At 43.2% G+C, this 72,089-nt stretch overlaps 1 protein-coding gene across 2 annotated transcripts; it reads left to right on the top strand.

The window, feature by feature from the left end:
* Nucleotides 1–4,610: 4,610 nt before the first annotated feature.
* Nucleotides 4,611–54,109, top strand: PUR2 (Glycinamide ribonucleotide (GAR) synthetase). 2 transcript variants are annotated; one of them, XM_088946388.1, is made up of 6 exons: nt 4,611–5,174; nt 6,795–7,067; nt 7,276–7,557; nt 25,113–25,486; nt 51,237–51,767; nt 53,449–54,109. In XM_088946388.1, the coding sequence occupies exons 2-6, from the start codon at nt 7,064–7,066 to the stop codon at nt 53,863–53,865; spliced, it is 1,608 nt and encodes a 535-aa protein (XP_088802514.1). In that variant the 5' UTR covers nt 4,611–5,174; nt 6,795–7,063; the 3' UTR covers nt 53,866–54,109. The 2 variants fall into 2 exon arrangements, with proteins under 2 accessions (XP_088802514.1, XP_088802512.1); XM_088946386.1 differs by lacking the exon at nt 6,795–7,067 and having other exon boundaries at nt 4,644–5,174.
* Nucleotides 54,110–72,089: the final 17,980 nt, after the last annotated feature.

Raw genomic sequence — 72,089 nt, forward strand, 5'->3', positions numbered from 1 at the left:
TGATCCTTACTTTTATGACGAGCGCGTCATCGTGGGGTAGTGGATCCCGCATGCATCATCCTCTGTGAAGAAGATCGGTTCCTCTGTCTTTGGTCGTTTCGGAGGATTTTGTTCTTCCCTGGCAGCTTCGCGAACTGACGTCCGAGCTACCGCCGAGGTACAGCCTGCAACGATCGAGCCTCCAACTATCATGTGGATGGTGCCCCGAATTGACCTCTCTTCCAAAGGCTGCCTCTGTGACTGCTGTGCCGGCCTACTACTGGACTTGGGAGCATCCTTACTGTGCTCCCCTTGCCGACCTGCCTTATTATTATTATTGTTGTTATTCTATACAAAATTTCTTAGATATCTACGATCAATGAGTTCCTCTATCTCGTCACGAGATTCTTACAGTTCTTGGTACTATGGCCGTGGTCTCTATGAAAACTATAATATAACTTTTTATTCCTTTCATTAGGATTCACCCTCAAGCGGGGTGGCCACTTCACGTACGGGGCGTCCTTGATTGCCATCAAGATTTTGGGCTGATTCACATTCAGTGGGGTGTAATCAGTTCAGTTCGCAACAGGGGCTCAGAACGGTTGACCCTGCTTTGCTCCCCGCACCAAGTCCTTCTTCTTTCGATTGTCTCCTTGGCTGGAAGGTTCTCCTTCTCTTTTTCTTCTTCCGTGGCTATGAACCTGTTTGCAAGCTTGAGGAATTCAGTTATGGTCGTCGGCTGGATGACAACCATGTGCCACTTGAATTCTTTGTGCATCACGCCCTTCTTGGCTATTGCAAGGCGCACTGCGGGGTCCAAGTGCGATATCTGCATGCATGCATCGTTGAACCGCTTGATATAGCCCTGGATGGACTCTCCCTCTCTCTGGACTATGCTGAGAAGGTTTTCCTCAGTTCGCAGGCACCACTTGTTGGTGACGAAGTAGGACGTGAAGGCTTGCGCAAACTGTGCCCAACTTCTTATAGATCCGGGTGCAAGGTTCCGATACCACGTGTGGGCCGCTCCTCTGAAAGTGGTGGAGAAGGTCACACACATGCAAGACTCACTAGCCATCGCTAGGTGCTTCTACGACTGGAAAGCGTCTACATGATCATTTGGGTCGAACGACCCGTCATACTTGTCAAGAGGGGGGAGCTTGAAGTCTTTGGGCATTGGAGCAGCCAGGAGCTCGGGAGACAGGGGGGATGGAACAGAAAGAAGTGGAGCTTTAACTTCACCCGAGCTTACCTCTTCCCTACCTCTGAGCTCGGGCAGGTTGTGGGTGGTAGTTTGGCGAGTTCGGCGGCGGCGTCTTTGCTTCTTGGCGGGCTCCGCATTGGTGCTACTCACCTCCGTACTGTCAGGAATAGTTTGTGCGGGAAGCAGCTCAGGCTGCTAGTGATGGCTGCGGACAGAGAGGTTCTGCTTAGAGTCTATAGCTAGGATCTCGAACTGGTTCTCCAGAAGTGGGACTTCGAACTTCGATTGTTGAGGTGACATAGACCTGGCGAGCTAGGGTCACCACGACTTGACTGCCCGCGGCGAGACCGGAGTGGCTGGTCTTTCCTTTATGCCGTGAGAGGAGGCTTGACTCTTAGGGGGGTTCTGGGAACCCTCTCCTTGGCGAGAAGGGCGTTCATCCTGGCGGCAAGACCTAGCTTGCCGTGAGGCTGGGTGTCGAGGAGGGAGCTGAGGCTAAGGCTGAGGCTGTTGAGGAAACTACTGCTGATAGTGATATTGAGAGACTTGGTGCAACACTTGTTGCTGGTAGAGCTGGTGTTGCTGAAGTTCCTGCACTTGGGCTTGCATGGCCCGCATGCACTGCATCAAATAGTTGAGTTGGCTCTGGTTGGTCTCCAGAGGGACAATAGTTGGTTCAGCAAAGGTAGTCTCAATAGAGGGGGGAAGGGGAACACTCACAGGCGTCACTGCTCGTGGCACGTTCAGGCTAGGAACTCCATCCACCGAGAGGGGAATGGTGAATTGCCCAATGCAGACCACGGGTGCCTGGAACTGTTCCCTGGTGATGTCAATCTCCATGCTACACCCAACATTGCTTGAAGAAGCCATGGGTGCTAAGTTCTCAGAAAAGAAGGAACTGTGAAAGCATAGAGGGAGGCTTTTAGAAGCGTTCCCACAGATGATGCCAAATGATGCGACGCGATCCGGGCACTCCTAGCTGTCTGCTGACTGGCTCCTTGTTGGTGACGGACGTCACCTAAGAAGACGAAAAAGAAGGATTCCTAGGGATTTACCCGGTGGGAATACTCCGATGCTTAAGTCAAAACGCAGGGGAAAGAGAAAAGAAGAGTGCTAAAGCTAAGAGTATAGGTCGCTCTTTATCACTGTGCTCGAGAGATTAGCTCGTGAGCAAAGGTGTATGTAGTTTAGAGTATGAGAATATTAATGTGTTTGCAAAGTCTGAAGATCCCTTTTCCCCTCTGCCTTGAGGGCTTTTATAGGGGCGTTCTTGTCAAATCGGGCGTAACTGCCACTGGACCTCTGCCACAACCATTACCTACCAGGGCTGCACAGGTGGCCGTTGCAACGTACTCCTTACCCGGATGAGTGACACGTTTCCAAGGGGCAGTCACGCCTCCGCCTGCTGAGAGACGTGGGCGTAGTTTGTCGAAAGGATAGGGACTGCACCATCAGTTAAGGGACGTGGCATAGTCTGATCGGTATGGCCCGTCAGATAGAAGCTTCTTGGGGAACACTCATGTTGCGCACTTGCGAACCACTTTGTAGCGAGCTTGGGAATACCTTAGGGTTACCCTTAGTAGAATTGGTCCCTGGGATGGTTTATCTGCTTGGGGGTCCAGGAGAGCTGATTTCCCTAGCTCGCAAGCTAAAGTTGCGTCGGAATATCTCCTTCGGGGTAGCTTGGGGAACCCGGAGCTCGCGTTGTGGCGAGCTCCTTCTTTACGAGCTACGATGCGGCGAGCTGCTTTATGGGCTCATTACTTGGTCGTAATAAGCCACGATGTTGAGTTGTTACTCGCGCTGAGTCAGGTCCCGTGTCACCATTTCGTAGGTCGGGTCAAATCATTCTCCATGAAAAACATTGCTAGTGATAATTTTATTGGCTAAATCACGCATAGTGTTGCATCTTTTTCTTAGTTATTTCAATAGATTGTTATGTTCATTTTGTTTGGAGTAGATTTGAAGGTGAGATTTGATGGGTTTTGCCTTGGAACTGAGCATATTGTCTTGTTCTTCATCCTGGCTGATTGGATTTGTTAGAATTGCATTATTTGTTGAGTTTTGGCTTCACGGTAATGAGAGAGGGATTTCGGATTTATCGATTAGGGGGACTGTCCATTTGGAAAGAAGTGGGGTTCTCATTGTTTGATAATAAAAAAAAAAGAAAAATATAAAAAATAAAAGAAGGGTAGGGAGTTGAAGAAAAATAGAAAATAATGATAGGGAATTGGTAACAGAACCAAGGTTTCTCACAGGGTAGAGAACCAAAACAGTTAGAATGATTGGCCGAGAGAAGTAGATTAATTTAATCAAAAGAGTATAAAAAAACATATAATAAAAAAATAAAAAGAATAAATAATGCTACAACAAAATTGTGCAAAGGCGGGGTAGAGGGTTTAGTTCAATAGGTTTGGCTATTTAGTTAACAAAGGTGGGAGAATAAGTTGTTGATAAGGGGAACAACAATAAAAATTGAAATAAAGAAAATATAAAAGTAAGTGAAAAAATAAAAAATGGGAGGGATAAAAAATAAAAAAATCTCATAAAACAAATAAAATAAGTAGGGTTCCATAAGAAGATGGCGAAATAAACATGAAAATATAAAAGTAAAAAAATTAAAATTGTAGGTCGGGTTTGTTTCCTTGTGTTGATTTTGTTCTTGGCTTGTTTTGCTTCTCTCTATTACTTATGTCTTTAGTTTAATTACATGGTTGCATATTTATGATTGTGCTTATTTGAGACACCATGTGGACCCCACCTTTGGACCCGAGAGAGGGGGTGCCTAACCCCTTCCCTCTTCCATTTGAGTCTTATCTGGACCGATTTAGTCAGTGCCTCGGGCTACTAGAGTCACTGTTGAATCAAAACCATTTTGATGCCATTCTCGGAGGTCCCCATCACCTCAATTTCCTAATTTGATGGGTGGCGACTCCAAATCTATTTCCTAATCTGATGGATCCCATCACGTAGTATGCTATCATAATCAAGCGTAGGAATTATGTGTAACTTTCTAGTTTTATTCATTAATCTCCAAGGTTCAAGGCATAACTGAAAAAATGGTACGAGTTTAATGTTTCAATCAAACACACAATACATGTGCTTTGGGTCTAAATCTAACAATTAAGACTTCTTTGAAAAATACATCAGTGTCAGTTAGTTAAAACACTTGGCTCTATATACTAGTATTCTGTTATTTAAACATTACATAATGTCAAAAAGTACCCTTCTTATGTATTTTTAAGATCATTATATGGAATAAAATCATCACTAGGGAATGCCAGAAAATTTGAATATATAAGAGATATTCAGTTGTCTAATAATGATCTAAAAAATATACAAAAAGGTATTTTTGGTATATGTAATATTTACCTACTGTGAATCTAAGTGTCTTTTTTTTTTAAGTTTAGAGTATTGAAGTGTTACAATTGAAAATTTAGGTACCTATCTGTAACTATCACATATAGGGTATCTATCTGTCATTTACCAATTTCTTTTCTTCTTCCTCTTCTTTCTTCTCATTCTCTCGTCTTCGCGAACCCCGACCTTCGCTCTCTCCACCCATCTTCCTCTCTCTCTCTCTCTCCTTTTTCTTCATCCCGTTCTTCTCTACTCCCACTCTATCCTTCGTCTCACACTCAACTACTGTGACCCCACCGCCAACACCATTTCTACCACCGTTCGAGTCACCACTTCCAGCTTTTCTTCCTTCTTTTTAATTTTTCTTCACTATCGGCCAACCCATCTCACCGTCGACGACAACAATATCGTCGCTGAATACCTACACGACCTGCAAACAGCTACCTCCTTCAGCTTGCATCTCACGTTCAACCTTGATCGAACCCAGTTCTCCTGATCGAATTGCAGCAGCAATCTCAGGCTTGTATCCCACCTCTGCAGCAAGAACCCCACCTCTTGAAGGCGATATATCATCATCCCACATCTCTACTTCGTCCTTGATTCAATCTAGTTGAACAACCGCCGATGGTTTCAGGTTTGATTTATATTTTTAGTTTTATTCGCCTTTTAGAGTTTTAATTTGTTTTATGGTAAAATATTGATGGAATTACTTATTATTTAGCCATTTGTTTGCATTTGTGTTAGGTAGATTGGACTATTTCATTATCTTGAATGTAAGTTAGAATAGACTAATGCTGGTTGTTATTAGACTGTTCGTTCAAATTGAAAAACAACGGAATTATGGGCTTGATTAATAATGGGCGTTCCATTTGACATGGGGAATAAGACATCAGAAGCGGATTAGTAGGAATAATTCTCATTAGGATGACCTTACTCTATTTACTTTTACTCAGCATTTCGGTAAAACAATTAGAAGGGCTAGTGCAGCTTATCTTCATTTTGATCCTTGGAATAGGTTAGAATATTGGTTTTTTCCTATTTTGCACGTTATTGCTAGGATAAATTAGTGTAGCTGGTGCTTTGGGTGTTCTGGCAATGATCACAATGAATTCTTCACTGTTTTTGTACATATGGCATAAATTAGGAAAAATTCATAGTTTCAATTTCTTTTATTATCAAATAAAGTCAATGTAAGAGCATCTTTAAGGTTTTGAATAACTCTCATTTTTTTCAGTGAATTTGCATATTAGGTAGTTGAAAAAATTGCCCCCTCATGCCAATGGTCTTCCCACCTACACTCACACCTTGGGTTTAAAATGTCCATAATTTCCCTATTATTTCCATGACATATTTCCATTTCCATGGGTAGCTATACGAAAATTTACCAAAATTGACATTTCCCCAACACTACCAGCAAGGTTCAAAGTATCGACACGTATCGGCCGATACGTATTGTTCTGGGACCCTACCGATACGCCCCTATAGTGGGTGTATCGGGGGTTTGACCGGTTCAGGGGATGGAGGAGACCTAAACCGCCCCCCCTGAACCGGTTTCAGAAAAAAAAAACTAAAAAAAAATAGTATCGATTCGGGCGTATCGATATTTTGAACCTTGACTACCAGCACTATGTAGAGTACAACAAATAGTTTCCACAACATATTTCCATTTCCACTTCCATAGGTAGTGACATGAAATTTTATGTGGAGTCCAAGAGATAGTAGTATAACATAACTTGGTACAATATTGTAAATATGTTAAGTAAAAATTTTATTGTCCGCTTAACTTACATGATTACCACTTTTAGCTAGCTCAATATTCATCTCAAACATGAAGTTAAGTATTAGTTTTTTGTTTGTGTAATAAATTATTTGGTTGATCTATTACAATTATTTACATTTCCTATGAGTTAAAATTTTGCTTTAACTCATTTTATCATGAAGCTCTGAATCTTAAATTTACAGGGCAACTTCAGAATGTAGCCTTTTGTTTATAACCTTAGTTTCTTAGCTCTGTTTAATGATTTGCAACATGATAATAATTTAAAAAGGTGTGCCTATGCTTCTTTTATCATTTCATAAAATACATTTCTATATTTTGCATATTTTAAAATGTTTCCACCATGTCTATAATTTTTACAATATTTCCATATGATATTTCTGACATTTCCGACATGTTTCTTATATTTGGATGACCGACATTTCCACTGACATCAACATTTTAAACCTTGCTTACACCATCGATATGCTATTGTAGGGACTATTTCGGGGTTTGACCTGTTTCAGGGGTTAGACAGACCTTATACTGACCCCCCTAAACAGGTTTGAAGAAAAAAATTATAGAGCGCCTATCGATACAGACCAATACGTTGGATGGGGTGTAACAGTCTTTATTGATATTTAGATCCTTGATCTGACTTAAACCTTAGTCTGGCACTTCTCAAGTAAATCAATCAAAAAGAGAAAAGGATTCTACTCTATGCGAGATGGAAAAACAATTTACAATACTTGAAATTCTCTTAAACTATGTGTAAGCAGTCTTTTTTGCTTCTTAAAGTTCTGGTTTCTGTTTTTCCTTGATCAGTTATAGTTCTGGTTTCTATCATAGGTATGCTTTTTTTGTCTTTATTGTTTATGGATTATATACACTTTTATTTTTTTTCAAGGCTTCTGCCTCAAATCGCCTTGAGGCATATGCATATTTTCCATATTTAACCTTTTAAAAATGTTGGATTCAGGTATGGCTTCCATTGCTTACAATGCTGGAGCTTCTCTGGATTTTCTTAACAAAAGAACAGCTATAAAGCCATTTCTTGTGAACCTTTCTTGCGTTGCTGGGAATTATTCATCAGTGTCTTTTGCCAGTGCTCAGAGGTGGAATTCCATACAATGGCCTAGCAGAGGTGTGGGTGTCCGTAGTTTATCTAAATCACATTCATTGCCTAGAGTCTTTAAGTGCTTTTCAGTAAGTTTGGAGCAGTCTGGTGCTATCAATAAGGGAGATAAAGATGGGATTTTTGGTAAGAATGAAACAATTTGTGGATTGTTCAAGTTCACTTTTATGCATTTGTTGCATGAGTGTTAATTTTATATTGTCATGACTTTTACTGCAGATTGGGAATTTGATTAAGTCTCAGCAGTGTGAATGCTGTGAACGAAAATCGTATGATTGCAACCATGTTTAAACTTCAAAGGTCTAGGCTAAAAATATGTCCCCCCCAAATAAAACAGAAATATGGGCTGTCATTTGATGGTTGGCAAAAGGATGATGTAATAAAACCTAAATGCATATAGTTTTTTATGAACATTTTGGAAGTATGAAGTTACTTGCAGAAGCAAGTGTTTTTATGCTCTCTCTCTCTCTCTCTCTCTTTTTCTTCCTTTATTTGCATAATAAAGTCTTTTCATTAGTTTTATCTTTTCGTGCATATGAACACCATTAGGAGCCCCCAAAAAAGTCAACAATCAAAACTTTTTGAAAGGAGATTTTGTCAACAGGAGAGATAGGATGGCTAGGGGAGGATGAAGGAGGAAGGAGATTTTATCATGGCAACAAGCTGGAGAAGGACCTTGAAGGTTGAGGCTAAGCAGTTTCTTTTTGAAAGCTTTAGGGTGAAAGGGAAGAAAGCTCTGAAAATCAGAGAACTAAACAAGGCTATGGTATTACTGGTTGGGAAAGAAGCCGTAGTTTGGTTTCGGACATTCTTGGAGAAAGCAGTTCAGGTGAGTGGAAAGTTAGAGTGCAAAGAATCAAATGAGGTTAATGGTAGGAGATTTGTAGCAGAGAGGAGGAAGAACTCTAGAGGAAGGTTTGCGGCTTTGTTGGAGTTTTTTGGGGAAGGAAAAAAACAAATGGTTTGTTTCCCTGAAGGAAAGTTGGGGATTGGATGGAAAGAAGTGTCAACTGTTTTGAAGGATTTCTTTGTTCGAGAGGGATTTGGAGAAGGTAGCAGCTCTGAGAAGGAAGAATAGTTACAGGTAGTGAATGGAGTTGGTGGAGCTAGGAAACAAGAGTTCTAGAAAGAGGTTGCAAGTGTACAAATTGTGGGTAAAGCAGCAAAAGATTGCAGAATAGTATGCAATGAGTCCAAGAATGAGTGGGAGAAAAAGTTTATAGTAACTTTCAGTACCTCGGGAAAACTGGAGGACAGTTGCAGAAGAGTTATTAAAGAAGTTAAACTTGAATTGTACTATCATCTTAACCCCCTTTGAATCTTGTAAGGCCCTGCTTGAGGTAGTTGGAGAGGAGTTACAACTATATGCTTTGTGTTGTAAATTGCACTCAGCTTCTATATCTATCACAAAATGGACCCCTCATTCAAACTCTAAGGATCTGCATGCAAGGGACAAAGTAATAGTTTGGATGTTGGGTCTGCCGTTTCATCTTTGGACCTCAGAGGTGTTTGATTCTATAGCTACTCTGTGTAAGACAAGACTGGAAGGTTCCTTTGTGGAAGACCTCCATTCAGCTGCAATTTGCTTGACTAATGTGCATCTGGAAGATATCCCTTGTTCAGTAAAGTTGATGGTTGATGGAGTGTTCTATGTAGCCTGGCTGGTTACAACCATTGAAGTTGCCTTGTGGAGTGAGGGGAGAAGGAAGGAGGATGAGAAGGTTGAAGAAGAAAGGCTATGTGGATTGGTGTATTCAAATCTGGCTGACACTTACACTAAAATGGTATTCTTGGGAAATGATAACTCAAACGGAAGTTAATAGCAACCAAGGGGAAAGAGCCATTAGGAGAAGAGGAAAAGGTGGTGAGCTATAGGTCTTATGCTCAGGTTCTGACAGAAAGAGGGAGTAGGGAGAAGGCTATTCGATAGGTTTCACCAAATAAGAGTGGTTCTAGTCAAGGTGGAGAGAAAGGACTGAAACATTCTTTAAAAAAGCAATGGGATAAGGTGGTAAGAGTAGAGGGACACGTGGGCAGAAGTAGAGAGGGAACTTCTCTTAGCCACAGGGTGAGTTGTTCTAATGGGCCTAAAGAGGGCAGGTGGGGTGGGCCCACGTGGACACAAGGGATTACTGCAGACTAGAAGAGGGCAGTTGGGGTGGGCCAAGTCATTTCAAAGGCTGATTGTCAATAGGCTCTTAAAGGAGTGTTTGGGTCTGGCCCAGGCAGCTCACTTAAAATTAAGTCATGTGACCACTTAAGTGGTCATGTGGGCCAACTAAAGCGACAGATGATGGGCTCTAACTTTTGTCCATCATCTTCTCCAATTCGAAGGGACACAACGAGTTGTCCTGGGAGTTTTAGCTCATTGCAGTGGAGATCAGTGTCAGTGTTGGAGCTAGGCCCGAGCTGGTTTAACAGGGGATGTAGCAAAGGAGGACGATTTTCTAGAACTTAGTGAGGAAGATTTTGAGTTTGACGAATCTGAAACTTCAAGTATTGGGAGTGTTCGGCTGGAGAAATCCCTTGGGTTTTGAGGGGATGAAAGTTTCGACACAGAGCTGCTTTTCTTGGAGGAAGACAAATGCAAAAAAGATGACGATGAGACTGTTATCATCACCTTTGAAGCTGCCTTGGAGGTGGGTAGGGAAGAAGAGATGCCAACCAGCCTGGGTATTGGACACTGCCTGGGGGATCCAAAAGCTATCTTGAGCTCTCAACAGATGTGGGGTGTTGCGGTTTTGGTTTCTAACTATTCTTTTGAGCAAAGTAGGGGTGTAACCAGTAAGGGGGCACCGATTTCTCAAGTTCAGCTGCCCATTCAACTTCAGTCTAACACCGAACCTCCGGAAACCGGTTTTTGTAGGTCTAGTCCCAAGACAAAAACTTACTTTGGAAGTCCTTCAACAAAACCCTCCTCTCCAGGTATGTTAGTCTTTGATTTTAAGAATGCTAATGAGCCTTTTGTGAGTGCAACAAATTTCATCTAGACCCTTCCATTGTCTGCTACAACCCAGTAGGTTCCGATTAGAGATAAGGAAGAAAGGTTTAATGGAGGGAGTATGGAGGCTGAACGGAAGGCACAAGGTGATAAAATCAGGGATTTAGTCTATGATTCCTTTGAGGAACTGACTAGGAGGGAGTCAGGAGTTGGATACATTAAGGAAGACTTGAATCTATAGGAGGCTAGCCAGAGAAAAGGGAAGGAAAGGAATGAGGGTGAGGGAATGGAGAAGCAACCGATGAATCAAGTGGTTGAAGAGATGGGCCTGAAACTGAAAGAAGTAGTGAGTGTTATTGTTAGACTGTGTATGCCTTTAGCTCCAATCAGAATGATGTACATTATGACATTTATTGTAAATGAATAAAGTACATATTTGATTCATGTTATTGTGGTGTGTTTCTATGTAATACCCTTAAACTGGACACTTAATGAGACTCGTGTTAGTTTAGAATGTTCACAGCCGTTGGATAAGTCTAGGGAGATTTATTCTACTAAGGCTGACACTGATGTGCCGCCAAGTGTTAGGGTGGCCTGTCTTAGCTGCCGGGGTGAGACCCAAGGTACATGCAGTGTAGGTTTACTTGAAACCTTGAACCGGACCAGACTTCCTGTATTGCCTTGGACCTTGGTGATTAGTGGGCAAAACTGGAAAGTTACACCTGACCCCTAGACTCGATTATGATACTACACTAGGTGTCGGATTGGGCTGTCTTTGATATGCCAATCAGTGAGATCCTTAGCGGGGGTCAAAACCTGGGTATGTTGGGACAATCCGAGAATTCATCTGAGTGGGTGATCATAGTGACAAGATCAGCCCCTTTGTCGGACAAAGGTAATGATCGGGGATGCACTCTCTTTGATGGAAACCAAGACTGCCGGCAGCCGATTTCAATCGTTGAAATTTGTTTTGCAAAATATATTTTATATACATATATATATATATATATATATATATATATATATATATATTATGGTTTCAAAATGTTTGCCAAAGGTTTTAATTCCTAGGATCCATGTGAGCAGAGAGTGCAACACTGTTCCTTGCAGCCTAGGGAGAGGTCTTCTCTTGTCGGGCAATGCATGATCATTGTGGGCTGAGAGGTTGAGTGTAAGACCATTGAGGGTAATGCCTGATGGGCTAATCTTGCATCTGCCCACAGTTCCGGGGTTTTTATAAGGTGGCTTGGCCCAGAGACCACTTGGTGTAAGTGTTGGGCCCATTAAGAGCCCATGTGATGCGCTCAGGGGGTGCACTGTCCATAACAGTGTATTCAACCAGGCCTTGTAACAGAGGCTGGGCTGAACCCATGTGGCTGATGTGTAGATCAATGTTTGGGTCCCACACCATACAAAGAAGCCCAACTGGGCAGTAGTTTGGAAGCATACTGAGCACTAAGACTTCATGGGCCTAAAGCCCATTTCGAACTAGGCTGATTTGATAAGTTAAATAAAGGGGCGGATCTGAGATTAGATTAGCAGATAGGATAGGGTCTTAACCCTATCCACTCAGAGAGTCCATATCTGAATACAGATTCAGATCTGGAAACCTCCTAATTAGATTAGGAGAGGGCTGATCTAATCTGCAAATAAGATAAGGGTCTATCCTTGTCACTTAAAGGGAATTCAGATCCAAATATGATTTGGATCAGCAACTCCTAATGGGATTAGGAGCTGATCCCTTTAAGGTTATAAAACGTGGAGGGGGCGACAACCTCTAAGATGATCACATCCTCACTTTCAGAGCAAGAGTTACAGAAGAGAGAACATAGCATCACTGCGCTATTTTCTCTCTGCCGCCTCCTTCCTGCCGCCGCCGCCACACTGCCAGTTCGATCTCCTCTTTCAAGCAAGAACGATCAAGATTGGATCTTGATATCAGCCTTTGGAGAAAGGCTGATCTGAAGTTGTGCTCACATCCTCCAGCGAATTCTTGCGAAGGGTTCGGTTCGTTGGACGAACACTGCTGATTCAGCCCCAACATTCACTGTGTCATCTTCAGTGGGAGCGGTCTTTGGAGTCTTTCTTTGGGCGTGAATACCTTCGTTGGGAGATATTGTTTCTTCGTATCAGGTATATCTCTCTCCTGCTTCTGGTTTCAGATATGGTTCGATTTAGGGTGCAAGATTGATCATTGAAAATGCAGATTTTCTAAAACAGGGAATGTGATTCCCAGATGAGGGGAGAGGAAATTTTTGAAATTTCGCCCAACCTTCCTGTAGGGTTCGGCCATCCATATGATGGATCTCTCATTCCTTCAGTTATAGCATATTCCAAAAAGAAGGGGAAGAAGGAAAATATCGTCCAAGAAAGAGGAAACTTAGAGTTCAGTACAAGGGGGGAAAGAAGGAAAGGAACCAAGTAAGGGATGATGGTGTCTAGGGTGGAAATTTAAGTAAGCCAATGAAGATACTGAGTTGGAATGTCAGAGGGTTGGGTAGTGCTAGGAAAAGGAGGGTAATAAAGGATTTGATTAGAAAGGAAAACCCGAATATAGTCTTGCTTCAAGAAACAAAAGTGGCAGTTTGGGATAGGAAATGGGTAAGAAGTGTGTAGTGTTCTTTAGGAGTAGGGTAGTCTTTTCTGCTGTCTTGCGGGGCTTCAGGATGTTTAGTGACTTTGTGGAGGAAAGAGGTAGTGGAGCCAATGGAAGAGCTAATAGGTCGGTTTACCTGGGTGATGGCGAACGTCTATGGCCCGAATAGATATGGAGAGAGAGGCAAAATGTGGGAAGAGCTCTATGTTATAAGGGGTTTGTGGGAGGGTCTGTGGTGTTTAGGTGGGGATTTTAATGTGATTAGGTTTACAAATGAGACCAATAACCCCAATCAAACGATCACAATTAGCATGAGGAGATTCGATGGGTTTATTAATGAGTGTGGTTTGTTAGAAATCCCCCTCCAACAAGCTGTCTTCACTTGGTCCAACCTACAATCTAACCCAAGATGCTCTAAGTTGGATAGTTTCATCTTTAGTTCAGATTGGGGAGTGCATTGGTTAGGTCTATCAGCTAGGGCCTTGCCAAGAGTCACTTCAGATCATTGGTTGATAAGCATTGGAACTAGGAATTTTCTGAGTGGGCCTAAACCTTTCAGATTTGAAAATATGTGGTTAACACATCCAGACTTTACCCAAAAGGTTAGAGTGGTTGAGTGAAGAAGTGGTGGGTACCCTTGGGAGGGGTGTCAAATTTCATAGGAAAATTCAAAGGCTAAAATGTAAAATTAAAGAGTAGAACAGGGAGCATTTCAGGAGAGTGGAGGAGAAGAAATTAAGTGTTTTTTCCCAGATCGAACTTTTGGATGAAAAAGGACACAACTCTCTCTCAGAAGAAGAAAGGACTTTAAGATGGAATTTGAAGAAGGAATTGAAAGAGATAGTGCTAAGGGAAGAGATGTGTTGGAGACAAAAATCAAGTTATCAATGGATTAAGGAAGGGGATGGTAATACTAAATTTTTCCATGCAATCGCTAATGGAAGAAGGAGAAAAAGCTTCGTGGAAAAGTTAGAGAGTAATGGCGAAGTAGTGGATGATCAAGAGAAGATTGCTAATGTTTTCACAAATCATTTCAAGGCAGTTTGCAAAAGGCAGGGGGATGTGAGGCTTAGAGTGGCCTAGATTGGACTCAGAGTTGGAAAATCAGTTGGAAAAGGAATTTGAATTGGAAGAAATAAAGGGAGTTGTGTTTTCAATGGATAGATCTAAAGCTCCCGGACCTGACGGTTTCACTATTTCTTTCTTTCAGGACTGTTGGGATATCATCAATTTAGATCTGTTGGTAGTATTTGAGGAGTTTGCGGAAACTCACTTCATAAGTCCAGGGATCAACTCCACCTTCTTGGCTTTGATCCCTAAAAAGGGAGAGGCTGTTCAATCGAAAGACTTTAGACCCATCAGTCTAGTGACTAGCATTTATAAAATTTTGGCTAAAGTGTTGTTGTTAAAATTAAAATCAGCCCTGCCAACTTTAATAAGCCGATCACAAGGGGTCTTTATTCAAGGTAGACAGATCATAGATCAAATCTTGATAGCAAATGGATGTGTGGAAGACTTCAAGAGAAGGGGGAAGAAAGGTTTTGTATGTAAATTGGACTTGGAGAAAGCGTATGACATGGTCGATTGGTCTTTTCTGTTGGAAGCCCTAGGGAACTTTGGGTTTGGAGAGAAATGGTGTGGCTGGATTGAGGCTTGTTTAAAAACTTGCCATTTTTTAGTTTTAGTTAACGGAGTGGTTAGAGACTTCTTTCCAGCCTCTAGAGGGTTGAGACAAGGGGATCTTTTTTCTCCTTTCCTTTTCACCTTGGTAGCCGATGTGTTTAGTAGGCTCATTTCGAGAGCTGATGGGTTGAATATGTTTAGAGGATGGAGGGTAGGAAGAGAGGGTATTGTGGTGTCACACTTGCAATTTGCAGATGACACAATCATTTTTTGTGAGTCTGGAGATCCCTCAAAGGCTATAAATTTGAAAGGAGTAATAAAGTTATTTGAATGCGTGTCGAAGATGAAGGTCAATTTTGAAAAGAGTTGTAAAGTGGGGGGAAATTTGGAGATGGAGGAATTGAGTGAGGTTGCAGTCTCCTTAGGTTGCCTTACATCTGGCTGGCCCTTGAAGTACTTGGGTATGCCTCTAGGAGATAATCCAAGAGGAGGAAGATTTTGGAATTCGATCGTAGAAAAATGCACAAAGAAGCTGGCAGTTTGGAAGAGAAACTACATTTCCCTTGGGGGTTAGATCACTTTAATTAGAGCTACTCTTGCGAACTTGCCAACTTACCTTCTGTCTATCTTTAGAATGCCACAAAAGGTGATTTTGAAGGTAGAGAAAGTCATGAGGGATTTTTTGTGGGAGTCAGGGGAAGGGAGGAAGGATCATGTGGTTAGGTGGGAAATAGTGTGTAGGAGGAAGGAGCAAGGGGGATTGGGATTAGGCAATCTAAGGAAGAAAAATACAGCATTACTAGGTAAGTGGCTATGGAGGTGGCCTCTAGAAAGGGTGAAACATTGGCATAAAGTGGTAAGGAGTGTGCATGGTGTTGCAGACAATGGATGGGATGCTGGTGTATCTCGGCGTGCTACGCTAAAATCCCCATGGAAGGCTATTCATAGTATTCTCTTTCTGTTTTCCTGAACCTGATCAAGTATGATTTTAGTACTGGAGATAGGGTTTTGTTTTGGGAGGATGTTTGGATTGGTGACTGTGCCCTCAAGGACCTTTTTCCCTCCTTCATCTTGTGTTTTAAAAACGAGCCAATTCAAAGGTTTGTATCCTCATCCTTTTCTTCTGGCATAAACTGGAATCTGGGTTTTAGAAGAGGTTTGAGAGATTTTGAGCTTGACCAGGCTGCTTTGCTCCTTAAAACTATTGATTCTGTTTGCTTGGATCCTCCTTCTATAGACTCCCATATTTGGAAGCCTTTACCCTCGGGTTCCTTTTCTTGTGCCTCCTTCTTTGCTTCCTCATACTCCTTTCCATTGCCTCAACCTTTTCATAGCAAGAAAGTTTGGTCCAAACTTGTCCCTCCTAAAGTTGAAGCCCTTTGTTGGGAAGTCTCCCTCAGGAAAATCAACGCTTCGGGTGTTTTGCAAAAAAGAAGACCTAGTCTTTGTATCTCTCCTAACTGGTGCACCCTATGGAAAGCTAACGAGGGAAGTTGCTACCATATACTAATCACTTGCCCTTTTGTTGTAGGCCTTTGGGAAAAGCTTTTTGATCTTTTTGGGTGCAGGTGGACAGAACCGGTACAGATTCGCAATCTTTTTGATCCTACAACTTTCAGGTGGACAAAGAGAAGAGGAAGAGTTTTGTGGAGGTGTGTTAGAGTTGCTTTAGTGTGGATTGTGTGGGAGGAACGAAATGCTAGAATCTTTAATGTCAAGGAGAGGGATCAAACATGTGTGTTAGAAAGTATCTTATGTAGGGCCATAAGTTGGGTAAAGTCATTGGATCTGTTTTCCACCTACACTTTCGATGACATGAGGAGAAATTGGGAACAACTAGCTAAAAGTTCCGCAATTAGAAGCAAGCCGGTGGTTGATTGGAAGCCTTCTGATGCATGTGTCATTTTTGATGGCAGTAGTTTGGGCAACCTGAGGCCATCTGGAATAGGGGGAGTCTTCAGAAATGATGAGGATCAGATTGTAGCTCTATTTTCTGGTCCTCTAGGGTGGGGAGACTCTGTAAATTCAGAACTCCAAGTTGTGTTACAAGGAGCAGAATATGCAAGAGAGTTGGCAGTGGAACATTTAATGATTGAAGGTGATTTCAAATTGGTTATTGGATGGCTAAAAGAACCAGAGACGACAGCCTGGCCCTACAGGGGGGCTTTGAGAAGATTTAAGTGGCTGACTTCAAATATTTCAGTCACAGTTCAATGGGAAAGAATATCGGCAAATGGGCTGGCAGTCCTTCTAGCTAAACAAGGAGTACATAGGAATCAACTCTTTTGGGCTCAATTGTAAGCTTTATGATGTAGTTTGGAGGCTGCACCTCGCGTCTCTTTGTGGGGAATTGTATGATGAATACTTAGTTCTTTATTTAATAAAGTTTTCATTATCATTATCTATAAAAAAAGTCTTTTCTCTTCTCTCATAAACTTTTCTTTTCTAGTCAAAGCTGCCAAAATAGAAAATACAGCTTTTGATTTTTGATGTAGGCGCATTTGGCTGGGCCAATGCCATGCCGACATGTGTCCAACCAACAGGCGCTGGTCGGGACCAAATGCGGAGCATACAAGGCTACTCTAAGCGGACCTTGCAGGCCCAATCGCGGGACGCCATGTGGCCTCGTCGGATGACCGCGTCTCGCCTTCGTATGGCTTGAATCTGAGCCACTCGAGTTCAACCACCTCCATGCGGTCCCAAGTATAAATACAAGGCAACTCCCACAAGGTAAGGGATCTGGAACCAAAAAAAGACTTTTGGTATTCTCATTATTGGGGACCTAGTGTCTACTAGTGATCTCGTCCGAGCGCTCCTGCATCGGGCTTCCTTCTACCTGCCTTGTGTGTGGATACTAACTTGATCGTTAGAGTCTTCGCCTCGGGTCTCCACCCAAGGCCTCTAACGTATTCTCCTTTGTAGGTCTTTGGCCTCGACACACCTCGAGCCCCACTGGTCCTCAGCCTCGACACCTCTTGCAGGCCCTTGGAGCCTTGAAGTCCTCGGTCTTGTCCTGGGTCTTAGGAGTAAATTAACTATGTTGCCCTCGGCTAATCCGAGCGACAACAATTGGCACCGTCTGTGGGAAATGTTGCTAAGACACTCCCATTCACCTCGAATCTAAAAGAACTCTCTTGAGCCCCGGTCGACATGGTGCGAAGAGCCAGGAACGTTCAGAACCTGGTCACCATCGAGTAGTTCCAAGTGGTCCTTGACCGTTTGGACTACCTCACCCAATGCGTTGAGCAAGTCTGCCCTAGGCAAGAGGTCACCCTTGAGGCGAGCGCCACGCCGGGGCGTTAGGACATCAGGGCCAACACAAGTTTGCGGAGCCACCAGTCCTCGGCCCCGCCAACCCCCAGCGGGCCGAGCCCTCAGAGTCGGGGTGTAGCTGCCCCGCCAAGTCCACCACAGAGAAACATGAGACCTCCCAGCCAAAAGGAGGAAGAGCCAGCATGGTCCAATGATAGCTGCCAGTCCTCCAAGCAGCACCACCGCTGTAGAAGGGAAAACCCCAGGACGAAGGCGGGCAGTTCGACCGCTGTAGCGTCCACTCAAGAGCAGAGGGCCGACACTGCGCCTCTCCCCTGCAAGTCTCAGACCTCCGTGATATCCTGAATGACTGCCACACTAGACGGGAGGTGTGCGGTCCCGCATTAGAGTACTTCTGGGTTCGTACCGACCTCCGCCGAGCTCGTGAAGACAAGGACGGGGCACAAGGTCCACCCGACCCTCGGATTGCAGAATTACGAGCTGATCTCAGAGCCGTCAAGGACGAGCTCCGCCAAGTTAGAGAGTCGAGCTGAAGCTTCGGCAAGCCAGAGCAATTCGACGGGAAAGATGGATGCCTTCACCCCGGACATCATCTCTGAACCGCTCCCCCAACACTTCAAAGCTCCAACGCTAGAGATATATGACGGGAACACAGACCTCGATGATCACCTAGAGAGTTTCTGGGCACTCATGATCCTGTATGGGTATTCTGATGCATTGACATGCTGAACTTTCCAGGCCACTTTGAAGGGGGCCGCTCGACGGTGGTTCTCTAGTCTCCCGCTTTGGTCGATTAGCTCGTGGGAACAGTTTGCCAACTTATTCCTTGCTCGCTTCATCAGTAGCAGACGATGCCAGAAGAGTGTGGTCTCATTGATGTCCATCAAGCAGAAGCGGGGTGAAAGTTTGCAGTCCTATGTCGACCGATTCAAGAAAGAAGAGCTCGAGGTTCGAGACCTCGACCCCATGGTCTCCATGCACGCTGCTATCAACGGACTCTGCCCCAGCTCGGCTCTGAAGTGTTCAGTTGCCAAGACCTTGCCGAAGACAAAGATGGAATTCCCCAAGAAGACCCAAAAGTACATCGCAGACGAGGAGGCTTCGGCTAGAGAGAACCAAGAGAGGGAGGCCGAGGGTCACAACAGACCCCCGGAGAAGAAAAGGAAGAGCGGAGACCACCACAACAACAACAATAGCAAGGACAACAAGAAGCCACTGGCCTCAGCCCTGGCTTACAGTCAATACATGCCACTCAACTCCACCAGGACGCAAATATTGATGTAGGTTAGCGAGGAGAACTACATGAAGTAGCCAGAGAAGATGAAGAGGAACCCCAAGAGGGGAAATCTGAAAAAATACTGCAAGTATCATCGCGGCACCGATAACGATACTGAGGACTGTTATGAATTGAAGAACGAAATAGAGTCCCTCATCTGCCGTAGACACCTTAAGCAGCTTGTTAGAGGCGAGCCTAGTGCATCATCCCCCTAGCAGCAACAACAACAACAACAACACCAGCAAGTGATGGGGATGAATGAGCCTAGTGCCTCATTCTCCGGAAATGTGGTCAGACCGGAGGGAAGAATCACCCTACCTGTCACAATAGGGACCGAGCCACGACAGGTGATGGGGATTATTGAGTTCTTGGTCGTGAGGATTGGTTCACCCTACAACGCAATCGTGGGGATGCTGACCCTCCATGCACTCAAGGCAGCCATGTCCTCCTACCACCTCGCCCTCAAGTTCCCCACCGAACACGGCGTCGGAGTCGTTCGACGGGATCAACAAGCCGCCCGCTAATGCTATGTGGTAGCACTAAAGGGCAATAATAAGGAAGCACTGCCATTGAGGGCCTTGACCTTAGGGAGGAGCCAGCAAGCCGAGGCCAATCGGCCGAGGATCTCATCTTAGTTCCCCTGGACGAGGCTGGGCCCGAGAAGACAGTCCGTGCTGGGTCCAACCTTCCCCTAGAAAGCCTATCTGAATTGGTAAGTTTCCTCAAAATTAATGCCGACGTCTTTGCTTGGTGCGCCGCTGATATGCTCGGAATTGACCCTTCGGTCATCACTCACAGGATGAGCGTGGACCCGAGCTCTAGGCCAGCTTGGCAAAAGAAGAGGAACTTTGCACCGGAGTGTTGGAAGGCCATAGGAGAGGAAGTTGACAAGTTGTTCGACGCCGGGTTCCTCCGAGAGGTACATTACCCTAACTGGCTGTCAAATGTGGTTCTGGTAAAGAAAGCTAATGGGAAGTGGCGGATCTGTATTGATTTCATAGACCTTAACCGAGCCTACCTTAAGGACAGTTTTCCTTTGCCGAGAATAGACCACCTCGTGGATGCCACTCCATGGTATGAGCTACTTAGCTTCATGGATGCCTTCTTCGGATATAACCAGATAAAGATGCACCCCGAAGATGAGGAGAAGACCTCGTTCATCACCAAGCACGGTACCTATTGCTACAAAGTGATGCCCTTTGGCCTCAAGAACGCGGGAGCTACCTACCAACGCCTCGTCAACAAAGTGTTCAAGAACGAAATGGGGAGGAACGTCGAAGCCTACGTGGATGATATGGTGGTGAAGAGCCTGAAAGTTGAAACGCACACCTCAGACTTGGCCAAGACCTTTGATACCTTACGAAGATTCAACATGAAACTTAACCCCAACAAGTGTGCCTTTCGGAAACTTAACCCCAGTGAAGTTCTTAGGCTTTGTCATCACTCAAAGGGGCATTGAGGCTAACCCTGACAAGATACAAGCCATACTGGAAATGGTGCCACCTCGGTCAGTGAAGGAGAATCAAAGACTTACCGGTCGAGTAGCTGCACCAAGTACTGTCAGTAAAACGAACAAAATTCAAGAAATGGCGAAGTACAAGGGAGGAAGCTTACCTCAGCCAAGAAGGTGAGACCCTCTTCGCGAACGAGCATGGGTCGGTTTGCATCATGTCATATCGGTCCCTTGGAGGGACCACCCCACTCATTAGAGCCTTGTTGATCCCCTCCTTGTTGATGGAATCCGCCTCTCAGACCTGCCACCGGGGACAGAATAACCAACTAAGACGCTCTCCCTCCTTGACAGGATTTTGCGCTAATATAGGAGCAGACGAAGGTCCGACTAGACCACCCTTCGCAGGAGGCCTCCTCACCTTGGCGCCCTCAGTAGGGTGTTCCTTGTGCACCAGCTTCTTCGGTGGAGGCCCGTATTCCGCGTCGGCCGGCCTCTTCCTTCCACTTTACTTCGGTTGGCCCTCCTCGGTTGGCCTCTTCCCTTGGTCCCCTCGGCCAGCAGGGACTTGTTGTGGGTTGACCCCCCTGGTAGGAATGGGCACCCGCTCAACCCTTGCGGGTGCTCCCTTGGCAGGCCTCCTTAGCGTCTGCCCCCCGGGCGTACTACCGCCTTGGCCCTTCTTTTGCGCACAAACGCTCTCCAACAACATCTTTTTGGCATCCATGGAAACCTCTACAAGAAAACAGAAAGAAGTCAGAAAGCCGAAGACAAAGCGAACGTGTTAAAAGACTACGGGACCTCTCTTACTGATGGGGACAGGGCTGAGCCCTGTGAACACCAAAGGGAGCTCCACCTCCACCAAGGGCTTGGCCTGAACTCTCCTCAGCACATGTAGGTGGACTATGGAAGTGGCCTCCTCGTCTCGAAGCGGGGGAGCACACCTCTTGACTGTCATACAAGCCTCCCCCCACCTCGATCTGAATGACCAACCTTCGGGGCAAGAAACATAGAAAAATTTGCCCTTCCAGTTATGGCTGGACGAGGGGTTGTCAATAGGTTTACCCCTCCAAGGCTGAAGGTAGTACATGTTGGCCTCGTAGGAGTGCTTCCTTGGCACGAACATGGCACGGAACAGCTTCGGCATCAACTCTATGTCCCGAAGCCGGAATACTACCAACATGGCGGTTATGGTTCTAAGGGAGTTGGGGACAAGCTGGCTGATGGTGATCCCTTACCACTTCAGCAACTCAGAAATCAGAGGATGAAGGGGAAACCTAAGACCGAACTCTAAGAAGTGTTGATAAACACAAATCTCCCCTTCCTTGGGAGTCCACAACCGGCCACCAACGTCGGGTACCCTAAGTGAATAGGACAGAGGTATGTGGTACCGCTTGGCCAGAGACTTAACTTGGTCCACGTCCATAGTGCTATCAAACTCCGAACGTGGCAGACGACCCATGGTCACCCCTCGGGTAGCGTATTTGGCTACCACCCTAAGGCTGGGTTTTGGGATCGGCTCCCCCTCATTTTGGGGGGACCCCTCAGGCTCTCTCAGCGTCACGGATGTAGTGCTTTCACAGGGAGGGTCATCGCCTCTAAGGCTGCCCTTGGTGCCCCCGGAGGCTAGCCTCTCCCTTAGCACCATTAGCCCTCGCTGAGGAGAGACCTCGGCTGCCAACGGTCCCAAGTTGGAACTAAGTGGAGCAGGAGTCCGAGGGGAGCTCCCTTCCGAGAGGTTGGAAGTTCATAACACTCGGGCCAGAATCGGAATAAGACATCAGAGCGAAGTGTTACCTAAGATGGACGAAGGCTGAAGGTAACTAGGAGAAGTGAACTAGCCGAAAGCTCTGGGAGTGGAAGTCACTCAACAGCAAGGTTGCTTAGAGACAAATGATGAAAAAAAAACGCGATTAAGTTCCCTATATATAGAAGAATGGACGGCCTAGATCTTGCTGGATCCAACGACCATAAGGCCTATGCCTTCATAAACCCATATGCGGGGTGACATCCGACACCTGCCCTCGAGGAGACGAAATGACACTGGGCGAACTGACAGGTCCATTCGTTGAAGTCCACCGGTTTGGGCGCGTTAACCTAGTGAACGCGCGGTCCGGTCCACCCGGCGTTCCGTCCTCCCTACGGAAGACTCTCCTTGCGCTAGACCCGTATTGGGCACGGCCCCAGCGTATTAACCCGTAGAAACCGTACCGCGCACGACTCCAAGCCGTCACCACGAGGGATAAGACACGGGTTTGGCCTATCGGAGCCCTTCTTGCTTGGCCTCCCCAACTGAAGCCGAGTCGCCTACAGCTTCACCCTTCTCCCATGGACAAAGATCGGACGAAAGCATGAGTGAAACGAATGTGATGCCATTGCAGGGTACCCTTCGCTGAATGAGCCTGATGGCACCTACTAGCATCCAGTGACACTCCCATCGGCCAAAGCCGAAGCCCCATCTAGACCTTCACTTCGGCCTCGGGAGTGGGGGGCAAATGATGTAGGCGCATTTGGCTGGGCCAATGCCGGGCCGACACGTGTCCAACCAACAGGTGTCGACCAGGACCAATTGCGGAGCATACAAGGCTACTCTAAGCGGACCTCGCAGGCCCAATCGTGGGACACCACGTGGCCTCGCCAGATGACCGCGTCCCGCCCTTGTATGACTCGAATTTGAGCCACCCGAGTTCAACTACCTCCAGGTGGTCCCAAATATAAATATGAGGCATCTCCCACAAGGTAAGGGATTTGGAACCAAACAGAAAGACTTTTGGTATTCTCATTACTGGGGACCTAGTGTCTACTAGTGACCTCGTCTGAGCGCTCCCGCATTGGGCTTCCTTCTACCTCCCTTTTGTGTGGATACTAACATGACCGTTGGAGTCTCCGCCTCGGTCCCCACCCAAGGCCTCTGACGTATTCTCCTTCGCAAGTCCTCGGCCTTGGCACACCTCGAGCCCCACTAGTCCTCGGCCTCAGCACCTCTCGGAGCATTGAAGTCCTCGGTCTTGTCCCGGATCTCAGGAGTAAATTGATTGTGTTGCCCTCGGCTAATCCGAGCGACAACGGTTTTCGTTTTTGGTAAATTATTATACAGTATGTGGTGCTATTAGGATGCATTCTGTGAAATGTTCTCAAGTTTGAATGGTGCAATTTAAAATTTATTAGAACTCATAAAAAATGTTAAGTTTATTAGAAAGTAGAGGTTTTGATTTTTATTTTTGGTAGATTATACAGTATGTAGTGCTGTTAGGATTCATTCCATGAGATGTGCTTAAGTTTGAATGGTTCAATGTAAAGTTTATGGGTATTAGTTATTATTAAAATTGGAAATTGGTAATACTTCTAACTGTGGTCTAGTAGCTGGAGAATTAGTCTCTATTGGCAGACATGCATAACTTATCACTGCATGTGTTTTATGTGGGACTTTTATTTTGGCTTCAGGGCTATCTGCTTGGCTGATTTTAACTGTATTATTCATGGACTTCTTTCATTAATTTCTTGTAGTGTTGATAATCCAAAAGAATATTATGGGCATTATTGCATTCATTATTTCACTTTTAGCCTAGAATAGCTCATTTGCAATGGAGTTCTTTTACCGCAAAAAATATGGTTATGTGCAGAATCTTGCTTAGTATATGTATCACTGTATGTTCTGATGCTTAGTGTCTTTTCTTTCTTTGACACCTGAGAATGGATGCACTAAATTGTGTTTTCAGTTAGGTAAATTTGTACAATGCATTATTCTTTTATATATATATTTTTTGATCAATAACAACATTTCATTAATTAATCATAAAAGTAATTACATGGATGAAGATGAACTTTCTTATCTTCCAATGGGAGCTTGAGCTCCCAAGAATAGAGAAATGGGCAAATTACACTTGTGCCCAAAATAATGACTCCCTCTCAACTCCTTGCTTAGCTAATCCATCAGCAAAAGAGTTGGCTGATCTTAACTTCCATCTCTTGAACCAGCCACCTGAATTTCCTGCTTTCATTACTGTACATCCATAACCTGCTATCTTCTTTATTCAGCCACCCTACCACCACCTCCGAATCCCCTTCAATGATGAGTTTTTTTATATTCATCTCCTTGCTCTTTGGACTCCTTCCAAAACTGCAAAGATCTCAGCCCTGAGAGAATCACCCGCTCCAATTGGGCCTGAAAACATGGCTGAAACTAACCCATTCTCATCCCTAAACACATCTCCAATCCCTGATTGTCCAGGATTCCCCCAGCTACTCCCATCAAAGTTTAGTTTTTATATGGATAATAGGAAATTTGTGCAATGCATGGCTTGGTTAAAAATAAGTAAAAGCGCCAGCAATAACAACTCTGGAGAAGCAAAGTACACATCGAGATCATAACAGTTGATTCTGGAGACAATATATTTTCAAATCAACACCTCAAAATTTATATTTCTAATTTAACACATTGGTTTGTATCTTTGTAAATATTTTTTGCTCCCTTCTTCATCGTTGATTTGATTCATTTCCTTTTTTCCTTGTTGATTTGTAGAAGAGAGAGTCATTGTGTTGGTCATTGGTGGTGGTGGAAGGGAACATGCCCTATGCTACGCTTTGCAGCGATCTCCCTCTTGTGATGCTGTTTTTTGTGCTCCTGGGAATGCTGGAATTGCTGCCCAAGGGAATGCTACCTGTATACCAGACCTTGACATTTCTGACAGCTCAGCTGTAATCTCATTCTGCCGCACATGGGGAGTGGGACTTGTTGTTGTAGGACCAGAGGCTCCTTTGGTTGCAGGCCTTGTAAATGATCTTGTGAATGCTGGTATCCCTACTTTTGGGCCTTCATCTGAGGCTGCTGCTTTGGAAGGCTCAAAGGACTTCATGAAGAAGTTGTGTGACAAATATGGTATTCCCACTGCTAAGGTTCGTATGGTTTTTTTAATGTTTCTTGATACCTTCTTCATCCAAGTTATTCTCTGTCCAGTATGATAGGAATATGAGCATATCTGGCATTTTATGGATGATCCTCACCATGCAATTCCTCAAAAAAAAAAAAGGTAGGAAAAAAATGGAAAAGAAAAGAAAAAAACTCGTGTTTCTTTGGCTCTGCTGAGCATTTTGGGTTGTGTACATGCAACCAATTCTTGTATGTGACCGTGTTGAGTTTTCTTTTGATAGGTAACTAGTAATCATTATTATTAATGAACTTAAAGAATGCTATATATATACACATACATACAATCATACATATAGGTATTCCCTTAAGTTAGGCTGGCTACTACCACCTAACCCCTTTTCACACTTTTACAAGAGACCATTTAGATGGTTGTTCCCCAAAACAATTCTTTCCTGTTAGCCTAATCTTTTCCAAGGAATCAGCAAAGCTGTTTGCTAATCTATGGACCCATTTGAAGTTTGCAGCCAGTTCCCTTGCTGTCTTGTCTCTCAAATTATGCTTGTGTTGCCATGTCCCTTGCTGTTGTTTGTTAGCCATCCCACCACTGTCTTAGAGTCTCATTTTTTTTTTATCAATAACAGAACCATTTTTAATAAAAGAAGAAATTTAGTACAAAGAAAGGGGAGGGATAAACAATCTTAGCCTTCCCCAAAAGGAAGATTACAGAACAGCCCAAAATAACTCTTTCTTTCCCACCCCTTGTTTAGCAAGTGTGTCAGAAACAGCATTTGCGTCTCTTTTAACCCAATTACAAGACACCTCTACCCCTTGCAGCAAATTAACAGCTTTTCTCTTTTTGTGAATGTAGCACCACTATCCCTCTTCCTCCTTTTTTTGAAGCCAGCTAATTACAAGCTTCAAATCACCTTCTATCACCAGCTTCCTGATTTTTGGCTCTTTAGCCCTTTGGATCCCTTCCATAACAGCCATAGTTTTAGCTTTTAAGGAATCCCCTTCATCAATTGGGCCTGAGAACAGTGCAATATATTTCCTTCATTCCTGAAAACTCCTCTAATGCTAGAAGGAGCTGGATTACCTTCACTACTGCCATCAAAATTAAGTTTAATGAAACAACTAAAGGGTGGGGACCACAATGGCTTGACCACCTCCTTAGCAGGAGCAGAATCAACCACGTTCCTCCACTTCCTCATCATTTCAATGGCAAGAATTTTTCTGAAAATATCCAAGGACTTCACCCAATGCACTACTTGATGGAGATAGCTTCAATGACAGCTTCTATACTTCTTGATTTTTCATGGAAAAGCCTTTGATACCTCTCCTCCCAAATTGACCAACACATTGCTGCCCTTGTGCATCTCCATAGTAATCTTCTCTTTTTTGACCAGCTTAGGAAGTTAGAAGCAAATAGGCTTTGTTCACCAGGAGGTTCCACCTGCACCCAAACAAAGAAAGGAACCATTCCCAAATTGAAGAAGAAAAGGGCATGAATAAGTCAGCAATTTTCACCATTAACTTTGCAAAGGGAGAACCAGTGAGGGGAAAGGCACCAATTGGGTCTTTTTCTTTATAGTCGCTCACAAGTATTAATTCTTTCCAAAAATATTTCCCAGCACAAGCCACCCACCCTGAGAGGAATAGGATTAAACCAAATTTCTTTGGAAGGAAAGGAAGGCCCTTGGCTTTCACTTGAATGAATAAGGGCTGAAAAGAAGGAATTGCAAGAGGTAACTTCCAAAAATACCCCTTTCAAGTTCTGCAGGAGGTTGATGATAGTGTTCATTTCATAATCATGTAGCCCTCTTCTCAACCCCAAATCCCAATTATACTCTCCATTTGAATTAGGAAGGCCAAAAAGCAAGAAATATGTTCCTCCCTATGGTTGGAAATAGTATAAATTGAAGGGAATTGTGCTCTTAGTGATTCATTGCCCACCCAAACATACTCCCAAAATTTCACTTGATTTCCATCTCCCAGACTATACCTGATGTGTGGCAAAAAGAGTGGTAGAACATCATAAATGGACTTCCAAGGTGAAGCCCTTGTAGTCCTAGCCATAATTCCAGAGCCCCAACCATCCTTTGCAAGACCATGAATACTAACTATAACCTTTGCCCACAACTTTGTCCCTCTCCATTGACAATCTCCACAACCATTTCCCTAGAAGATCTGTGTTCCTTTTTTGTATGTTCCCTAGTCCTAAACCACCGTATTTCTTACTTCTATACACCAACTCCCAACTTACTTTGTGATCCTTCTTTTCCTCCCCTAGTTCCCACAAAAAATCCCTCATCAACTTCTCTATACTTTTGCCACCCCAATGGTAATTCTAAACACTGACAAGTAGTAAACTGGTAAATTGGCCAAAGTAGATTTGGGAAGAAAGGAACTTAAGAATCTTTGAAGACAAAGAAAGGAACTTAAGAATCTTTGAAGACAAAGAAAGGAACAAGGAAGCTGTGTTAGACATTATAATCTTAAGGGTGGCATATTGGGTGAAAATCTTAAAAGCTTTTTGCAGTCTTTAAAGTTGAAGAATTTTTTAGCTCATGGGGATAAATTGCTCTCTCATAATCTAGAAGACAAAAAATAACTGAGGTTTGGTTGCCTCCATGTGCTGGATGGAAGAAATTAAATTTTGATGGCAGCTGCGTGGGCAATCCTGGAACTTCGGGTATTGGTGGGGTCATCAGGGAGAAAGCTAAAGAATTAGGGATTGACAGATTAGAGCTAATTGTCTCCTTTCCTTTTTTTTCTCTTCAAGCTTATGGTGTTGACTCCATTCACACAAGAAAACCGTCTACATGACAAATCCAAATATCCCCACATCAAATGGAACTCTTGAACTAAAATTACATGTGGAGGGGCAGGGAGGTAATGATGGCAGACTGTGGGTCTGAAGGTTTCATGGCGACTTCAAGGTGGAGACACTTCCTGAAAGTGGAGGCTAAAAATTTTCTGTTCGAGGAGTTAAAAATCAAGGGACAACTTAGCTTGAAGATAAGGGAGAAGCAGAAGGCAACTGTATTGGTAGAAGGAAAAGAGAGAGTGGAATGGCTGAAAGATTTTCTGGTTGAGGATGCAAACAAAGGGAAGAACCCAAGTTGGAAAGAAAGAGTTACAGCAACAAGAAGAAGGTACATATTGGAATGCAGAAGGAACTATAGAGGATTTTACATTTCCCTTGCAGAGTTCTTTGCCAAGGGTAAGAAACAATTGGTATGCTTCCCAGAAGGAAAGGATAGCCAAGGTTGGCAGGGGGTTGCTGAAAGTCTCAAGGCTCTTCTGACTAACTGGAAGAAAGAAAAACAGGAGATCTCTCAAGTGGAAGTACTGCAAGCTCCCTCTGAACCTTCGGGCTCCAAGTGTGACCCTATAGCTTTGGCTCAAAGTACAACCACCCCTACTGTGGACATCAATTTCAGGAGAGAAGTGTGGGAAAGGATGCTGGTAGTTGAAGGTAAAAGTCGAGTCTCCGATTGGAAGAAAGTTGCTGGTCTTATGCAAGATAAGTTGAGGTTAAGAAGTACTTTCATATTAACTCCTTTTGACAGTTTTAAAGCAGTATTCGACCCCCTTGATAATTTGGTGGAAGTTTCTGCTAAGAGCTTCCAAGAAGTCTGGGGGTCTTTTGATGTGTTTCATTGGACTCCCTCATCTAACACAAAGACATTTTTGATTATGGATGGAGTGGTGATTCGGGTATTAGGTCTGCCTTTTCATCTGTGGAAACATGAAGTGGCCTCTCTCATTGCTGTTCTTTGTGGTGCACGTCTCGATGGTGAATTTTGGGGAGATCTTAGTTTAGCAGCCCTCCTCTTGAGTGGAGTCAAAACAGAGGAGATCCATAGGAAAATAATTTTCTCTGTGGATGGACTTTTCATCCCAGTGTGGTTGGCTTCCTCCATTGAAGTTGCACTGTGGAGGGAAGGTAAGAAGGTAGAAGATGAACAAGTAGAGGCACAAGTGCTACATGTAAGGTAGGGCTGTTCACGGGTCGGGTTGGGTCGGTTTACAGGGGTTTTCTCAACCGACCCGACCTTGTCGGGTTACATGAGGTGGAAACCGAAACCGACCCACTGATAGGCAAAACCGACCTGGTTGGTTTGAGTCGGGTTGGGTCGGTTTCGGTTTTGCTCCTGTACAAAAATGATAGAGAAGCCTAGAACTAGAAGGACACCTAATTCTAATTGTAATTGCCTAATGGTTTGCCTATTTGGTGTAAAAGACTATAGAAATTAGGATAGATATAATTTAGTTAAGTAAGAACTAGAAGATAGGGCTGTTCTAGTTCTAGTAGAAGACTAGTTAAGTAGGAAATTAGGAACTACCGAACTAGAAAACTAATTGGTTTGGTTTGGTTCGGGTCGGTTTCGGTTTTCACATAAGAAAACCGAAACCGACCCGATATATCGGTTTACGATTTTGCCCAACCCGAAACCGACCGATGCTGATGAAAACCTGACTGACTCGGGTTGGTTGGGTTGGGCCTTCTTATAAACAGCCCTAATGTAAGGTTGGGATTGGAAGTTCAGAGGTCTGACAGAAGGATAGGATTGGAAGATCAGAGGTTTGACAGAATTTTCACAAAAATGGATAAGCGGGCTTTAGCTCCTCCAAAAGAAGTGGGCAGATTGGAAAGTCAAAAACGTGAAGACCAAGTTAATGGGCTGGCTTATTTAAAGACCTATGCCCAGGTGGCAGCTAAAGACACCAAAAACAGACTTTTAAACACTTTAGGGGGTCTTTCGTCTAAAGTAAAACTATTTGAACTACCTGCAAAAAAGACAAGGGAGTCTCCAATTAAGGGTGAACCAGTGGGGCATCTAACTTAAGTTGTCACATGAGGGCCCATATTAACACTCATAAGCCTACAGAATTGTGTGGGCCCATTTTTTTAGAAGAAAATGACCTAGTTAATTTGTTTCCACTTGGCCCATCTGTCAAATTGGCACATGGGCCAAGTCTAGAAGGCCCACCAGCCTCAAAGGCACATGATCACTTAAGTAGTCACTTGCCAAAGGGCCTTCTTTCGATAGACACTAATTGTGGTCTATCTTCTTCCTCAAGCCTTGCGAATCAAGTTTCAGCCTCAACCTAGAATGGGATCTCTTTACAGTGGATCTCGTCCAAGAAGCTACAAAATCTCTCATCTGATTGTTGCAATCCCCGAAGTGTCAGACGCAGTCAGAAATGGAGGTGGAAGACAGCTCCAAGGAGGAGGATTTTTCTTTAGAGTCTAATACAGACGACATTGTCAGCCTTGGTAGTGTGGATCTGTAGCTGTCAAGGTCGATCTTAGAGGAGGAAAGCTTTCACACAGACTTGCTTTTCTTAGAAGATGATGCCTTGGGCCCAACAGAAGATGTCCAAGAGGAAGTTTTGCAAACTCTTAGGTCACCAAAATTGGCGGTAAATCCAGTAGAGACTACAAAGGAAACACGGGGGACACTTAATCCGGAGCCTATTCCGTTTTCAACAGAGCAATACACTCTCTTCATCGAATCAAAGAAACATGAATCTTTCTGTTCACAGAACATAAATTCAGCGGTTGGGGGACAAAATGCTAAGGTGGATTTGGATGTTACAATTAACACAACTTTAATAGAACCAAATACACTTCCACTTTCTCCTCAGGCACAAGGTTTGGCGGCAGCCCCTGATTACCTTTCTGGGACTTTAGAACCTTCATCCTCGTCCCATACTGGTATAGGTATGTCTGTTCATTTAGTTTTTGGTACTGATGTGGGTTCTGTGCTTGAAATAGGTATCTTAGCTTCTCAACCGGAAAGAACAGCTTTTAGAGGGGAAGGTGTGGGCATGGCTAATGGTTGTGTTGAAAAGGAGAGAGTTTCAGTTGAGAAAAAAAGCAAGAGGAGGAGTTAGAGAGAATCTGGAATCCAATACATGCTCTTCTTGAGGAATACATGCAAAGGTAGGGGTTGGGTGTGGTTTCTGAGAATGTTGACAAACACTGTGAAAAGGAGGGGGGAGAGCTACTCTTGAAAAAATTGCAGGAGGAAAAATTAGAGAGGATATGGGGGCAAATCTGTGAACTATTGGAGGAGTATAAGATCATAGAGGATTATTTGGAGGAAAACACATATGACAATGGGAACCCAAAAAACTGTCCAAGCACTCGGGGAGTGGGAAATAACAGAAAGAAAAAGAAAAGAACTGAGGTAGAGAGACTGATTTCAGATATAGAAGGGGACATTGAGTTTAGTGGCAGAAGGGGAAGAAGAAAGACTCCCAAGTAGGAACCTTTAACATTAGTTGGGCTCTAAAATTTTGTTTCCCATGAAAATCATCAGTTGGAATGTGAGGGGCTTTGGGAGCGCAAGGAAAAGGAGGTTAATTAAAGACTTGCTCAGAAGGAATAGGCCTGATATAGTGATGCTACAGGAGACCAATATGTCGAATTTGAGAAAAGATGGGCCAGTAGTGTGTGGAATTCAAGAGGAATAAGTTGGGCCTTTGCACCCTCTTGGGGGTCTTCAAGGGGTATTGTCACATTATGGTGAGAGGATGTTGTAGAGGCAGAGGAGTTAATAGGAAACTTTTCGGTGTCTGTAAAATTTCAAGTTGGTGAATGATGGTTTCGTTTGGGTGTTGACTAACGTGTATGGCCCTAATATCTATAGAGAGAGGAATGAATTTTGGGAAGAGTTATATGGAATCCAAGGGCTATGGGAGGGTCCTTGGTGTTTGGATGGCGATTTTAATGTATTACGCTTTGTTAATGAGACAAATAACCCCCAACAGCTCATTGCAACTAGTATGAGAAAATTTAATGATTTTATTAATTGTAGTGAGCTTAAGGAGCTTCCTCTTGTGCAGGGCCTTTTTACTTGGTCCAACTTCCAAGAAAGGACAACTTTCTTGAAGCTTGATAGATTCCTTTTTAACGAAAGTTGGGAAAGTCATTGGAGAGACTTGCTATCCAAAGCTCTACCTAGAGTTACCTCCGACCATTCTCCCATTGAGCTAGGACAAGAACCTTTTAGGAGTGGACCCAAACCCTTTAGATTAAAAAATGTGGTTGTCACATCCAGGTTTTGTAAAAAAGATTGAGGAATGGTGGAACCAAGATATGAGGGGGATGAAGTGGAAAGGAGTAAGGTTTCATAAGAAGTTGAAAAGCCTGAGGGGGGAACTTAAGAGAATGGAATAGGGACCATTTTGGGAGAATAGAGGAACAAAAATCCAATCTGATGACCCAAATAGAGGACCTGGATGAGAAGGAATCTCAACGAACCATGAATACTCGAGAAAGAGAATTAAGATGGAGGTTGAAAAAGGAATTAGAGGAGGTTCTTTTGCGAGAAGAGATATCTTGGAGACAGAAATCTAGGCATATATGGATAAAGGAAGGGGACAGGAATACCAAATTTTTTCATGAGATGGCCAATGGAAGAAGAAGGAAAAACTTGGTGACTAAACTTGAAGTGGATGGTGTGGAGTTGGACTCCCAAGAGGAAATAGCCAATTGTTTTGTAACGCACTTCAAATCTATATTAAGGAAACCTCTAGCCAGTTGAGTGGAGTTGGTTGGCTTGGATTGGCCTACATTGTCTAAAGAGATGAAATTGTGGTTGGAAAGGAATTTTGAGGAGGAGGAAATACGACAAGTAGTTTTTTTCAATGGATAGATTTAAGGCACCAGGGCCAGATGGCTTTATTATGGCTTTCTTTCAAGACTGTTGGAACATAATTAAAGGAGACTTGTTAGAAGTTTTCAAAGAATTTGAGGAACAGTCTGTCATTAGCCGTGGAGTAAATGCCACTTTCCTAGCCCTGGTCCCTAAGAAGAAATAGGCCAAACATCCCAAAGATTTTAGGCCAATCATTGATAACAAGCATCTATAAGATACTGGCAAAGGTCTTATATTTAAGGATCAAAAAGGCTCTTCCCCCCTTCATAAGTCAAGCTCAAGGTGCTTTTGTTCATGGTAGACAATTAGTTGACCAAATTTTAATAGCGAATGGAAGTGTGGAAGAGATGAGAAGATTGGGTAGGCAAGGTTTTGTTTGCAAATTGGATCTTGAAAAGGCCTATGATTTAGTGGATTGGAGTTTTCTTCTAGAGGTGCTTAGAAAGTGTGGTTTTGGGGATAGATGGTACAAGTGGATAGGTGGTTGTCTGATGTCTTGCCATTACTCAGTTTTAGTAAATGGAGTAAAGGATTTTTTCCCTGCATGTAGGGGCTTGAGACAAGGTGATCCATTGTCCCATTTCCTTTTCACATTGGTTGTTGATGATTTTAGTAGACTTTTGTCAAAAGCAGACAAGGTTGGATTGAAAAGAGGATGGAGATTAAGAAGAAATCAAGTTCCGGTTATCCACCTTCAGTTTGTAGATGATATCATAATCTTTTGTGAGGGATGTGATTTGTTGAGGGCAAGTGTTGAGCAAGAGCAAGAGAAGAGAAGAGAGGAGAGGAGGAAGAGAGGAAGAGAGGAGAGGAGGAAGAGAGGAAGAGAGGAGAGGAGAGGCGAGAGGACTGAAAGCCCCAAAGAATGCTGCAGGCGTGTGTAGTAGATATTTTTTATACTAGTCTAGTCGTACAACACAAAGATGGGGAAATCACAACAGTACCCTTGCGGTACTAAACCTGTGTACAATAACACCTGTCAACACTCCCCCTCAAGTTGGAGCATAGATATCAATTATGCCCAACTTGTCACAGAGATCATGATGTCTGGAATGGTTTAGCCCCTTTGTAAAGATGTCTGCAAGTTGGTTCTCAGAGCTAACATAGGGAGTACACATTTCGCCTATGATGACCTTCTCTCTGATAAAATGCTTGTCAACTTCGATGTGTTTTGTTCTATCATGTAGCACTGGATTGGCAGCAATGCTTATAGCTGCTTTGTTATCACAGAGTAGAGTTGTAGGTTTGTCCACTGGGAAACCCAACTCACTCAACATATTCTTTATCTACATGCCTTAAGCTACCTCGTGGGCCATAGCACGATATTCAGCTTCAGCACTAGATCTAGCCACCACGTTTTGCTTTTTACTCCTCCATGTAACAAGGTTCCCACCTATAAAGGTGCAGTAGCCACTAGTAGACTTTTTGTCACTTTGAGATCCAACCCAATCTGCATTTGTATAAACTTCAACTTTCAAATGCCCATGCTTTTGAAATAACAAGCCAGCACCTGGAAACTTCTTTAAATATCGGAGGATTCTCTCTGCTGCTTCAAGATGAGAGGACCTAGGTGCATACATGAATTGACTGAGGACACCAACAACATATGCAATGTCTGGATGAGTCATAGAAAGGTATAACAATCTCCCTACAAGCCTCTGAAATTGTTTCACATCTTTGAGAGGTTCACCTTGGCTGTCACCTAATTTATGGTTGGGGTCAATGGGAGAGTCAACAGGCTTCACCCCTATCTTTCCAGTGTCCTGAAGTAAATCTATGACATATTTCCTTTGAGAAATGAAAGTACCCTTCTTTGATCGGGCAACTTCAATTCCAAGGAAGTATCTGGCAGGTCCTAGATCCTTCACTTCAAACTGAGTGGCAAGAAAAAACTTCAACCTCTGAATTTCATCTTTCTAGTCACCAATAACAATTATGTCATCCACATACAATTAAGGCAACAATTTTACCTTCTCTTTTCACAAACAGTGTGTGATCTGATTGATATTGCTTGTACCTTTCTGCTGAACTGCAACATGGAATCTGCTGAACCAAGCTCTTGGTGATTGTTTCAGCCCGTATAAAGACTTCTTCAACTTGTATACTTTCTGTTCATTGCCTTGAGCCAAAAAACCAGGGGGTTGAATCATGTAAACTTCCTCTTCAAGGTCACCATTCAAGAATGCATTCTTGATGTCAAGCTGATGTAGATCCCAATCCAAATTAGCAACAAGAGAGAAAAGAACTCTAATGGAGTTCATCTTGGCAACAGGGGCAAAAGTTTCTGCATAATCAACTCCGAACACTTGAGTAAACCCCTTTGCCACTAAGCGAGCTTTATACCTCTCCACTGTTCCATCAGCCCTATGCTTGACAGTGAACACTCATTTACGTCCAACTAGAACCTTTCCCTTAGGAAGATCAACAAGTTCCCATGTGGCATTTTTATGAAGGGCATTAATTTCTTCCTTCATGGCATTTGTCCATTCAGGAACTGAAAGAGCTTCTACCACATTCTTGGGGATAGGGACACTGTCAATAGAAGTAAGGAAAGCACGAAACGAGGGTGAAATGTTCTCATAGGAAACAAAGTTGGAAATGGGATGTTTAGTGGTGCACAACCTAACACCTTTCCTGTGAGCAATAGGAAAGCCAAAGTCATTAGCAGCAGGGGAATCATTTTCAATAGAATTAGGAACATCATTGGGAGCCAAGTTACCTGAGTGAGTATGATCCTCCCCCGAGGAGTTTGGTGGCACTGGAGGTATAGCTTCCGGATTCTCCACAACTCTTGAATTTGGTTGGCCTTTGCGACGACGAGAAAAGACACGAAATGGCGGAGGATCTGGAAGAGAAGGGAGCTGAACCAGTTTCTCCTCATGCCTACACTCCCCTTAAGGAGAAACAGGATAAAAAGGCTCATCTTCAAAGAAAGAAACATCCATGGAGACATAGAATTTCCAAAAAACAGGATCAAAACAGCGGTACCCCTTTTGAGTGAAGGAGTAACCAAGAAATATGCAAGGGATAGCACGAGAATCCAATTTCCCATGGGTGGGAGACAGATTTTGGACAAAGCACCGACAACCAAATACACGAGGAGGAATAGAAAGAAGGGGAGCCTTAGGAAAGAGAAGCTGATGTGGGGCTTTGTACTCTAACCAATGAGAGGGCATACGATTTATGAGGTAAGTAGAACAAAGAACAACTTCAAGCCAAAAACGTTTGGGGACATTCGTATGAAGTAGTAAACCCTGAGCCACTTCAAGGAGATGTCGGTTCTTCCGTTCAGCCACACCATTTTGTTGTGGCGTGCGGGCACAAGAGCTCCGGTGAAGTGAACCACGCGAAGCAAAGAATCAGTGAGATCACTATGAAAATATTCTTTTGAATTGTCTGACTGAAAAATTTGGATTCTAGTATGAAATTGAGTGAAGACCATCCGTTGGAAATCTTGAATGATTTTTGGTACTTCCTCCCTGGTTCGCATCGGATATACCCAAGTATATCTAGAATAATCATCAATGAGGGTAATGAAATACTTGTAGCCACTCTCAGATGGTAAAGTAACAAGGTCCCATACATCAGAATGAACAATGTGAAAAGGAGATTCAGATTTACTATTTTTCTGAAGAAAATGAGTTCTACAATGTTTACTTAATTGACACGCTTGACAAGAAAAATCATAAACAAACATTGACTTAAACAGTTATGGGAATACAACTTTCAAAGACTCAAAAGGCAAATGACCAAGGCGACAATGCCATAAATAAATTTTACGCTTACATGACTGACTCATAGACTGTAACGTGAAGACCAGCCCTATTCTCTAGCATGTAAAGTCCATCAACCATACATCCCCTACCAATCGTCCTCCCCGAGGCTAGATCCTGAATCACATAATGAGAAGGGAAAAAAGTCACGAAGCAATTTAAGGAATTAGTAACACTACTAACAGAGAACAAATTAATGAGAAATTTTGGAACATGAAGGACATCAGAAAGGGTAAGACCAAGAGGAAGAGAGGGTTCCTTGACCAGCTATGGAAGTGTATGATCCATCGGCTAGTCTCACCTTGTTTCTTCCAGAAAGAAGGTGATAGGTTTGAAAGTAAGAGGACGTACCAGTCATGTGTTTTGATGCTCTAGAATCAATGATCCATAGAGAGTTAGGGGTGTGAGAAGCAACATGGAAAGCAGTGGTAGGGTTACCTGACGTAGATGCAAATGAGGTTGAGGGAGGAGCATCCATCTGGCGAATTGCTTTACCATAGAGCTCTAAATGGTCACGGAAGGAATTCATAATATCCTCCCTCGGGTAGAAATGGGGGGCTGATTCTCCCGAGTAACCATGTTGGCCATGTGGTGTTTCTTTGTACCTTGCTGTCCGGGCCTCTTATTCACATCTGAACCTTGCTTCTTAGTCAGATCTTGAGCCCATTTTGGTTTCCCATGAAGATCCCAACAGGTATCTTTGGTGTGTCGGGGTTTCTGGCAATGAGTGCACTACAATTTGTCCTTATCTTCTGTTTTTTTTTTTTCTGGAGATCTCCTTTCTTGGAAGAAGATCCCACACTAGTAGAGACACCCCCTTTTGCTGCCAACACAACTGCATCCCCACCAGGGCTGTTCATCAAATTCCTTCTGCTCTCTTCAGATTGTCCAAGAGCATAGGCTTCCTGAATTGATGGGAGATCCTTAGAGTTGAGAATCTGTACTCTGATAAATTCATACATAGGATTCAGACCATGTAAGAGGGCAAACACTCTTTGCTGGGAGACAAGTTTCTTGTACATTTTGGCATCCTCGTCACACTTCCAATCCACATTTTGGTAATGGTCCAACTTCTTCCAGACAGAAGTCAAGTCAGAGTAATATATTGATAAACATCTCTCCCCTTGTCTACAAGTAGATGATGCTGCCTACAATTGATAAATCTTGGCATAGTGTCGCAATTCTGAATACATAGATTTTGCTTGTTCCTAGATCTCATTTGCAGTTTCGGCCCACATGAAATTCTTCCTTATTTGAGGTTGCATGGAGACCAATAGCCAAGACATAACCATACTGTTCTCCTGATTCCATCTATCATATTCAACACTCCTAGAGGGTGGTTCTTTGATTCTCCCATTAATATAGCCTATCTTTCCCCTTGCAGTGATGTATAACTTGATCCCTCTTGACCACTCTAGGTAATTTAAACCATCAAGAGGGACAACAACCATAGGAAATGATAGGTCACCCCCACCCATTCCATTCAGCATTGAGGAAACTCTAGATGTGGCTGAATCTTCACTACCCATGATTTTGGGTTTAAGAAAAAAACAGCAGCAATCAAAGAAGTACTGCTGTACAGGGCTCTTACAGAAACAGGTCCTTATGACCTTTAGTCCACAAAAGAAAGAACACTTGCTATCTCAGCACAACAACAGGTCCTTCTGACCTACGGTTTCACTGGGAGCAAAGACTGAACACTGCTGTTGCAGTACTTGAACAGGTCTGTATGACCTACGATTTAGTAGGAATCCAAAAAACCAACACTGTAGTTGCAGTACATAACCAAGTTTGTATGACCTACGATTTTACAGAGGTCAAATGACCCCCCAACTGAATGAAAAAAAAAAAATTACAAGGTGAAGTTCACCACACACCTAATCGACAGACTTGGTAGCCGAACAGTCAATGAGATCAACAGGGTAGCCGAACAGTCAATCAATGAGATCAATACAACACAAACTCTTTGAACATCAGTTGATAGCCTCTCTGTAAACTAGAACTTCCTCTACGAACCTCAGATGATAGCCTCTCTACAGTCGAACAGACAATGGATACAACTTCTGGGCTGGAAGATTAAAAGTCTCTATAACTAGAACCCTTTTTTTGCGCTGTAAGATGAAGAATCAGGCAGGCATCTTCTTGCATAAGGTCGAACTGAACACAACAAATTAGCAGTTCGATGGATACAACACTGGGAGATGAAAAGACTATTTGCTTGACATTGACCACAACAGCTTTGCTTGGCACCACCCTTCAGGCCTGGACGACTTGCTCTGATACCATGTTGAGCAAGAGCAAGAGAAGAGGAGAGGAGGAAGAGAGGAAGAGAGGAGAGGAGAGGCGAGAGGACTGAAAGCCCCAAAGAATGCTGTAGGCGTGTGCAGTAGATATTATTTATACTAGTCTAGTCGTACAACATAAAGATGGGGAAATTACAACAGTACCCTTGCGGTACTAAACCTGTGTACAATAACACCTGTCAATAGTAAGGAATCTGAGAAATCTAATAACCCTCTTTGAGAATGTCTCAAACCTGAAAATAAATCTTGAGAAGAGCTGTGCAATGGGGCTAAATGTGGAGGGAAGGGAGTTGAAGTCTATTGTTGCCTACTTAGAATGCCCAATTTCTGCTTGGCCCTTGACCTATCTAGGACTTCCCCTAGGTGCAAATCCAAAGGAAAGTAGGTTTTGGATCCCGGTGGTAGAGAAGTTTGAAAAAAGGCTAGTGACCTGGAAAAAAACTTTATCTCCTTGGGGGGAAGAATAACTTTGATTAGGGCCACACTCGCAAACTTATGCATCTATTTTTTGTCTGTTTTCAGGATACCTGTTAGGGAAGCCAAGAAGATAGAAAAGTTGAGGGATTTTTTGTGGGAACCAGGTGAGAGAGAAAAAGGATCATTTGATTAGATGGGAGGTGGTGAGTTAAAGCAAGGAACAAGGGGTCTTAGGGTTAGGGAACCTAGTAAATAACAATGAATCTCTTTTGGTCAAGTGGTTATGGAGGTGGCCTCTGGAAAGAGAGAGATTGTGACATGAGGTGGTGGCTAATATCCATGGCTGTTCTGAATCTGGTTGGGATGCCCGGGTATCTCAACGGGCCGCACTCACTACACCTTGGAAGGTAATTTTTGGCATCCTCCCAAAATTTCTCAAGTTCGTAAGGTATGATGTTTGCAGTGGTGATTCTGTGCTTTTTTGGGATGATATTTGGGTGGGCAACCAACCTTTAAAAGACCTCTATCCCTCCATTTTTTCTATTTTCCTCTATAAAAAGGAGTCAGTTTTGAGGTTTCTTTCTCCCCCCATTCTCCCATTGTCTCTTAATTGGGATTTTGGGTTTCGTAGGGGGTTGAGGGATGAGGAATCAATTTTTTCCTCTGAGCTCTTACTTTTACTTGATTTTGTTTGTTTGGACCCTCCTAAACCTGATAGAAGAATTTGGTCTTTGACCTCGAGTGGCTCCTTCTTTTGTTCTTCCTTCTTTAAGTCCCTTTGCTCTACTCCTTCCCCTTTGTTGTTCCTAGTTAAAGAAGTCTGGTCAAGGCCAATTCCACCTAAAATTGCTGGTTTTTGTTGGGAAGTGTATTATGGTAAAATTAATTCTGTGGACAATATACAAAAAAAGAGATGTTATTCATGCTTGTCCCCCAATTGGTGCATTTTGTGTAAAGTGCAGAATGAGGACTGTTATCACCTATTGATTTCATGCTCTTTTACAGTAAATATTTGGAATTGGGTTTTTATGCTGTTTGGGTATAGGTGGAACCTTCCTCTTGAAGTAAATCTGCTTTTTGATTTGTCTTTTTTTGGTTTGTCAACTAAGAGAGGGAAAGTAATGTGGAAATGTATTAGGGCAGCCCGCTTATGGACCATTTGGGAGGAAGGAAATGCCAGAATTTTCCAGGAGGAGAGAAGCATTGCTGAAATAAAGGATTGTATACTGAGAAAGGCAATCCATTGGCTAAAAACTATTGATCTCTTTGCGGATTACTCTAGTGATGACCTTTGAAGGAGTTGGGCAGCAGTGGCCTCCACATCATCCAAGAATAATAGAACACAAGCAAGTTGGTTACCCTCTCCAGGAGTTGTGAAGTTGAACTGTGATGGGAGCAATCAAGGCAATCCAGGACCTCCGGGTATAGGAAGGATCTTGATGAATAAGGATTGAAACATTCTGTCCTTATTCTTAGGTCCAGTGGGTTATGGAGACTCTACAAGGGCTGAGATATTAGCTGTAGTACAAGGACTACAGACTTCCAACCAACTTGGAGTGACTAATTTGATAGTTGAAGGAGACTTTAAGGTGATAGTGGGATGGATGTCGGACCCAGAAACTGTCGTTTGGGGATATAGGGACATCATCAAAAAAGTCAAATGGCTTACGAACACCATGTCAGTTAGCTTTCAATGGGTTAGTAGATCGGCAAATGCTTTGGCAGATTCTTTAGCTAAACAAGGGGCTTCAAGGGATTCTCTGTTTTTGGCTAATTTGTAACTGCAATCTGAAAAGAGTTGGGTTTGGAGCCACCTTTAAGGGGAGCTAAACATGGGGCTTCAAGGGATTCTCTATTTAATAAAATACCATTCATTCATCAAAAAAAGACAGACTGATTATTGAAGGTGACTCCAGAATTGTTGTGGACTGGTTGTAAAAGGGGGAAGGAGTAATACGGCAGTTAAAGAATGAATTCAGACATTTCAAGCAGGTTCCCAAGGATATGATAATCGAAGTGAAGTGGATTAGAAGATCTGCAAACAGTGTGGTAGATTGTTGTGGGCCCGGGCGTAGGATCTCATCATGAGTTGGTTCACGGGGAGAACCTCTAGCTTCCCCTTGCCCCTCCCTTTGCGTGCAGACCCTATCGTGGCGACCTAAGGGGTGATTTGTTCAAGAGATCACCCTAACTCTCCTTTACTCTTCTCTCAGACTGAAATTTTTGGATGCTTTACTCTCTAATCGCAGCTCCTTAAATCGGAGATTACAAGAAGTGAGAGTCCTCCTTGTAGGAAGACTCCTTGTTGAATTCGACTGCTTACAGATAAGACTAACTTGGGAAGGATAAGGCTTCCCTAAGATAAATCAAACTCCTACTACTCTTCTAATAGATAATGTAAGAAACAGATAAGAACAGATAAGAGAGACTGCTAAGGATAAGTTAAGCTGCTGCTAACTAAGGATAAGATAAGCTGATGTTGGCTAAGGATAAGATAAGATGATAAGATAAGCTGCTGCCCACGTGGGCCCCTCATCCCTACTGTTGCCGGTAGCGGTATGTCTTCCCCATGAATGCATCCACAACATTACACCCCTCCTGGGCAACGAGCTTGTCCTCAAGCTCGAGATTTGGATATGCGTCTTGAAGATCAGTCCAGGGGATCTAGGTGGCCTCGGCTGATGGTAGGTCGTCCCATTCCACCAGGACTTTGACAATACCCCGATTGACTCTGGATCGAACAAGTGCTCGGGACTGGAGAATGAGTCTGCCGTCTTTTAAGGGTGGTAGGGGAGGTACTGTATCAGGAGTACCTATAAATGGCTTGAGCAAGGATACATGGAAAGTATCATGGAGTTTGCTGTGTTCTGGCAGTTCGAGCTGATATGCAACTTTCCCAATCTGCCGTTAAACCTTGAAGGGCCCGTAAAAATTTGGGAGCCAATTTAGGGGGAGCCCTACGTCTTAGGGAGTATTGCCGATAGGGCTGGAGCTTCAACCACACGAACTGTCCTGGTTTGAGAGTTAATTCCCGATGGTACTAGTCATAGGCATTCTTCATGCGCGCCTGTGCTTGCTGTAAGCGGAGAGAGTCTTCGGCCAGAGGGCATCGCGGTCTTGTAGGCCACTATCAATCTCATCCAACTGCGTCGAACCGGGTCCGTAGGACAATAGGCGGGGAGGGTCCCGACCATAGACGATCCGGAATGGTGTCATGCCAAGAGAAGAATGATAGGCTGTGTTGTAATAGTATTCGGCCCAAGGAAGCCAATCAACCCACCGTCATGGTTGGTCACCCACAAAACAACGGAGATACATCTTTATCGTACGGTTTACCACCTCTGTTTGCCCGTCTGTCTGAGGGTGGTAGGCGGAGGAAAAAGCTAGGGTTGTACCCTGCAACCGAAACAACTCTTTCCAGAAGGTGCTAGTAAAAACCGGGTCCCTGTCACTGACGATGGATTCTGGTAGCCCATGCAAACGGAAAATATGTGTAAAGAAAACGTGGGCAACTGAAACTGCGCTATACGGGTGGGACAGGGGAATGAAATGGGCATACTTGGAAAAGTGATCCACCACCACGAATAAGACCGATTTCCCGCCGACCTTGGGTAGGCCCTCAATGAAGTCCATAGAGATATCAGCCCAGATTTGTGTTGGGAGTGAAAGAGGCTGGAAAAGGCCTGCCGGGTGCAAGTTTTCCCATTTTTGTTGTTGGCACGTGGAGCAATTATGGATGAAGTCACGAATCGAAGTCCTCATGTCAGGCCAATGGAAATTGGCTTGGACGCGATGCAATGTTGTCTGAATGCCTTCATTTGTGGAGTTATGTATGCTGGAGATGACGGAGGGAATTAAGGAACAATCGGCTGGGAGGTATATCTGTCCTTTGTATAGCACCAGCCCGTCGTGAATGGACCAATTCGGGTTGGTCGTTCCGGACTGTATTTTCTCAACAAGGTCCTTCCATTCCGGTGATTGGGGCATCGTGCTTCTAATGCCTTCTAACAGGATGACGCGGGGCCGTGAAATCGTACAAAGGAGCATAGCATCTTTGTCATGTCTGGACAAGGCATCTGCAGCCCGATTTAAGGACCCCGCCTTGTAGTCCAACCGGAAATCAAACCTGAGCAGTTTGCTTGCCCAATGCTGTTGAGGCGGAGTGGTAAGCCGCTGCTCCAGTAGATACTTGAGGTTGTAGTGACCAGTCTTGACGACGAAGGATCTTCCCCACAAGTATGGCCTCCAGTGTTGCACGGCCTTAGCTAGCCCAATCATCTCGCGCTCGTAGGCCGATAGCTTTAGATGCCGGTCATCCAGTTTGCGACTAAAGAAGGCTATTGGATGTCCTTGTTGTTGCAGTACTGCTCCAATACCTACACTGGATGCATCGCATTCGACCGTAAAGTCCAGGTCAAAATTTGGTAACTGTAGCACGGGTGTGGAGGAGAGGGCATCCCTTAAGTTCGCAAAGGCAGCGTCAGTTGCTTCATCCCACTGGAATGCGTTCTTTAGCATATTGGTTAATGGGGCAGCCAATAATCCATAATTTTGCACAAACTTGTGGTAGTACCCTATCAGTCCTAGGAACCCGCGGAGAGCCTTGGCGGATTGAGTTTTGGGCCAATCCTGAATTGCTTGGATTTTGGAGCCATCCACTGTGACACCTTGCCCACTAATTATATGTCCCAGATAAAGAACTTGGAGCTCCCCGAAAGAACATTTGGGCCACTTCAGAAAGAGCTTGTGTTGGTGCAGTAGTTCAAAAACAGTCTGTAGGTGATGTACGTGCTCAACCCACGATTTACTGTAAACTAGGATGTCGTCAAAGAACACTAAGACGAATCTGCGAAGGTGGGGCCGAAATACCTCGTTCATTAGCGACTGAAATGTGGATGGAGCATTGGTGAGACCGAACGGCATAACTAGAAATTCAAAGTGACCATGATGCGTTCGGAAAGCTGTTTTCTCCACATCCTCGGGGGCCATTCGGACCTGAAAATATCCCGATCTGAGATCTAGCTTCGAGAAGTACTGGGCTCCGTGGAGCTCATCCAACAGCTTGTCTACCATGGGAATCGGGAATTTGTCCTTGACGATTATGTTATTGAGTTCTCTGTAATCCACACTAAACCTCCAAGTACTTCCTTGCTTCACTACCAATAAAACCGGCGAAGAGAAGGGGGAGCGGCTAGGGCGGATGATCCCTTGTTTCATCATGTCTGCACATGGCTTCTCTATCTCGTCCTTCTACAGATGTGGGTAGCGATATGGCTGGACGACGACCGGTTCTGAACCTGTTATCAAAGGGATCCGATGGTCACACGATCGGGCAGGTGGAAGTTCCTTGGGTTCTTGAAATATATCTGAGAAGTCGGTGAGGAGTCTTTCCATATCTGCTGTGTGCATAGTTTCGCCTTGGAGTGTATGCACTTGCGGTTTCTTTGCCTTTACTCTAGTTCCCTGCCAAGTAACTTGTTTTCCATTCAGGTGGAATGACATTGTTAGGGCGCTGAAATCCCATAGGATAGGGCTTAGAGTAATCAGCCACTTAACCCCAAGTACTATATCAAACTCGTCCAAGGGTAGCACAAACAAATCAGTAGAGAAGGGTTCGGATCCGACCTGTATTTGGATGTTCTTACAGATTCCAGGGCTGTGAACCCTCTCTCCATTTACGACGGCTACCTGTAGTTCCTGTCTGCTTTCCACTGGTAGTTTCAGCTGAAGGGCAGCTTGCTCACTTACAAAGTTGTGCGTGCTTCCGAGTCTACAAGGATACGTACTGGTTTCCCTGCCACCTGTGCTCGTAGTTGCATAGTTTGAGAGGTCTATGCCGGTGATGGCGTGGAGGGAGATCTCGGGTTCTAGTGCTGCGGGTTCTTCCTCGTCTTCCTCCAGTTTGTCTACTAGGAGGCAGAATAGCCTCTTGCATCTGTGCCCCGTTGAATACAGCTCATCGCAGTTGAAGCATTGCCCTCTTGCCCGGTGATCTGCCATCTCGGCTCTGGATAAGCGTTTGATGAGAGGTGCCGTCATGCTGCTTCCTGTGCTAGGTGTCGGTCTGGGAATGATACTTGTGTGAAGCTTTTGTTCCCTGTTGGTTGCCGAAGAAGGGGCCACCCCGGTTGGCTTCGGGGGCGTCCATGATGTCGCTGATCGTCCCATGCTGAAGGATCCTCGGCTGATATGTAGCTTACATTCGAAAGCGCGAGCTAGGTTCATAGCGGTGACCAGGTTGGGAGGATGCTGCATCTCCACATCTACCCTCAGGGGTTCAGCTAATCCAGTGGTGAACATATCCACCTGCTGATCTGGACGTCCCGAGGCTGCTCTGGCAAGAAGGGTCTGAAATTGGCGCTGGTATTCAGCCACAGTGCCTGTTTGATTGAGGTTGATTAACTCACCTAGCGGGTTGCTCGTCAATGGGGGCCCGAACTTGAGGAGGTAGTAGGACTTGAATTGGTCCCAACTGAGCCCTGGTTCCTCCTGCTCCACTTGGTAGAACCAAAGTTGTGCTTCCTCCGTTAGATGGAACGCGGCCAGACTGACCTTATCTCTTTCCTCCGTACGTTGATTGCGAAAGAATTGTTCACAACAGTATAGCCATCTTAGTGGATCTCCACTGCCGTTGTACGAAGGGAACTCCAACCTACTATACTTGGGGATGACTGCTGCTGCTGGGGCGACGATCTATTGTTTGCCGGATGATTCCGCCAAATCTGGTCGGCGGCTATTGGTGGTTGCCGTCCCTTCGGGGCCCCTCTCCCTGTTGGAGAAATATGACTCTAGCAAGCGACGAAGCTCCCGGACATCCTCCTTGACTTCTCATACTTCTGCATGGTTCTCCATGAGCCGGTGCTCCAATTTGTGGACCCTGTATGACAGCTGCTTCAGATCGCCCTTGACGTTCGGCTCTGATACCAAAATGTTGTGGGCCCGGGCGTAGGATCTCGTCACGGGTCGGTCCACGGGGAGAACCTCTAGCTTCCCCTTGCCCCTCCCTTTGCGTGCAAACCCTATCGTGGCGACCTAAGGGGTGATTTGTTCAAGAGATCACCCTAATACTCCTTTACTCTTCTCTCAGACTGAAATTTTTGGATGCTTTACTCTCTAATCGCAGCTCCTTAAATAGGAGGTTACAAGAAGTGAGAGTTCTCCTTGTGGGAAGACTCCTTGTTGAATCCAGAGACAGTCCATGTTTTGGGCTGTTTTGTAAATATTGAAAGTGGTTTTGGGCTTAATCTTTGCCCACAATTCCTTATTATACTCCTTTTTATAATTAATAATAAAATTTTCTTGTGTTGTTGATAAAAAAGAAGTTGGCCAAAGTAGATTTGATTAATGTAATTCTTCTTCCATGGGACAAATAATTGCTCTTTTACCCCCGCCAACCTCTTAGTAATTGTCTCTACCATAAGATCCCAAAACCTTCCTCTTTTTGGATTATCCCCTAAAGGTAAACCCAAATAGATCATCGACCATTGGGAAAACAGTACATCCCAAAATTTCTGCACTTTCTGAAATGTTCCTTTCCTCTATATTCACTCCCACCAAGCAACTCTCCTCCAAGTTAATCTTTAAATTACATTCTTTCAAAAGTTTGCACCACCAACATTAAGTTCCTCACATGGCTAATTTCATCCTTTTCACCAAATAAAATGGTATCATTAGCGAACTGTAGGTAAGTAATTGAAACCAAGTGTTTTAAAAGGCATGACTAGGCACACAGGCGAGGCGCATTTTGGGGTATGCGCCTCGCCCAAGTCCTAGGTGCACGCCTGCGCCTAGGCATGTGCCTGATGCACCTTGCGCCTCAGCCTAGGCGTGCACTTTTTTAAAATTTTGTGTTTTTTTTTTTAATTTCTTTTGAGTCCAACAACTGGGTCGGGGGCTCTGCCCTCGGACCCCCAACCACACCCCTCAAGGCAAGCTTGAACAAGTCTATGTTAGGGTCTGGAATTCTTATTTCTCACAAAAAAAATAATGATTTTATTACTTTCATTACCTTTTAAGAATATATTTTATTGCAATGTATGAAATTCTTATTTCACTTGCTCACCAAAGCTCCGAGAACCCCCCCGATTTGCTAATTTCTTCTTAAAAGACAATGAAAGTTATAAATCATTATTTTTTATGCGAGAAATAAGAATTTCAGACCCTAACATAGACTTGTTTGGCCTTGCCTCGAGGGGCATGGTACAAAGGCGACTCATAGAATCAAGAATGCAATATGTTTTACATCACATTAGCTACTTGAAGCAATGCAATTAAGGAAATAAAGAGATTGTGGATTTTACATTCTTGAAAATGCTTTATAGTTTGCTTTTATTTTTAAATTTTCATTTGAATACGTTTTACATGTTATGTTTATATATTTTAATTTTAGATAATAGGCTTTTTAAAACATTTATTTTAAAATTAAATTTATATTTTTTATTAATGTTATGTTTAATATTTTTTTTTGAACTCTTTGCATTTTTAAAATTTTTGGCATTGTTTTCTTACTTTTTTTTTTATTTTTAGCTTTTTTTTTTGTAATTTTGTGCCTTGCTTAAAAAAGGCATGTGGCTTGTCTTGTGCCTTAGGCACAAATTGGCCCTTGCACTTTGTGCTTTTAAAACACCATTGAAACCTAATTTCTTCCCACTCTCCATCCTTTTATTAAATTTCTTGACTTTGCCCTCTCTCTGAGTCTCCCAAACACCTCAGCAATCAACATGACCAGGAAAGGGGAAAGTGGGTCTCCTTGCCTAATTCCCCTACTAGCAGGAAAATGATATACCACTGCCCCTTTAATTAGAATTGAGTAATGACAGGTCTTAACACATCCCAAGATCCATCTACACTACCTATCACCAAAACCAAAGCTCACCATTATCATCCTTCAAGAAACCCCAATCCATTAGATCTTAAGTCTTCTCCAAATCCAATTTACAAATAAACCCTTCTTTCCCACTTCTCTTCAAATCCTCAAGACTTTATTTAGCAATCAGAAGCTGATCAATTATTTGCCTTTCCCTAACAAAAGCCCCTTGATTTTGTGAGATAATGAGGGGGAGAACAAATCTAATCCTTTGAGATAGTACCTTGGCAATGATATTGTAGAGGCTATGTATCAAGCTAATTGGTCTAAAATCCTTAAGAAGCAACACTTCTACCTTCTTCGGTATCAATGCGATAAAGGTTGAGTTCAGCCCCGGATTAATCACCTCCATCTTTCAATTTTGTCACTTTCCCCCAGCAAAACAACCCCATCTATAACTTCAATTTGAGACACCAATGCTTGCTTTTGCTTTTCAATCCTGCCAAACTCCTGCAAGTTCCACTCCTTAATTTTGCCTTTGATCTCTTTCATCTTCCTCTAGAACCTCATACCTTCCCAATGTACCCTTGGATTGCTCTCTTCCCACCAAACTTTAACTCTCTCCCTACATCCATCAATGTGTAACTACTTTCTTAAATCTGAATGGGGTAGGACCTCTACACTCCAAATTTTCCTTAGAAATGGAAATTGGCCAATGATCCGAAGTAACTCTTGGCAAGGCTCTAGAAACTAGACCTCTCCAATGCTCCTCTCAATCAATTGTGAATAAGAATTTGTCCAGTTTAGAGCGAACTGGGTTTGCTTGTAGGTTGGACAAAGTAAAGTTAATATGGGCCAAATGAATCTCTTTCAACCTGAAAGCATCAAAGCTTGATTAAATCTCCTCATACTTAAATTAAACCTCCGACTTTGGTTATATAGTCTTTTCCAGGAATCATATCACATTGAAATCCCCTCCTAAGCACCAAGGTCCATCCCACAATCCCTTAATATCTTCTAGTTTACCCTAAAAATTATTTCTTTGCCTATACCCATTTGGTTCATATACATTTGTTACCACCCACTCAAATTCATCTGAGATCTGCTTAAACTTAATTGAAACTAAAAAATTCCAATCAGATGCTCCATTTTGATTACAACCTCATTGTTCCACATAGTCACATTACCACATGAAGCTCCTCACGCAAGAAACATAGCCCAACTCCAACCCCTAGCTTTCCAGATACTCCTGGCTCATTTGTTTTTATCAAAATCCATCACCTTAGATCTCGGATTAGGATAATATCCGGCTTTTCCTATCTAATAACTTTTTTTTTTTTTTTTTTTTGTATCAAGGCTCTTTTCTTTGCTCCTCCTAAACTTCTCACATTCCAACTTATTATCTTCATTTTTTGATAAATGAATAATAATGTTATTAATGATAAGAAAGGAAGTATACATTCACCCTTAGAGAGGCACGAAATGTTACCTCCCCTTGGATGTGAGAGTAAAGCAAACTCTTAACAGAATACAATCATAGGGTGGAACAAAATAATTTGACCCTTGAGACCCCTTGTTTTGCTGAAGAGTCAGCCATGGCATTTTCTGATTTGCTGACCCACTAAAAAGTGATTGACATATTCCTTGTGAGCCAATTGACTTTCTTAAGAAGATCCCTGTAGCCCTATAAAACTGTTTCTGGACTTGACAACCAACCCACTACCACCTTAGAAGCTCCCTTACCTATCAGATTTTCCACTCCTAGTTGAACTTGTATTCCTTGTACCGCAACCAATATCTCAGCCCCTGTAGAATCTTCAGCTCCCACTGGTCATGAAAATAGGGATAGGATGTTGCTATTCTTATCTCTTGAGATCCCTCCTATCCCCGAAGGCCCTGGATTACCTTGACTGCTGCCATTAAAATTCAGATTTACCACACCCTTTATATGAGATCTGTAGTCTATTCTTTTTTTGGGTTGTGGAGGCCACCTCTGCCTAGCTTTTCCAGAGATCATCAAAGGATTAACCTCTAAACAAATCTGAAGTTTTCAGCCAATGAGTTGTTCTTGCCAAAAAACACTTATTTACTTTTTGGATGCTTCTTTCCTTTTCTTGGAATATTTTAGCATTCCTCTCCCAAATATTCCACAAGATGGCTGCTCTGATGCACTTCCACATCAGTTTCCATCTCTTAGTTGGTTGGCCAAAAGTAGACGGATCAAAAAGCAAGTTTACTTCAGAGGGCAAGATCCACTTGCACCCAAACATCATAAGACTCAATTCCAAATATTAGCAGCAAAAGCACAAGATAACAAGTGGTGGCAGTCCTCATTATGCACTTTACACAAAATACACCAGTTTGGGGATAAACAAAGAAACGGTTCTTCTTTTGCAGGTTATCCATAGTATTTGATCTTTTCCAACCCTTTTCTTCCCTTCCGGCACAATGAAGTTCCTTAGTGTTTCTCTGGATAGGTTGATGTTCTTTAAGTTTAGGGTCTGCCCCATCCTTAACCCCTGCAACACGGCTATAGTTCAGCTCTAGTGGAGTCACCTATGCCTGACATTCCCGGATTACCAGTGCTATAGCCATCAAAGTTTAAAGCTGCCCTATAGATTCTTCAATGTAAAACTAGCTAAATTTCCCTGCCATTTTTGTGCTAATCTCTTTTCTTCCTATTGAGAAGTTATTGTTTCCTCTGGAAATGACTATTTGTTGTTCTTAATTTTTACTGTTATGAATCTTGCAGAACTTTACTGTGAATTTCTGTATTTCCAGTTGTAATAATTTATGTGCTGCAGTATCAAACATTTACAGACCCACATGCAGCAAAGCAATATATCCAAGAGCAAGGAGCACCTATTGTGATAAAAGCAGATGGACTGGCTGCTGGGAAAGGAGTTGTTGTTGCTATGACCCTAGAGGAGGCATATGAAGCTGTTGATTCTATGCTAGTGAAGGGTGTTTTTGGGTCTGCCGGTTGTCGAGTCATTGTTGAGGAATTTCTTGAAGGGGAAGAAGCTTCATTCTTTGCCCTTGTGGATGGAGAAAATGCCATACCTCTAGAATCTGCTCAGGACCACAAACGAGTTGGGGATGGTGATACAGGGCCCAATACAGGTGGAATGGGGGCATATTCTCCTGCACCCGTGTTAACAGAAGAACTTAAATCTCTGGTCATGAGTTCTATAATCATCCCAACTGTGAAAGGGATGTCTGCAGAAGGCTGCAAGTTTATTGGAGTCTTGTACGCTGGACTCATGATTGAGAAGAAATCAGGGTTGCCTAAGCTCATTGAGTACAATGTGCGTTTTGGTGATCCAGAATGTCAGGTTAGTTAACTGATCTCTAGTTGGTAATTTATTTCTTATTGTATCTTTAATCTGGGTATTATAGAATATAAATGTTAGTGACATTGTAAGGAAAGCTTCTTTGGACAGCATTGCATGGATTCAGTGTGTAAACACCTTTTTGTTGGTCTAATCTATGACATTCACACGTTAGAAGTCAATTGAATAAATTGATTGTGTCAATCTGATTTTTTATCCTCTTGGACATAGCAACAATCAACAGAAAATATGTCAGTCAGGTGGTTGTGTTGAGTTGTGGCTATTATCTTTGGTTTGGTTTTATTTCTACTTAATTGTGTAGGAGTCCTTGCATAGTAATGGTGTTTGGTGGATCACATCCTTTTTGGAATCTGTGATGTCTTGATGTTTTTTGGGTATCTTGACATTCTTATAAACAGGTCTTCAGCTTGTATAACACTTTTTTTTTTTATATATATATATATCTTCTGTTCTTAAAGAAACTTACTAATTTCATGAAAAGAATAAACATGATAGCCCTTCAGTCATTATCATTAAATTATGTAATTACACCATATATTCATTGATGATTCATGCCCTGACTGCTTGGTTTGTACTTTGTAGGGTGCTCTTTGACTTGTTGCAATGTTTTGATGAGTTAACCCTTGAACTTGATGTTGAATTTGCAGTATGGCAGGTTGTATGATGTTTAAATGCCTTTCCCATGTAGGCAATCAACTTATGTTGCTATGGTCTTCATGTTGATGCCGTAACTAATTGAGCTATAGTACAGTTTGTATTTCTGCAAAAATTTAGATTTGCATATTCTTATCTTTTTCTTTTATATCTTTAAAAATCAGTTTCATTTTGTTTAGGTGCATGTCTTCCTTGCTCCTGGGTTCTAGGAATTCCGCGTACTTAAGTTGCACTTCTTGCAATATCATATTTGTACCTCATGCAAGTAAAATTGATTTTTCCCAAAATTTCAAAGGTTTCTGCATCTTTTGAAATGAACAAGATATTGGTATATGAGATGAAAAGATATTAAAGTGCCTTGGTATTGAAGTACACTGCACTCTGCACCCTTCACTGGACCTCTCTTCTTTGCACCTTGTGCACAGGATGGTTTTCTGTACCATAGTTGTCAAGGCTATGCCTAGATGACAAGACATTTTCGTGGGTCGTCTTAGGCGTTTACGTGGTTTTTTTTTTCACGTGGGGTTGTAGCAATTTTAGTTTTCGTGAAACTATTTGACATTGTGTATGTATGGGTAAAATGGTGTAAAAGGGTATTGAGAAACACCAATTTTTAATTTATGGTGCTGTAAAAATGATTTTTGGATGTTTGTAGGATTAGGATGAAGTCATCTCTATTTTTGTCTTGTTGGAGTTGTGTTATATCCCAGTTTCTGATCTGTTTGGACATGGTATCAGAGCAGGGGTTTGGTATCACAACATACACACACAAAACACAAAAATTGTGTTACATGTGTTCTTAAAGGGTGATATGGTATTTTTTTATTATTTTGTTCATATGTTTCAGGGGTTGGCATGTTGGGAGGGGTTCTTATTGTCTATTAAACAGAGACCTCCCTTCACCCTGTAAACAGTGTTCTAGTGGGTTCAAAACCCAATACATATATGATACACACCCATATGTTACAACACCCTTCTCAAATCACTCGTCATGAAATTATTTTCACAGGTTTTGATGGTTCGGTTGGAGTCAGATCTGGCACAAGTTCTGCTTGCTGCGTGTAGAGGAGAGTTGAGTGGAGTATCACTGAGCTGGTCCCCTGGTTCGTCTATGGTTGTAGTTATGGCAAGTCAGGGATACCCTGGAACCTATGAGAAGGGTACTGTGATCCGAAACCTTGAAGAAGCAGAGCTAATTGCTCCATCGGTAAAAATATTTCATGCTGGAACAACCATCGACTCTGATGGGAACTTTCTTGCTGTTGGTGGCCGTGTACTTGGGGTAACAGCCATGGGAAAGGATATTGAGGAAGCTCGGGAGAGGGCTTACCAAGCTGTTGAATGTATCAACTGGCCAGAAGGGTTCTATCGGCGAGATATTGGTTGGAGATCTCTTCCTCACAAGCAATTGACAACCAGAATATAAGCACGTCTTTCATGTGCTAGATGATGAATTTAATTTACTCCTGTAATCCCTTAAATTGGCGAGAGGGACTGAGTAATTAGATAAGATGGGACTAGCATACAGGAAAGTGGGGCTTTTTGAGAGTAGCCTACTCTGGCCCATCCAGAAAACAATGGCATAGTAGCAATATTAATGTATATCGGTACTTCAATTTATCACATCCATTCTAATCCATTCTAACGGAGTTCTGATCTATCGTTAAAAATGTGGATTGTTTGCAGAATCAGATATGCTTTGAGGTCCAAATGAGGCCTTGGACGGATTATGTTTGCAGAATTGCTAAATAACTTTTAGCTAATATAATCTCTATTGTTGACAATAAAGTCGTAACATTGTTCTGTTGATGAAGTTCAGTAGGTGATAGCAGGGGCATTTTGTGATTTTGGGTTGGGAAACGCATGGTTAAAACCTCGTGTATATATATACAAAAGGTTCGGGAGAATGAAGATGTTCAAAGCTTTTTCTTCATTAGGATTTAGTAAGCTTTCACGTTTCAAAGCTTGTTTTGAAATGACTTCATTTTCAGAGAGCATGGTTGTTCATAATCGGAGATAGCAATTTATCCTCCAATTATGTAAAAGAGATGGATAGGCTTATCTATCTCAGTTTTCATATCCAATTTAGTAGTGTCACATCCCAGATTAGCAAGAACATCAGCTATTTGATTCACCTCTATGAACACAGGCGTGGTCTCCACCTCCATAAGCTCCGTGATATCTAACAAAGCACTTTAGACAAGGCAAAGAGACGGTTTCTTTCACAATATCTTGTAAAGCATTGTAGTCCGTCTCCACTAAATTAAGGTCATCTAGAAGATAAAAAGCTTTTGCCAAGAGATTGGTGTCGTTCCCATGCCAGGCATGATATAACCCTTAGGCCTGGTTGTGCCGAGGGGTTTTGGCCCGTGGCACTTTACAACAGCAGCATGTGTCATACTGGCATGGCATTGCCTGTGGCCCGGCGCTAGCACGAAACGTGTCACCGTCCAGCTCAACCATGTTATAGCTGTTATAAGGGGGTATAATGGCAAAAATACCCCCAATATCTATAAACAACTATTTTGGGAGGCATTTGTGTATTTTATAAATGACTAAATGCCTTCTCAACCACTATAAATGACTAGTTTAAGAGAGTTTGTCATTCAATTATTTCTAATCCCTACAAATACCCATTTTCATCATATATTTACAACGATCAAATATAATCTCATTGTCATACTCTCAATCTCCCATATCATACTACTCTATTCTCATACTCTCATTTTTCTTATTTTTTTTAATTTCAACAATGAGGCTTGATGAGTGTCTCAATCTGAAATTGGTAATTTGGGAGACTTAAAGCTTTCCATTTAAGTTGAAATAACAAACCGATAAACCAAACTCCAAGGCTGAAGTGCAATTACTGGGTTAATTAGGTTTTTTTTATAAATTTTAATATTTATTAAAATGACCAGCTCCTTTTGGACCCCCTTTCAAATACAATCTGATACTAGCCCTGATAAAGACACTAACCATTTAAAAAGACATCTATTAGACCGCTAAATTTTCAACATAAGAACGTCTGGTATTTCTTGAAAGCACAGCGAAGCAATTATCCTATGTTTGTGGTTATGACACGGGATTTACTAGCCCATTTGGTGTCCACAGTAGCATTGAAATCTTATTTTAGGGAAATAGAGTTCTAGATGAGAAGAGTTAGATGACAAATGAGACATTGAAAATGTACATTTGTCCAAAAGATTGGTTTGATGCCGAAGATAGATTGTAAGATAAAAGAACATGACATGTCATCCAATGCATCCCCACTTAGTGAGACTTGAAGAAAATTTTTTAGATTATTGTTAATTTTGGGATTTTCATCAATTTTATTTATACCTTTAAGTTATTAGTAAATTTTTTCAACTTCATTATAAATTTTTATTTTCTATTTGGTTATAGGCTTATAGCATTTTTTTTCAATTTCATTACATTTGTTTTCAAATTTTTAATCATTTTATATTTCTATTGTATGAGTTGATTATTCATATGGAATAAAATTTTAACATGTCCTTTTCTTTTTCAAATTATTATTACAATCATTGAATTTGTCATTTTTAATTCAATTTTTTGAGTTTTTGATTTTTTGCGGTGAAAACAAAAAAGAAAGAAAGTGAAAAAGGCCCACGGGCCATGAACCCAAGCTCGAGTTGGGCCCCACCAACCTGCACGGCCCGTGCCGGCACAGTCTTCTATCGTGCGGGCAGCAACAGCTTCCATACAAAGAAGGAAATCTTCATTGGGATTGCTTTATTCCACACCACCTTAACCCAATTCACTTTTTGTTTATGACATCTGATTAGATTTAGGCTTATTTAGTAGAAAACTTACCATTGGAATGTCTAGTTCGTATGATAGTATCCCTTCAATTGGAGAGTTTCACACTAGAATTAATAACAAAACTAGTGGAGGGCTCTGCTTCGCAGGGGCTGGAATGAAATCGTTGATCCGTTAATCTGTTGACCTGGTCTTTGGCCAAAAACCGTTGAATTGGTCAATGATCTATTGACCTGAGCAATCAAACCATTGACCCGTTGACCTGTTCAGTGGTTTTTGGCCATCTTTTTATTTTTTTAATCGAGAACCATCCAGGAAACTGGTTTCATTTTATCCTAATCTCGGTCCCTAGCCAAAAATCATTGAATCGGTCAACAACCCATTGACCCGAGCGGTTGAACCATTGACCCATTCAATAGTTTTTGGTCTTTTTTTTTATTTTTTTAATTTTTATTGTCAGAATGGGTCATTCATTCGAGCTGAACAGTCAAACCGTTGACCTGAAAACTGGTGGCTAGAACGGTTCCGTTCTCAGGTTGTATGAATCACCCGCTCAAATGACATAACATGTATGGTACTGCTTAATGGACCTCACACACTCAACTTTTTGCCTGTAATTTTTGTTGTCAGAATGGGTTGTCCAATTTCTTTTAATTGGGAACTGTCCAGGCAACCAGTTCCATTTTACCTCAATCACGGTCCCTGGCAAAAAACCGTTGAATCGATCAATGACCCATTGACTTGAGTGGTCGAACTTTTAACTTGTTGACCCGTTCAATGGTTTTTGGCTGTTTTTTTATATATATTTCTTAATTTTTGTTGTTAGAACATGTTGTCCGTTCGAACTGGAAGGTCGAAATGTCAACCTGAAAACCGGTGGCCAGAACGGTTCCATTTTCAGGTCATATGAGTCACGCTTGAATGACATAATATGTATGATATTGCTCAATGGACCTCACACACTCAATATTTTGCCTGTAATTTTTATTGTCAGAATGGGTCGTCCATTTGTATGAGTCACACGCTCGAATGAAATAACACGTATGATACTACTTAATGGGCCACACAAACTCAATTTTTTGCCTATAATTTTTGTTATTAGAACGGACTATCCATTCGAATCGGATGATCGAATCGTCGACCCGAAAACCAGTGGACAGAATGGTTTCGAAATTTTTTGCTTGTAATTTTTGTTGTTAGAACGGGTCATCTGTTCAAACCGGGCGGTCAAAGCATCGGTTGTCAAAATGTTATTAACAACATTTATCAATAATAGTAAGTAATTATACTATTTAATTAAATAATCTTTAATGATAGTTTTAAAAATATTATTTAGTTATTTTTAATATAACAACAATTATTAAATTTATGAATATGATTTATTAAAAATATTCATTAAATTAATAATTACCAAAATTAAATTAAATTAACAACATTTATCAGTAATAGTCAATAATTATAATATTTTATTAAATAATCAATAACAATACTTTTAATAACATTTTTAATTATTTTTAATATAACAATAATTACTAAATTTATGAATAGTATTTACAATTTTAATTTAAAGTAAATATCTTTTTATTAACAATATTTATAATAACAATAATTATTAATTATAATCACTAATTATATATTTATTAAATTACTATAATAATCAATAATTATTAAAACTGGGTTACTAAATTTATTAACAGTATTTTTTAATAACAATATTATTAATTTTAATTTAAAGTAAAATAGAAGTAAATATCTAGTTATTAACAATATATAACAGTAATTATTAATTATAATCACTAATTATATTTATTAAATTAATGTAATAATCAGTAGCTATATTTATTAAATTAATGTAATAATCAATAAATTACTATAATAATCAGTAATTATTATTACAATAATTATAATTATTATTATCTATAGGAAATGGGTGCTTGCACGTGGGATTTACTTGCACGAGTAGATTGAAGGGAAGGGAGATCCATCATATGGATGGCTGAACCATGTAGGGTGGTTGGGCGAAATTTCAAAAATTTCTTTTCTCCCTTCTAGGAATCGTATCCCTAGCTTTAGAAAAACTGCAATTTTCAAGTATCATTCTTGAAACAAACCGGACCAGATCTGAAACCAAAAGAATGGGAGAGCAATACTTGATACAGAATCCACACGTGTAGTTCCCAAAGTAAGTGTTCACGCCCAAAGAGGGTACCAAAACCCACCTCCACTGAAGATGGCGCGCAGCTTGAGATGAAGCAGGTTCAATAATCCAGTCCTTCAGCAAGAATTGCAATCCTTCAACAAAGATAAAGCAAGGAATGGTGAGCATGAATTAAATTTGATTTTTCTTGCAAAAATTAGAATCAAGGTCCAATCTTGATTAGTCAAAGAAACTGGAGATTAAATAGGGTAGGGTGGCATGAACAGAGGGAGAGAATTGAGAGAAGTAAAAAAAGTGTAAAACTGAAGCAATTCGCCCTCTATTTATAAGACTTAAGGATCAGTTTCTGCTAATCAAATCAGGAGTTTCTTAATTCAAATCATTATTTGGATCAGGACTCCTTAAGTGATAAGGCTTATCCCCTTATTTTATTTGTCGATCCAAACCTAGATCCATACCCATATTCGCCCTATGTCACATGATTGCTTAAGCTATCATGTGACACCCTGATTAATCATATTAGTCTTGGGTCCTAGGTCCATTAAGTAAGTGGGCTCATTTTTCCTTTTAATTGTTGGCTAACTTGGCTCTCTTTGTATGGCGTAGGAGCCTAACGTTGATCTTCACAAAAGCTATATGGGTTCAGCCTAGCCTTTGTTACATGGCCTAGCTGAATTCACTGTTGAACACAGTGAACCCCTGAGCCCATCAGTATGGGATCTTAATGGGCCCAACATTTACACTAAATGGCCCTTGAGTCCAGCCACCTTATCAAGGCCCAAGGACTATGGTCTTAAGTGAGATTAACCCATCAAGTATAAAAGCCCTAAATGGTCTTACACTTAACCTCTCAGCCCATAATGATCAAACACTGCCCGACAAGAGAGGACCTCTCCCTTGCCTGCAAGGTACAATGTTGCACTCTCTACTCGGATGGATCCCGAGAATTAAAATCTTTTGCAAACCTTTTTCATAAAACGTAATATATATATATATATATATATATATATATATATATATATATATATCTCAAACACGGTTGAAATTGACTACCGACAGTTTTGGTTTCCATTAGAGAGAGCGCAGTCTCCGATCATTCACTTTGTCCAACAAAGGGGATGATCCTATCACTATGATCACCCATCGAGTGAATTCTCAGACTGCCCCAACATACCCAAGTTTTGACCCATGCTAAGGATCTCACTGATTGGCATATCAAAGACAGCCCAATCCAACACCCAGTGTAGTACTATAGTCGAGTCTAGGAGTTAGGTGTAACTTTCCAGTTTTGCCCACCAGTCTCCATGGTCTAGGGAATAACTGGAAAATGGTCTGAGTTCAATGTTTCAAGTAAACACACACTACATGTGCTTCGGGTCTCACCCTGGCAGCTAAGAGAAGCTACCCCAACCAACTTGGCAGCACATTAGTGTCAGCCTTGGCAGGATAAACCTCCCTAGGTCTATCCAATGGCTTAGAATATTCTAAACTAACATGAGTCTCATAAGTGTCCAGTTTAAGGGTAATTACACAGAAACATGCCAGATATAACATGAATCAATTATGTACTTTTATTCATTTACAATAAATGTCTAATGTACATCAATCTGATTGGAGCTAAGGACATACACTGTCTAACATAGATTCCATTTCCTGGATGTAGAGAGCACCCATTTCCTATATATATATATAAGATTAGTAAGCTAGTGACCAAGGATAGAAGAAATACTTGAGAGGTTCCACTCACCTTCAACATTTAGCACATCCTCACCTACATGTCAATATTAGCTCCAAGTAAAATCCCCAACGAAGTCAATTAAAGGGCCATCTAACCATTTAGCTAACTAGAAAGTAATGCAACCCTTACCAACCTACCACTTTGAAGCAGTGACCTGATCAATCATACTCAATTTTTTTTTATCCAAGTTTTGGTGGAGTTTAGAGGACAAACAGAAATGTATAAGTGTCTACTTCTCAAATACTTAGCCTTGAATAAAATGGATCAAATAGAATATGAGAAGAGGGCCTTCCAGAGAGCTTTAACCACAGTGCATGACTCACATCCCCTAATTTTTTTAGTTTGAAGCCCAACTTCTTCAAATGGACAAGAGATCTTGTCCCATGACACCGAACAGTGCTTTCTCTTTCCTTCCTAGACCAAAGAAAATGCATGAGGAGTTGTTCTATTCTCTTAAGAACCTTCTTAGGGGTATCCCCCGCAGTCAACAAGCTTAAGTGATTTTGGATGCTACTTAAAACATGACAAAATCAACTTCCCTCCATGAGATAAAAATTTACCTTTCCAACCTGAGATTTTAGAACTTATTTTATCAATAACTTCTGCAAAATCTGTTGCCTTATGCCCATTAGAGACAGGTATTCCCATGTAGGTAAATAGGAACTGCTTATTGTCTTACCCACTAGTTTTCTTGAACACTAATTATACCCATAAATAAATTCCATACAAGAGTTCTTTTCTATCCCCTTGTTAAGACAATAATGTCATCCACTAATAGACTATGGGTAATTACTAGGTACTCCCTATAAGCACTATTCTTAAATTCCTCTCCCAGTTTTGAGAGTCCTATACTCAGCACCTCTTCTGCTACAATAAACAAGGGAGAGAGGGTCCTCTCTTAACGCTCTCGTGGACTTGAAAATAGCTTGTAACCATATCATTGTAGATAATAGAGAACCAGCAGTTTTGAACCATTTTACGCACCAAGTTAATCAACCTTCTGCTAAAATCAAACCTTCTTAACACATTTCCAAGAAAAACCAGTTCAATTAATGTGTCATAAGCCTTAGCCACGTTTAGTTTGAGAATTACATTGCTGCCTGGAATCCACCTATTAATATCTAAAGTCAACTCTTGAACAATGGCAATATTATCCATTATGTTTTTACCTTTCACAAAAGCTCTTTGTTCCTTAGTGATGGTGCGCAATCCGGTCACTCCTAACTGGCACTTGTGTGGCTCCTGAAAGGTACATGAGATGGAGAAGATGAAGGATCCCTGGGGGCTTACTCGGCAGGAACACTCCAATGCTTAAGTTAGAGTTCTGTGAAAGATGCAAAGAGAGGAAGAAAGCTAAGAGTGCAGATAGCGCAAGTATCAGGAAGTTACGTATGTTCTTTTGGATTGGGCTACTTATAACAGAACTCTGTTAAATCAGGCCCACTAGCCTCTGATAAGGCAGGTATAACCGCCATTGTCGTCTTGCCGCAGCCATTACAACCAGGGCTGAGGTGGCACACACGGGGCCGTTGCCGTAGGGTACGTACCTGTCAGATGCACGACACCTTCCAGGGGTGGCGCGCACAACGTTGTCTGACGAGAGACGTGGTTGCAGTCTCCAGGTTTGTCAGGTATGGCGGTCGGGTAGGAGACCTTCCTGCGATATGCCGAACTGCTCTTTCGCGAGCTACCCTGTACCGAGCTATCCTGTGAGTGGCGAGCTGCCCGTGGCAAGCTACACCGAGCTGTCCGGCCCGAGGTGTCTTTACCTTGGGGTATCTAGAGGCGGATCAGGGTGTTCTTGTTTGGGAGTGGCCTAAAATCCACTGGGAGGAGCTCAGGCATTAGGAAAGGTTAGGGGACCCCGAGCTCGAAAGTAGTTCGGAGTGCCTCAGCCTCAGGGAGGAGGTGCGGGCCAGGCGGCTCTCGGCGAGTAGCCTAATCCACCAAGATGCCAGGTTGAACTCGGTGAGCCCTTCCTACCGAGTTGCGGTGGTGCTTGCTGTGCTGTCACGCTGAGTCACCGCTTGAGCAAGGTCATGCCCACGTGTACCCGTGCTACGAGGTCGAGCCAAATCACCCTCCATCAATTGCCCCCCACTCCCTGCGCTGGCGGTGATGACCCAGTGCGGGGAGTTCATGATGCGCCGGGTGGATTTGGCTTCAGTACTCATACTACTCCGTCGTGCGCTTCGTCTAGCTGGACCGGTCCAATGCCATGCTCGATCAAGAGAAGCCCGGGTTGTGTTCGGTTTACGCGCGGACCTCACGCGATTTGGACTTTGCGAACGTCAAAAAATGTGCCAAATTGATTTTGCCTCGAAGAACCCGTAGCCAGTTTCTTTGAGAGCCGTTGAATCATCTCAATCTTGACCGTTAACGCCCGGATGCAGTGGCTATAAATAGTGGGGGACCCTTGGTCGTTTCTTCGCCACAAAGTCTTCAGTGTCAGTGTTGAGCTCGCATCTAAGGTTCCTAGTTCGGGTCTTCTAACTCGGTTATTCCCTTAGTTCGGTTCGCGTTTCCTGCGGTGAGTCCCCGAGCTTCCTTTTTTTTTCTGAACATTCTTTCCTTTCCGTGTTATCATGTCGTCTAGTGTAGATAGCCTTATCGACGAGCCCGAGGTGGGTACCTCGACTCAGGGTGGCTCTTCTGCCGCCTAACCAACCTATGTACGGGTGGCTTCGGGTCATCTGGCATCCACCTCCCACCAAGGTCGGGTGCTAGATCAGTTCGGCCCTTCCACCATCTCCGGAGAGACTCCAAGACCTCATATAGAGGTTCCACCTTCCTGGGGAGTACTCTTACAGTCTTCCTACTGACAGCTTTCCATGGGAGCACGGTACCAATGAGATTGTGGTCTTCAGGGAGCAACTAGTCGCCGGACTCCGTCTTCCTCTTCACCCTCTGATTGTTGAGGTGCTGGTGCACTTTAACATTACCTTGGACCAGCTTCACCCGAATTCCATACGAAATGTGGTTGGGACCATTTCCCTCTGCTTCGACCGCTCCTTCCCCATTGACCTAGATATCCTTAGTACCATCTTGGCGATAAAGAAGAGCGCTTCGGGCGCTCTCCCCGGGCATAGGCAGGATTATTATCTGTCTCCCCATCCGGGTTTTAAATTAATGCATAAGCTCCCGAGTAAAGTCCTGGCTTGGAAGCGGGACTACTTCGTAGTTCGGAGCAACATGGGATTGCCCTTCCCTACTGATTGGAGGGTGGCCGTTCAAGACCCCGGTGTTATCCTCGATGGGAAGACTATGAAGTCACTTCAGTCGTGGGCTCAACTCGGGTTGAATTACAAGGACTTCACAGCCGAGGAGAAGCTCATCCAGGCCGGCTTGAGCCCGGGTAGGTTTGTCTTTACTTCGGCCTTTTTGTTTGTATACTTATTTCAGGGTTACTAATGCCGAGCTTCACTGCAGGTCCCATGGAGGTGGAGAAAGACAGTCAGAGGCTCTTCTGCCAGATGAAGAGAAAGAAGCGCGTAGCCAAGAAGGCGCGCGTCGAGTCCCCACAGGCCTCTGTTGAGGCTCAGCCTCCATAGGACCTAGCTCCGAAGCCCGAGCTCCCCGACTCTCAACTTGTCATCGACTTGGAGGGAGACATGGCGTCTTAGGGTCCCGAAGTGGCAGCCAAGCCCACCCCTAATTCTATCAAGACTGCTGCTGGGGACGCCACTGAAGCTGTCGCCGAGGCTCACCCTGCAGAGGCTACAACTAAAGGTCATCCTGCTGAAGTCGCCGCCGAAGCTTCCAAGGAGTCCACCCATGTGGCTGAGATGTTGGAATCCAGCTCGGGGAGTTAGAAGGGTTAAAGCATTATGAACCCCCAATGCAGCCTTCAGAAGAGTAAGGAGGCTGTGTACCCGTATGAGGTCTCAGAATAGGCTGATCTCACTCCTGGTCAGCTCGGTGCCCGAGCTGCTTCTCATACCATGGTGGTGAGTTCCTTGTGAAAGACCCTCTTCTCTTCTTCTCTTTTCTTTTCTTTTTTTTTGACTGGTCTCCTTTTTGTAGGTGAACTCAGTCGTCCGTGCCTTGACCCTTCAATCTGATCGGCATCTGAGATGGGCTTTGGAAGCTGAGAAGTCATCCCGCACAGCCCATACCGAACTAAGGGCAGCTTGCGGTCAGATCCACCACTTGCAGAATGATGCCTCAGCTCAGAAGAGCTTCATCGAGGTGCTGCTGGCGGAGAAGAGCGAGTTGGCCCGAGACAAGGACAGATTGAGGGCTGAGGTTAACGGGTTTAAGGTTGGCCAAGAGGCCTTGAGGCTCGAGATGGACAACCTCAAGGCATAGCGGGATGCTTTGAAGCTTGAGGTGTAGGGCCTTAAGGGGGTGAAAGGAAAGCTGGAGCACGAGGTGGAGTACCTCAGAGGTGATCTCAAAGAGAAAATCGGGATCTTTGAAGATGCCCTCAAGGAGACAAAGGTTCATGCTGTCATTGACTATGTTAAGTCTTCGAGGTTCGACGACGTGATGACCGAGGCCTACCACAAAGTTTTCAAGCTCAACCGGTGGTTAATTAGGCACATCTACCCCGGTCTTGATACAAGCGTCATCACTACTTCGCGGATCACTAATGACATAGTGCATCAGTCAGCGGATGATTCAGACTCTGAGGATGAAGGCGCCAATGATGACGCAGAGAACACCGACCTGGTTAATGCCCCTGAGGAGGTCCCTAGCAAAGGCGATGAGCCTCCGAAGTAGTTCAGCCCCTGTACCTACGAGCTTGATCTTCTTCTTCTTTTTTTTTTGTAACAAACTTTTTGTAATGGGATATTTGTAATGAAAATACACTTCGATGAGTGCTGTGCAATTTACTTTATTTGCTGAAGTGATTATTTTACCCCGAACTGTTAAGCTATCAAGCTAAGTACCCAAAGCGGGGGTTTCTCGATTGTCGTCACCTCGAACTATCTCCCAGTACTTAGTAAGGGTGACCTTATGTACACCAAGGTGAGCAACATAGTAGGGTATATGCCCGACCTGTCTGCACCAGGGTTAAGTTGACATTGGTTGTCCCTAACGGGTTCAACTTGTATGCTGGGGCGGGCTATGCATCACAAGGTTCGTACCCGAGTTGCCTATGCCTTAGGCACTACAAGTACTTAGCCTATGCCGATGAGGCGGCTAGGTCTTATATGGTGTTGAGGTCTTTCATTAGCTTGGTGTTTTGGCCCTTAGGCTGGGGGAGCGGCTTGTAGTCTGCTTTCCTAGAGTTCACCCATGCCGAAGAGGCGATAGGGTCTTATAGCATCGAGGTCATGTTAGCTCGGCTTTTTGGCCCTTAGGCTCTGGGAGTGACTCGTAGTCTACTCAGTTGTTACAGGTAATACTGTCTTAAGTTGACAATATTCCATGCCTGAGGTACCTATCTCCCTTCGAGGGTTTTGAGCTCATATGTTCCTTCCCCGAGCACTCGTTTCACTCGGTAAGGTCCTTCCTAGTTGGACCCGAGCTTGCCAGCGTCGGGCTCAGGTACCATAACTTTACGAAGGACCAGGTCACCAACACGGAGGTTCCGCTTCTTGACCTTGGCATTATAGTACTAAGCTACTCTTTGCTAGTAAGCTACAGTCTTGATGTACGCGAGGTCCCTTACTTCGTCGAGTAGATCAAGGTTGGTACGCAGCTCATCCTCATTCGTCTTATCATTGTATGCTTCTAGTCGCAGCATAGGTACTTCAATTTCTGTCGGGATAACTGCTTTGGTGCTGTAGGTGAGGTTGAAGGGAGTTACTCCTGTGGCAGTTTTCTCCATGGTTTGGTAAGCCCATAGAACACTGGGTAGCTCATCTGCCCACAATCCTTTAACTTGGTCCAAACGTGACTTCAGTCAGCGGAGGATGGCTCTATTTGTGACTTCTGCTTGACCGTTTGCTTGAGGGTGTTCAACTAAAGTGAAATTCTGTTGGATCCCCATGTCTTGGCACTAGTACTGGAATTTGATGTCCTCGAACTGCTTGCCGTTGTCAGATTTTAGTACCTGGGGTAGCCCGAAGCAGCACACAATGTTCTTCCAAAAGAAGTTTTGGACGTTCTGGGCTGTGATCGTTACAAGAGGTTCAGCTTCTACCCACTTGGTGAAGTAATCCACTGCTACTACTAAGAACTTCCTCTGGCCTGCCGCTGGCGGGAACGGTCCAAGTATGTCGATGCCCCATTGTGCGAAAGGCCATGGGCTGGTGAGATACTTGAGGTCGGTAGCAGGTTGATGGTGAATATTGGCATGCTTCTGGCATTTGTCACATATTCTGATGAGCTCGATGGCATCTGCCTTCATTGTTGGCCAATAATACCCCTATCGTAGTGCTTTTTTGGGCGAGGGCCCTGCCCCCCAATTGTCCGCTGCATAGACCCTCATGAGTGTCACGGAGTACGAGCTCGGCTTCGGTAGGTCGTAAGCAATGTAGGTAGGGAGCGTGTAGGATCTTTGGTACAGCCGTTCGTCTATTATGACATATTTCGCTGCCTGGCGCTTTGCCCTTCTGGCCGCATTGCGATCTGCAAAGAGGGTCCCGTGTAGCAAGAAGCTTGCGAGTGGGTCAATCCAGCTCGTCTCTGCTTGAATGACGGGAGTAACCTCCTCTGCACCCCCTAGAATGCTAGGCCGAGGTAGGTCCTCTATGTACACGGTTCTCATGGTGATATCGCTAGTGCTGGCTAGCAGGGACAGGGCGTCAGTCTCAACGTTCTCTGACCTCGGGATTTGCTTGATGAAGTGTGACTAGAAGTTGAGCAGAGCTTCCCTTACTTTGGCTAAGTAAGCAACCATGGTTGGTTCGCGAGCTTTGTAATCTCCTGTGACTTGGTTGATTACGAGCTAGGAATCGCTGCAGATGACGATGTGCTTGGTTTTTACATCTCTGGCTAAATCTAGTCCAGCTATCAACGCTTCATATTCCGCTTCATTGTTGGATGTCGCAAACTTGAAATGTAGTGCGTACTCCAATTTCGTGCCACTTGGGCCATGCATAACTATTCCGGCTCCACTACCCTGCTGGTTTAAGGAACCATCTACGTGAAGGATCCAGGGCTCCTCATCCCAATTCGCACTTGGCATAACTAGGAGAGATGCCACATTGGGGGCCTTGTGCTCAACCGGCCTGGGGACTTTGGAGCTGAAAGTGCACTCGACAATGAAATATGCTAAGGCTTGGGCCTTAATAGCAGCTCGCGGCTTGTATCGGAGATCGTACTCGCTGAACTCAATGGCCCACTTCGTTAGTCGACCAGAGACCTTGGGCTTAAGTAAGACTTGCCTCAGAGGTTTGTCGGTGAAGACGATAACAGTATGAGCCTGGAAGTACGGATGGAGCTTTCGAGTTGCGATGACCAGTGTGTAGGCTAGCTTCTCTATCTCTGGATATCTCGTCTCTGCTCCTGAGAATACTTTACTAACATAATAGATGGGTCATTGGACCTGATCTACTTCCTTTATCAGTACCGAGCTGACCACTTCGTCGCTTGCCGAGAGGTACAACTCTAAAACATTGCCCTCTTTGGGCCCGACTAAGATTGGTGCTCTAGTGAGGTATTTCTTGAGTTTTTCAAACGCGAACTGGTAATCTTGGGTCCATTCGAGTCCTTTGCTTTTAATTGCCTTAAAGAAAGACAGATAGTGGTCCGCTGACTTGGACATAAAGCGGCTCAGGGTGGCTACGTGGCCATTCAACCTCTGAACCTCCTTCAACTTTTGGGGTGTTCTCATATCTAAGATGGCCTTAATCTTATCCGGGTTGGCCTCAATGCCACGCCGATTAACGATGTATCCTAGGAATTTGCCCAAGGTGACACCAAAGACACACTTGTTTGGATTCAACTTCATGTTAAATTGTTGCAAAATTTGAAAGACATAATGCAAGTCTTGTATTAATTCATGTGAGAACTGAGTTTTGACGACCATGTCGTCTACATAACACTCTATTTTTCTACCAATTAATGGCTCAAATAATTTATTTACAAGCCTTTGAAATGTTGCCCCAGCATTTTTCAACCCGAAGGGCATAACCTTGTAACAATATAGACCGAACTCTGTGATGAAGGCAGTATTTTCTTCGTCCGCCAGGTCCATCCTGATTTGGTTATGGCCCGAATAGGCATCTAAGAAACTCAGCAACTCGTGCCCTGAGGTCGCGTCTAGCAGGCGGTCGATTCTGGGGAGTGGGGAGCAGTCTTTTGGGTAGGCTCGATTTAGGTCGATGTAGTCGACGCACATGCGCCACTTGCCGTTAGCATTCTTTACCAGAACGGGGTTGGCTACCCAGCTCGGGTAATGGACTTCTCTTATGAAGTCAGCTGTGAAGAATTTCGTGACCTCCTCGTCGACTGCTTTCCATCGCTCCGGGGCTAAGTTGCATTTCTTCTGTCTAACGGGCCTAACTACAGGATCAGTATTGAGCTTGTGAGTTATAAGATTAGGGTCTATACCGGGCATCTCTACCGCGGACCATGCAAAAACATCTAAGTTTTGAAGTAGGAAACTTACTAGCTTGGATCGTAGGGGTTCTTGGATGGAGGCACTGATCTGAAGTGTCCGAGCTGGGTTTGCTGCTGAAGTCAGAACAGCAACTGTTTCTTCCGTGGGTACAGCTCATTCTTTGCCTTGCTCCGTAGGCCGCTCCAGTTTGAGGTTGTCGGCCACCTTGGTCTTCCCCTTAAGGGTGGCAACATAGCACTTGCGGGACTCAAGCTAGTCGCCCCGCACTACCCCCACATTGAAGTCTATAGGGAACTTCATTGCCAAATGATAAGTAGAGACCACCACCCGTAGAACATGGTTGATCGGCCGGCCTATTATGGCGTTGTACGGGGAGGGGGTCATGACCACTAGGAAGTCATGGTTGAGTCTAACTATGCAGGGCCATTTGTCGACTTCCACAGGTACTGTCACTTTCCCAAGGGGCCTGACCTCTTCTCCATTGAAGCCCACCAAGGGAGTGTTCGCGGGCCGCAAGTCACTTTGCTGCAATTGAAGCTGGTCGAACGCGGCCTTGAAGAGGATATCTGCTGAGCTATCTAAGTCAATGAGGATGTGCCTAACCTCGAAATCATTGATACTTACTTTTATGACAAGCGCGTCATTATGGGGGTAGTGGACCCCATGCGCATCATCCTCCATGAAGAAGATTAGTTCCTCTATCTTCAGCCGCTTTGGAGGATTTTGTTCTTCCCTGACAGCTTTGCGAACTGACGTCCGAGCTGAAGGGATAGGATATCCATCACATGGATGCCCAAAGATTGCGGAATAGGGGGGAGAATTTAAAAATTTTTTCTCTCCCTTCAATTGGAAATCGAATTCCCTATTTAGAAAATTATATTTTCAAATATCATTCTTGAACCATAAACTGAACCAGATCTGAACCAAAAGGAGTAGGGAGAGATAATACCTGATACGGAGAAGCAGTATCTCCCAATGGAGGTACTCACGCCCAAGGAAGGATCCAAAATCGGCTCCCATTGAAGAAGGCGCAGTGCAGGGTGGAGCAGAATCAATAGTGTTTGATGTGTTGCTCATTGTGACACTAGCAAGTGCACTAGCCGTTCAAGTAATAAAGTAGAGAGTGAAGTATCGTTCCCACGAGGATTTAGGAAACAATTACCAATACTAAATTGAGCACTTCTTATCTGATCAACAAATAAATCAAAACTCTAATGAAAGCTAAAAAAAAAAAATCCTAAATTAAAATCTATCTAAATCATTGGTCCAATTGCCTTCAATTCAGGTTAGAAGAGTAAGCAGTAAATGTCAATCTCAGAATTCAGCAATCTATCAATTTGGATCATTCGAATGAATCATGATTGAGCCTTGGTTTGGTGAAACCCCAAGGTCATGAACAGCCTCTCTCAAGCGCATGTTCATCCTATGCATGAGTGACGGTTCTTCTATCTCTAGCAAGAATCTAATCCCCATGCATGCATTTCTTCAAACACTTCTAAGGCATTAATTCAAATCTGAATTGATCACCAACTGAATTGTGCAAGTTATCTCTAACCTTGCACTCAATTCAGTTCTTGAATAGTAGATCTGAATTCCTAGAGTCTCTCTCAAGCACTCTAGGAATTCCAAGCTGTAGATTAATTCGCCCAATCTGAAATTTGCAGATCTGAATTCTCTTTCAAGCAATTCAGATCTTGCAATCTCAGATCTGAGAATTCAGATCTGAGTTTTGAAGGTTAGTTGGCCGAATTGATCTGCAATAACACCCTTATTCAAGAAACTTCAAGTACAATCCATGATCATTTGAATGAATCAAAAAGAATTAGATTGCTGAACTGAAATTTTACAAGCTGAAATACATCAAGAAAGAATGGAAACAAGGAGAAAGAAGAAAGAAAATATAACTAAGAAACTGAATTCAAATCAAAAGAGAATGAAACTACAAATGATTTATTACAAAAGATCTTTGAATCACAAACCCTCAATTCGAACTCACCTTCTCTTCTAGCTTGCTTGTCTTGAACTTCCTTCATCCCTTCTTCTTCTTCTTCCTTATGCCTAGCCTTCTTCTCTTCTCTTCTCTCAAGGTGGCCGAACCTCTAAGAGTGGGAGATCCTTCCTCTCAAGCAATTGAACAACTTTCTCCCCTCCTAGAGGCCTCCTTATATAGTTTTTCAAGAGGGCTCTTGCCCCTTTTTGAAGCCTCTAGAATTGGGTGTATTACACCCCTCATGAACCTTCTAGAGTGCTCCCTCCTTCTCTTTAAGAAACATCTAGGAGTTGCCGCCCCTAGCTCCCTTTGGGCTGCTATTTGGGCTACAACTTAGCTTGCTTTTGAGCTCATGTGGGCTACACTCTAGGCTGTTATTTGGGCTAAAAATGGGCTGGGCCGAAATTTCCTTCTTGCTAGGCTTCTTCCTTTGGGTTTTCCAAAGAGTTAGCTTGCACTACTTGGGCCGAATGAAACTCCCTTGCTCTCATGGCTGGGCCGGGCTGAACTTGATAAATTTTGAGTTTTCTTTTCTTGCTTTTGTCTTCTTTTTGTTGATTTGGCTCCCCCTGAAATCTTTCTTGCAATCAAGCTAAAATAGGGCAAAATTTAATTAAACCATCATAAAATTTCATGCAAAAACCTCATAAAATATAGATAAATTGTAGTTTAAGTAGTCCCTGAATTCATCAGAGAGATACTCGCCTCATCGATCAGATTGAAGGGCTTTAATTTCTCTCCCCAATTGTTTCTCGACCTCTTGTCTAAACTCTTTGAACTTTTCAAAGGATTCAGACTTGTGTCTCATTAGGTACACGTAACCATATTGTGAGAAATCATTTGTAAAGGTGATGAAATACACATGTTTATTCTGTCCTAACACTCAGGGGACCACATACATCAGTATGTATTAGGTCAAGTGTGCCTGTACATCTTCCAGGCTTACCGTTAAATGGCTGTTTTGTCATTTTTCCTTGTAGGCAAGGCTCACAGGTGGGAAGATCTTCTACGGTTAGAAAATCCAAAGGACCATCCTTTACCAACCTTGTGATTCGGTCAACACCGATGTGGCCAAGTTGGTAATGCCACAGACACATGGGATTAACTGTATCACGGACTCTCTTCTTGGGGATTTCAGCCGACGTGGTTTCGGTTATGTTAGTTTCTAGAGAAGGATGTAGAACATAGAGACCGTTCTCCTTGAGAAAACCCAAAGGAAGAAGCCTAGCAAGAAGGAGATTTCGGCCCAGCCCATTTTTAGCCCAAATAACAGCCTAGAGTGTAGCCCACATGAGCTCAAAAGCAAGCTAAGTTGTAGCCCAAATAGCAGCCCAAAGGGAGCTAGGGGCGGCAACTCCTAGATGTTTCTTGAAGAGAAGGAGGGAGCACTCTAGAAGGTTCATGAGGGGTGTAATACACCCCATTCTAGAGGCTTCAAGAAGGGGCAAGAGCCCCCTTGAAAAACTATATAAGGAGGCCTCTAGGAGGGGAGAAAGTTGTTCAATTGCTTGAGAGGAAGGCTCTCCCACTCT

The sequence above is a fragment of the Nelumbo lutea genome, chromosome 5, assembly GCF_056320005.1.
Source record: "Nelumbo lutea isolate HS-2025 chromosome 5, American lotus-T2T, whole genome shotgun sequence".
NCBI lineage: Eukaryota > Viridiplantae > Streptophyta > Magnoliopsida > Proteales > Nelumbonaceae > Nelumbo > Nelumbo lutea.

Excerpts from the sequence above, each read along its gene's own strand:
- PUR2 (XM_088946386.1), top strand. Across the intron at positions 25,487-51,236 it reads ATGGTATTCCCACTGCTAAG|TATCAAACATTTACAGACCC; the intron begins GTTCGTATGGTT and ends TATGTGCTGCAG. Across the intron at positions 51,768-53,448 it reads TTGGTGATCCAGAATGTCAG|GTTTTGATGGTTCGGTTGGA; the intron begins GTTAGTTAACTG and ends TTATTTTCACAG.